Source organism: Alosa sapidissima, chromosome 1 (assembly GCF_018492685.1).
Source record: "Alosa sapidissima isolate fAloSap1 chromosome 1, fAloSap1.pri, whole genome shotgun sequence".
NCBI lineage: Eukaryota > Metazoa > Chordata > Actinopteri > Clupeiformes > Clupeidae > Alosa > Alosa sapidissima.
Window position 1 is genome coordinate 34729091 of NC_055957.1, and position 72089 is coordinate 34801179.

Sequence of the window (72089 nt, forward strand, 5' to 3'; positions counted from 1 at the left end):
ACACCACCCCCAAAGTGGAGAATAGCTATAGAAATGTATTAGTTTTGGGTGTTTTTCAGACAATGGGACATGGTGACCTCAAAGTAAATGGTAACACTAAAACAAGGGGCTACATTAAGATTTTTGGAGGAAAAGATCAGTTAATTCACACAGGAATGCTTTACTCAGAGCAAAGAGATTTCTTAGATGTAATGAAATAATAAAGATAAAAATAGAATGGGAATTCTTTCATCAATTCAGTGGTGGTGTCTTTTACTTAAGGGACATATTTATTTAAGTAATCTAAAAGTAATCCTAAAGTAATCAGATTACGTTACATGTTTTTGGTAATCCAACTGATTACGTTACTGATTACAAAAATTGCCATGTAATTTGTAGTCAGTAATGGATTACAAGTAATCTGACCCAACCCTGTATATAGACAATAGTCATGCCTTTATAGCAGTCAAAGGAAACAAACAAGCAGTTCAGTTTAAAAAGAAGCTGACTTGTTCAGTTTGTTGTACTACTTTCTTTGTTCCTGACAGTGATAACGGTGGGCAGTTAGCTTGTTTACAGTTGATACCATTGTTACGAAGCCTGCTTCCAGGCTCAACCGCCATTACCATTCAAAAGAGCATTAATATGGAACGGTGACACTTTTTTTTACCAGATCTACTTCATAGGTGTCCCATTATACATAATAATAAACGGCTCTTCATAATGCTGCTGAATGCCCCATTCACTTTAATGGGCCTTCGGTGGTCTGATGTTTCTTAATAACAGACAGTTGCGTATAACAGACCGCTGTCAAGGAAAATGGGTATTGTGCTTCTTATTCATGTCTTTCATATCACTCCGCTGTGCGTCAGGGTCCGGTTCGCCCTGTCGGGACCTATTTCCCGATGACTGGCATTCTATACATTATCCCTTACTTAATGGCCACTCTGCCAGCCAATCAGAAAAGAGTATTTATTCTCTCTTTGTGATGCAAGGAAGCTGCAGGTTAGCTGGTGTAATCCACTTCCAGTGAATTTATGCTAAGATAGGCTAACAGTGTCAGAGCAGGTATCTAACTCATAAACAGCAAATAAGGTAATTTCCACCAATTGGCAGTTGCTTCCAGGGATCCCACATGTTCCCTATCCCTATGTTGAGTCACTTTGGTTTTACCCTACTGGCTTGTGTGTTTGGGGAGACATATGCTTGTGGAAAAACGTGTTTGGTTTGGTGCGGTGGATAGGGTGGTCTAAGTATTTTTCAAATGAATAATATGTAACATGCAAACCCACACCTGGCGTTAAACGAAGCTGAAACTCTTAAATTCTGACGCCAACCCACCATAGAGGAAATTCACTTTCCCAACCATTAAGCATATACACATTATCAAGTAATGAGGTCAGTGAACCCAGGTGTCATACGCACACAGACACACTCTCTCTTTCTCTAAAACACACACACACACACACACACACACACATGCACGCACGCACACACACACACTTCCATGACACAAACCTTTGGTGTGCACTTTGTGCACTCCTTGTTTACCTTGCCTCCACAGTGAGAGAGTTGAGCTGATGTGTTTATTCAGACAAACTGATTTCCCCTGATGCAGGATTGCTGGCTTTAAGTTAATTGAATATCCTGTTAATCCACTCTGCCTCTCTCTCTCTCCTGTGTGGTGAGCATGTGCGTCCCCCGACACCTCTGTGTGTGGGTGCTCGGTGGAAAAGTTGCGGCTGGTTATGAGAGTGGGGAAGTGGAGGAGACATTATGTAGTGGACATTGTCATAATTCAAACTTAACCGTGCAGTGTAGCAAAACGTAACTGAACAGAGGCAGCTACAGCTCTATTTTTAGAATATCTTTTTCTTATTAACCCTCATTAACTAGATTTATTCATGGCAAAGTGACAAAGCATGCCAATCTGAATGTTTTCTAACATTTACTTAATTTTTAGCTAGAACTGATGTGTTAGCCACAGAGTTTTTTTTTTTTTAAGGCAGCTGTAGCGGTCATTTGTGCCAAGCGTAAATGTATATACACAAATATAAACTTTACTTTAATCTAGTACATCCATATCAGCTAAAAGTATAGTCTGCATCAGGTGAGTTCTATGTAGCTGTCATATGTTGAGGAAAGCTGTCACTCATCAGAGACTCTAGAGAATGGGTTTCTTCATAATATCTTTCTTTGGCACTGTTACATTTGACTTGGCTCGTGTGTATGTGTGTGTGTGCAGTCAGGTAAATGTAGCCACCCAATATGCTGTTAGATGCCTCAGTTGATACAGATCTTAGATGCTGGCTCAATGTTTGGACTGACAACGACACCTACAGTCAGAACGTCAACATAAAACGAGTTGATGCTCGTCTCACCTCTCCCCGGTCTTCCTCCTCCTTAGCCCTTTCCTCTCCTTCCTTCTTTCTCTGTCTCCTCTCTCTCTCTCTCTAGCTCTCTCTTTCTCACTCTCTCTCTCTCTCTCTCTCTCTCTCTCTCTCTCTCTCTCTCTCTCTCTCTCTCCGTTGACTTCCTTCCATGTATCTCCCTCTCCTCCTGCTCTGCCTCCCTTCTTAATTCATAATTGAAATTGCGGTGCATAACTCAGTGGGCGTGCCAAATGGAGGAAAAAAGTCAAATCTGCTCTGGTGTTTTCCTCGGATATTTGGAGTTAATTATTTAAAGACGACTCATTCCAACCCCACCCCGCCACCATACACATACACACACACACGCACACACACACACGCACACACACACACATACACACACACACACACGCACACACACACACACACACACACACGCACACACACACACATACACACACACACACACACACGCACACACACACACACACACACGCACACACACACACACACACACACGCACACACACACACACCTTCTCCGCTCCCCTCCCTCTCCCGCCGTTCCTACCCTGCAGAGCAAAGCAAAGCAGAGCACGTCACTCTCTCCCCCTGGCACAGCCCTTGCTGTGGGCACTGACACCCCAAAAGCACCCGGCTTGCTCAGAGCCCACTCAGCACGGTGCACGCCGATGAAAAATACATCAGTCGCTAGGGGGGAGGCAACTGTGTAAAATATTAAGGCCATTGACAGTTCTTATATGTCACGTCCCTGTTGGAAGGGGGCAGGGGAGCGGAGGCAAAGGCTTTGGTTTTTTAGGGAAACACGTCGGCATGAATAATGCAAAGCCATCTGTCAGAAGTCGACTACAGCAACATGAGCAAAAACGCCTCTGAAAAGGCGAGTAAACACGGAAAACACCGAGACATGCGACGAGAGCCCGTGTGCCTTGCTTGTCAGGAGTTTTCCGGAAGGATCAGGCTCGAGCAGATAAATCCTGGGACAAGAAGAAGATTCCATCACGCACAAGTGGAGCTGTTATGGAGCCCTGAAATGAAGTGGTGTGCGGAAAGGAGTGGTAATGCGGAGGAGTGGCTGAAACTCCGAAATGGCAGGCCCAAACCGACGAGTGCACTTTAGGCCAGAGCTCTTAAATTTTTGTCAACGACGCCAAAATACAGCTGCACACTCGTTCCCCAATGGTGCGAAGCGGCACTTAACAACAAATCCATCAGAGAGCGGGCTGCAGTGCAACTTAGCATAGCACCAAGAGGACACTTTCCTCTCTTCTCACTTATTTATTTCATTCGCCTGTTTGGTTAAGGGCCATGAACACATTAGTTCACCAACAGTTCTAGCAGATCTCCTGGGGTCGTATTCACAAAGCATGTTAAGCCAAAATTGTCTCTTAGGTTATCCTTTTAGGGGCAAACTCCCCTAAAAAAGGGGTGTGTGAGTCTTACCTTTGGGACTCATCATTTGTAATTGATTAAGAGTAACTGTCAAAGCCCTCAGCGCTAAAACTAGCACCTATCTCTTGGGGAACTAGGAGGTAGTCTAGACCAGTGTTTCCCAAAGTCTGGGTCGCGACCCACGGTTGGGTCGCAGGAGATTTCATTTGGGTCGCCAGCACAATTTACTGTATGTTGTGTTATAGGCCTAACTGATACCATTTGTCATTTGAGACCAGGAAAGCTGTGTTCTGTGGGGCGCCTGCCATGTAACTCGCAGTTGCAAACTACAAGGGACATGAATCCGCCTATTTGCACAAACATTAACAGATACCAGCTCCTCAACTTTACCGATTCAAATCTAGTGACCGTGCTGTCAACTAAAACAGACATCCATAGACCGGACATAAGGCTGTTCAATTTGCATGTAGATTTTTTTGATTGTAGATTGAATCTTTAAAGTTAATAGCATCCTCCTCACATTCTCATTTCTGATTTAAAATGCACAACAGTACATTATATTAGGCTACAATTTAAATGGACATTTTAAACACTATTCCTCTCGTTTTCTACCTCGCTAACTCCAAAGTAAAGGCGCATTCTTCCGGCTATTGCGCAAAAGCCTCTTGTTCTGATATAACGACTATACAATATAATTTAATACAACAATACAATACAACGACTTGAGTTATTTGCTGTTTACATCGGAATTGACGTCCACAGTGTTATGGACCCATTTGTCTGCAACGCAACGTAAACTACAACATTTTTTTTAGAAATACAGGACGGGCTTACTATGCTGACGAATGAAGACTGCGTAACATGCGAGAATTTCCCCAAACTCTCGGATGCACATTTCATGTAAAACACATCTTTTCAGTAGTCATTTCCAACTTTTCATGCTGATGGTGCTCAAAATGCTATGTCTATCTATCTAGATCCTATAGCAATGTATGGTTGGGGAAGGCATAGAAAAGTTGGAGAACCTGTGGCCTAAAACAATATTGGTGGTTGCAGGGTAGATTTGAAGTGAAATGGGTCGCGATGGTCTGTCATTTTTAAAAAGTGGGTCCCCAGAAAAAAAGTTTGGGAAACACTGGTCTAGACTCTAGAGGACCCCTTACACAAATCTGCAGTAACAGCAACCATGCAACATAAACAATCTATTTATTTCCAAAATTAAATTAAATGTAACCATATAGGCAAGTCTCAATGCCTCTGGGCAGCTATTTCCAACAAGTAACTAAATAGTGATAATGCATCTGTGTTTGAAAGTAGTATGGAGTCAAGTTCAATTCACTGTGGACATCCATCATCATTAGCCTATTTATTTTGCATGTATGCTAAATATGTCTGCTACTTAATTTGAGGTGAATGATTAGAGTCTGTGGCAAATCTCCTCTGCTGTTTGTTGACCTTTGGTTTCACTACCCCACCGGAGCTCACATGGATTAGCCATGCCAGTGGCCAGACACAGCAGGGCTTTGCTCACTGTACTGGTAAAGAAAAATACATTCCTCTTCTCTTCCCCGTCATCTAGCCTGACTGAGCACAGATAAAGTGCTGACAGTTGCCACGTAGGGTTAACTTAGGCATCAACACTGTTTTCACCATGATGACGTCAGGCTCACTACACAGTCACCTTCTGATGTGCGTCTCACTCATCGGAGCTCGGGTTATTCTCCAGAAAGCTGGCTAAATTTAATAAGTGCTGAGCGAGCGTGCCGTTCATGCAGACACTGACGATTTGATGTGATTGAACTGTGAAATAACGTAATGTGCCGATAATCGGTTCACATGGCTTATTAAAACACCTCTGCAGCACAGTTAAAAGCTTCTCCTCCCCAAGCAACATGCATTCTCAGACACACGATTAGTGTGCCAACCAGCAGCACTGACAGCATTTAGTCAACAGGAAGGCTTGGGACCATGTAAAACATGTCTCTCACTCACTCACTCACTCAAACACACACACACACAAACACAAACACATATTCCCAATGACAGAATACAGAATGAGCCAGATTGATGGTAATGGCATCTGCTGAAGCATCCACATTGTCTCAGCAGTCAGCTGGTGAAGTGCCAGGCATCCGAACTGCTGCGTACATGCCTCTTGTTCTACACAGCGTGACATCCAAAGGCCTGATCTCTCTCTCTCTCTCTCTCTCTCTCTCTCTCTCTCTCTCTTCCTCTCTCTCTTCCTCTCTCTCTTCATGGCCGTGCATATAACACAGAGGCAGTGGGGAAGCTCTAAGCTGAGGGCACTTTCATATTTGTCCTGTTGTGAGCTGAATCCATCTAATCTGCCACATCCCAGAAGGGCGCCGCTGTGCTCTGTTGTTCTCTTGCCGGCTGCTGGAATTACCACGTCGCACGAGCACACAGGGGCACCCCTGCCAAGCGCTCCGAGTCATTTTCTACGTTGCTGCCCATTGTTGATGAAACTACAGTCGCCAAATCTTTGTTCCTTCATATGTGTCCATTTAATGGTCGCACTTAACCTTCCCGCTTGTCTTGCATGGCTAAGAACATTTAAGTCTTGTTATGTTTAGTTTATATCATCAGCGTTTCCGTTGTGTTCGTGTTCGATGGTTTGAGGATTGACAGAGAGAACCTGGACCCCCTCATCATGCGCACTGCCAGGCAGCGCCTCATTGTGTGGATAAGTCTCTATGATGTTGTATCCCTCTCTGCTCTCTGGAGTGGCTGTGTGTAGTCTGTGCATATCTGCTATGGACAAAACATAATAGAGCAAATGTCAGCTGGAAATCGAGCTGCAAATCTGTTTTTTATTAACATTGTTCTTGTTTCTTCCCGGAGAGGAATAGCCTGGTCCAGTGCTAAAACATGCTTATTAAATGTATCCCTGTTGTTCTGCATATTCCAAACAACAGAGCACTCAGCTGCTTCAAAGTAACCAGAGTCCTTTGATTCTGCCAGGCTTGACCAGCTTTTGTTCTAAATATCAAACCTGCAATGTTTCTGGAAGTAACTTGGATTGCAGTTTCTTTTTCTTTTTTTTGGTAATAACAAAGCTAGAAATATCAACTGGGCTTGTTATAAGTTGAAGGAGTAAATCTATGGTCTGTTATGATTAAAACTCAATGATGGGAGAGATGATATTGCAGTCATGAGGAACAATTGTATCAAGATCAAAGAGGTTAAGATGAATTTCTGTCTTTCATTCATTTATTCATTCAATTAGTTTCACATTCTTTATAGCAAAAGCATTTTTCTGCAAAAAAGCCTTGATCTGATAGCTTAAAATCTTTTGCCACTCATCTTTCCAGGGGAGATCATGGTATCAAATGTTATAGAGAGACAGATCAAGATACTTTATCACAATTTATGTTTTTTGGAGAAAAATGGGTAGCCTGAAATAGAGTCTGGCAACTGTCGATTGGGAAACATTTGCAACACTTGCATCACGACGGGCAGTTACTTTGAAATCATTGGTCCAGCATTACCAATCTCATTGATCAGAGATTCCTACTTCGCCTAAATTTAACAAACTGGCAATAAACAGCATCAACAGTCAGGAAACAATGTATGTGGGTCTACTTTTCCAACTGCATTTTTTGACGTTTCCTTTTGTTGCTACTTCTGTTTAAGTTTCGGTTTTGTCTTCGCACAACCTCAACGTCATCATTCTCAGCCACTCCCTCTGTTCTCTGATTGGACAGGTAAAGATTGGCCAGAGAAAACCCGCAAATATACCACACAATCAGATGACTTACTGAAGGAAAATGAAAATTGAGCGGAAGTAGGAGGGGGGAGCCAGGCTACAAATTGGGGTGGTTTCAGTCTAAATAAAGGAGTGTGTCGTGACTCATGAGACCTCACATCTGATTGCTAAAGGTTGACTGAGGTGGAGCTTATCTTAAGAGTTTCACTAAATTAACATTATCATGGTTGTTTTCTTACTGAATTTAATATATTTCAGATGCAGTATGTGTCTTTCAGAGCAGCTTCTGCTACCTTCAAGACTGACTATTACAGTATCTGATCTCAAGCAAGCGTATGCTGGACCAACTTGCCAGCAGACAGCAGAAAAAGCATGGTGCACACCTGAAATAAAGTCCATTTTCTCAAAAAGTGAAAAACATCAACATTTTCTCCAACTGGTCAGAACAATTTTTGAGGATCATGACAACGTATCCAAAATGTATGTATGACAAGAACATAGCCTACTTAACCTTTGACACAATTTGACACACAATGGGGGCAGCCGTGGCCTACTGGTTAGCGCTTCGGACTTGTAACCGGAGGGTTGCCGGTTCGAACCCTGACCAGTAGGCATGGCTGATTGTTGCAGGCAGCTCACTGCGCCGGGATTAGTGTGTGCTTCACCTCACTGTGTGTTCACTGTGTGCTGAGTGTGTTTCACTAATTCACGGATTGGGATAAATGCAGAGACCAAATTTCCCTCACAGGATCAAAAGAGTATATATACTTATACTTACAAGGTGACGTCACACATCACTCACATCTCCGCGCCAAGTTGTTTGTGGAAGCTGATTTGACAGCCACAGTAAATTTACTTTTGGTACAAGTTGATGTAAATGGCTTTTAGTTCCAAAAGTCTCAAAATACTCAGTAAAATGCACAGAAGGGACAATATATATTATTATATATTGTAACATGTGTTTCTGAACATTCGTTTTTCTGTTCTGGTATAAAGTGTGTTAGCATATAAAAATAAGACAGAAAGATCCATAATTGTGGGATTGGGAAAGCTTGCCTGTAAACAAAAATGTAAGCACTCTAAAAATGTGTTCATTGACTGTACACTCTTAAAATGAATGTGTTGTCTCTATCTTGACACAGAGGTGTGTTAAAGTTGTGTTGTTTTTAATACAAGTTGTGTTATTTTCATGTGGTGTTACACATGTGGTGTAAGAAATGAAACAAGGAAACAACACAAACTGCGTTGTCCCAATCTAGTCACAGAAATGTGTTAAAAACAATGCAAGTTGTGTTGTTTTCAACACATTCATTTTAAGAGTTTATATTGTGTAAAAGTGTAATGATAGCCAGCTGATACGATACCTATGCAGCCTTAAGAAACGGGAGAAAAGGGTTTTGAAAATGTGACTACTGATTTGACCAAAATATGTGAATGTAATATTAAAATCGGTACTGAATGCACCAGACAGCGACACAAGCTTTCCAGAAGCAGTTCCAATATTTTATCTGTGTACCCTGCACTGCCTGTGTGGTGCACAGACTGCACAGTAAACACAAGCCAGGGCTTCATTCTCATGGAAGGCAATGGAATTAACTGCTGGAGGTCTGCAACTACAAACTCAGACAGCTCTATATATGGCTCCAGCTTCTAAACGCAGACTTCATATTTAATTTAAGAGGCTTGATATGGGCCAGACTGGCTGCAGGGTGTGAGGAAGCCTGTCGGTGGTCCAACCATCTGGCCAGAATTGAGGCTTCAGCTGTTGTCAGAGACTTGCAGTCAATTTGGAGGGTGCGAAAAGCAGCGCCCATGCCAATCACCGTCCCCACATTAGCCGTCAGATTGTCCGCATGCCACGGTGAAGAGGAAAGGGAGGGTCAGTGCTGTGACAGTGGACTGAGTCACAGAAAACGCTGCTGCCACTTTCCGAGCCACCGGTGCAAGAGAGACCACTGGAGGCCATCAGCGGCCAATTAGCACTCAGAAGTCAGGCGTGAAATCCAACCCCATCTCATTTGGGAAGGGGAGTCGGGTTAAATGGCCGCTGGCTGACTCCTACGTGTACATGTTCGGAGAGCAGGAGAGAGCGGAGAGAGTTGTGTGCAAAGTATGTATTTAGTGTTTAACTGTGATGTTTAATGATTGACAGACGTTTAATTGATATCTTTTTGTGCTGCTGTTCTGTCCACATAGTCATAACAAGGGTGCTGACCAGGTGTAACGGGGTCAGCCCCGAGCAGGCGAGTAGTCATACCAGCGGTACTGTCCTGACGAGGTAAGGCTGTAAAAGTGTCTGTCCCACGTGGGTGAGATGGTCAGGACTGAATGATGGTCAGATGCAGGCAGATGAGCTGTTTTCAATTTGAATACTTTTTATTTTTTCTTGCAGGCCACTAGCAGGTTAACACAGATAAACAAACTTAGGACAAAACAAACAAAAGGTTTTAACAAAAAACAACTAAAAAAGGGATAATGCCCATGAATAACTAAGCCATGTTTCACCGTTTACAACATGTTCTCTCAATTCAGAGGCACCCCTGACTGAACCGCGCACCAATATAAAACACTGTTTGCAGACACAAACATGAGGCTCTGTGGCCCAAACGGATGGTAAGTGCTCGGTGTCTGGTGTAGCGGATCCACAGGTGAGAAGCCAGGGCAGAGGAGGATGCCTGACAGCTCTCTCTATCAGCCATGTCACCAAGACGAGACATGGACAAAACGGGTAACTTTAATAGCTCAGTTCACCCCTGTAGGAGGTGAACTTTCAATTCACTAGAATTGAGTGGAGATATGGTGTGTGTGTGTGTGTGTGTGTGAGAGAGAGAGAGAGAGAGAGAAAGAAACTAAACAAAGGGAATATCAATACCAATGTAATTTCGAGGTTCATACCCAAGAGCAAAGATTAGTCTAGATTATTAGATTATTATGCTTGCCTACTTCTCTCCAAACAACTCAATTTTTTAAAACCAAGAAAAATCTATCATCTCTGTTGCCTTTGAGACAGTGATTGAATGAAATGTAGCAATCACACTATATATTAACCCTTGTGTTACCCTCAAATCTTACCGACATGCTTTATCATTGTGGTCAATTTGACCCCAGCTAAATAAACCCTCAGACAATAGTTATAATTCATATTTATTACCCAGTTTTTTTGTGACCGGTTCTTAACAAGAGTGTAATAACCACCATCAAAAGCCCTACTAAACAATCCCACCCCCCCACACCCCTTTATGAACCTTGGAACCCTGGCTGGCAATATTGCCTATCCAGTGTCAGCAGCCCAAAGGCTTGCTGTTGCTTCCCGTTTTGACTGATACAGTCCTGCCAAAATTACTTATATGTAATATGTACTTGTGTATGTAATAATGATAATAACAGTATGTTCTCATACTATTACAATAATAATATCCATAATGTGTCAAATATTCATGTATCTTGTTTCATACAGCTGGGGTCAAACTGACCCCAAGGAACATCAATATACAAAATATTTGTACAGGACATCGAAAACATATTATTGTACAAATTTTATGCTAACTCTGTTGTACCCTTCAATTGAGGAAAAGTCATGAAACATGAAGCAAAAAAAAAAAGTGAACCATATATTTTATGATGTTAAACGTTGCTTGGGGTCAAATTGACCCCAAGGATAACAGGATAATGTTCGTGTTGGATTTTTTTCCAGTGACATTACAGGATAAACCTGTAACTGAAACTTAATTTCTTGTGGACTTTTTACAATGGACAAAATAATTGACCAGAGAGAGAAATGACACTGGTATGCCAATAAAACACTCAGATGTTCCCACGTTTAGGTCTCCGAAGAGTCTACCGTCAGCAGAAGCTGTTGACTTTAAGTTATTGGGAAGAAAGGGCATATTTACTTTGACCACTGCAGATCACAGAGGAGGAAAGATACACATTTAATTAAGAAAATAATCTTTATGTTCCTTTTTTGTCTTTGTTAAGTCGCTGCGAAGGGACTGTGAAGTTGTGGTCTGTCTGACTGAATCTGCTGTAAGCCTGTGATGTGACACCTCACATCACAGGCTTATGGTGGATTGTCTAAATTCACGTCAATTCTCCTGTCCATGTGACAAAAGTACAGGGTGCCCATAACACTGGTTTGAACTAGTAGCATGTATAAGGTCATGCCACTTCATAGGATTTGATGTGTGACCAGACATAGGTTCTGTGCAGCTGCAGTTGAAATTTCTGTAGCACTTGAGTTGAAATAGTGGCATTCCCATTACGGTAATTTATATGTAATGATATTGTGATAAATAGGTCTACTTGCTCATGCATGCATACAGTGTATAGCCTATTTGGTCAGAATGGTTATATAACACTGTAATTGAACTAATTGGCTGAAACTGAGCCATCCCTTTTTAACAATGAGGCTCGGCTGGACCGAAATCAATATTATGGATTGATGATTCCAAGTCACTCCACGACAATATTGAAATTTGCAAAGACCTTTGTGCATGTGGCTTGGCACGAGGTGCCCACCATTGCCCTTCTCAAAGTCATGAATTATGGATGCCTCACGGAGCGCCATCAAATAATAACAAACACACAAAGCTCCGTTAGCCAGGGAAAAGCAGGAGAGCTGTGAAATGCCAAAGCTGAATAATTCACACAGAGTCATTCACTGAGATTTTAGATTTTTTTTTTTAACTCCAAGAGGCAGTGGGACAAGGGGATGGGAACGATAGCACAGTGAAGAGTGCGCTTGGAAGTCGACTCCTCCGGATTCACCGTCAGTGTACTGAAATAACAGTAAATACTTAAGAATATCTGGCTGAGCGCGCTCCTCTCTTACATACGGAGAGAGACCCACTGAGTGTTTACACCAGAGTGACTCTGGGCCAACTGTTCACTATTCATGTTTATTTTTCACCAATTTTGTTTGTGTCTGGGGGCTAACAGAGGTCACCATGGATTGAGCATGAAGTTCCGTTTTTTTGGGGTGGGGGCTGTTTCAGCCCTTGTGCGCAGCCGAAGCAGGGTGTCTGTAGAAGGGGGCGGGCGGGTCAGCTGTGCAGGCCTGCTGAAGCCCATTGATCTCACACCAATTAGCATAGCGTCCATCTGGTGCCGGCTGCAAAAGCTGCTAGTCTGAGCCAAGTGCTGCGGCCTCACAGACATCCATCCACCCGCAAGCCCCGGCCACCACCACCCCCAAACACACACACACACACACATTACACAATTACACAAAAAAACACACATTCACAAACAAACACACATATTACTCAAAATACACACACACACACACACATAAAACTAAATACACACACACACACACATACATTACTCAAAATACACACACACACATATATCAAGCACACATTGGTCCAGCTCTCTAGTCACCCTGGGAAAAAAGCCTTAAGCAACAGCAGCAGCCAGCAAGTCCTGACAAGATAACGGATGGGCTCTCTCAATTGTTGCCCAAGAACACCAGACATTACGGGCTAATTCAATTTAGCAACTCCTCTCACACACAGCGACAGGAGGGGAGTGTGTGTGTGTGTGTGCTTGTATGTGTGTCTGTGAGTGTGTGTGTGCTTCTGTGCGTGTGTCTCTGTGTATGTGTGTACATGCTTGTGTGTGTGCTTGTGTGTGTGTGCTTGTATGTGTATCTGTGAGTGTGTGCCTCTGTGTGTGTGTCTCTGTGTATGTGTGTGTGTGCATCTGTGCGTGTGTCTCTGTGTATGTGTGTGCTTGTCCTTGTATGTGTGCATACTTGTGTGTGTGTGTGTGCGTGTGTGTGTTTGTGTATGCTTGTGTTTGTGTGTGTGTGATTGTGTGTGCATGCTTGTGTGTGTGTGATTTGTGTGTGCAAAGTCAGTGTGAAAAAAATGATGGTATGAGGTGAGGGGCTGTGGTGGGGTGTGGGGTGTAAGTGTTGCCAGGCTGGGTGTGTTTTTGTGAAGATGAAGGACTGTAGAGATAGGCACAGTCAGGCCGGCCCATTTGCCAAACCTCTAGTGGAAGGGCTAGCCGATGCACTTCTGCTGCTAACAGCTGGGGCAGAAAGGAGAAACAGAAGGCTGCACGCCCCCCCCTCCCCCCCCCCCCCCCTCACACACACCACCCAACAACACTCAAGTCTTCTCCCAACAGTCACCATTCTTACCCTCTCTCCTTTATACCCAAAGACCATCCCAGCAGCCCACAATCAATATTTAACTGTGTATCCATCACTGTCAAACAGCTAGGAATGAAGAGAGGCTTAGGGATGAGGCGACAAAAGTGAGGGGAGAAAAAGAAACAAATCAAAGCAAACAGAACTGAAGAAAACGGCCTGGCCCAACGCCTGGGGTACAGAGCTAGCAGGGCTAGAGCAAATCAAGTATGCACTAGGACTGCTATCATGGAAGAGTTGGGTAGCCACTCTGAGAAACACAGAGAAAAGGTAATAACTGAGAGGACATATGGGGAAATCAGGCCAAAAAGACATCATGCCTACCCACAAACGTCCACAATGTGATACAAATGGACAGTGATGCATAGTCGCCACTGTTATTCCAGATTTAATATTGGATTGTTATCATAGATATCTGACACACTGCTTCAGAAGGACATATCCTCGTCATGACCTCTCATGATAGACACAATATATGAGAATGTTTTACTGCATAAATGCTTGAATGTACAGCACGGCACAGTGAATAATAGAAGAGAAAGGAGAAGGTGTGAAGAAAGGGAACATTGAGGATCATTTGAGGCCCAACTATGAAGCAGTGAAGACTGTGGGGAAATGTTCTTATGAGTGGAGTCAGAGGGTGTAAAATTGCACTGGCTGCATGTCAGCGCTGTTCGGGCCGGGACGATAGAAACTGCAGCTGACGCCAACCGTCCTCTGGCACCTGAGGAGGGTCCAGGGAGGCTTGGTTAATTATTCAAATACATGAAGGAGAAAGACAGGAAATCCTTCTCTCTTACACACACACGCACAAACACACTCATAATGCACACTTTTAAACCTACAAACCACAGTGGGATATACACATGAAAGCTAATTGCACTGTCCTCTTTAAATAATGCTGATGTGCTATAAGCTTAACAGCTGATCCAGTGTTCTAAACCACACAGAACACACCGGAGGAAGTAGCTACAGTCCCAAATCTGAGAAAACAAGTCTTCTTTTTGTACGGATGATGCATAATGGATGTGCATGCACTTCAGGTCTTGTGCCTAAGGCTTCAACATATGAGCATAGTAAAGCAAAGTGGTCCCATGAAGAATTATGTTGGTAGAAGTGAAAGGTTTGTTTGCATGTTTCTGGGGTAGTATTGCAGCAGTGGCCTGGTTGCCACGGCATTCTCCATAGCTCTCTGTGCTGGGCTCACAATGTGCCTCTGAGGGCCAGCTCCCCACAGGCTTCTGGGAAGCACAACAACCCAGGTCCACATGGGAGAAGCCAGGTGGCAATTCTGCATGCAGAGTGAAGAGGTGCCTCATGTTTGGTAATATGTCTACCTTCCACACCAGGATGTTGAGTCAAGTAAATGCAGTTTGTATTGTTGTCGAAGCAGAGGATTACCCATTTGTTTATGTATGTATTGTTTTTGCTGAATATGTTTAGGCAGTTCATCTATATTTTATTCATTGCTGTCTCTCAAATGGCATTCAGCATTCAGGGATTTGATAGGATACAAGTTACAAAATGTGAATGCAATTTCAATGATGAGAACCAAGAAGAGATCACAATAAAATGACTTTCAAATACCAAGTGCCATTTGTTTTTTTTTTGTTTATTTAAGAGCTCTATTTGTATTTGCAGCAGTGACTAAGTCATTCATACACTTTCTGATTAACTCATCGGTTTATTTGCTCACATGACCCAGCCTTGGTGTTGGGTTTGGAATGACCATGGCATTGACATGCCATTAACCACGGAAGTCAGAGAATAACATTATACAGATAACAGTTGGGAACATCAGCAGCAACAACATGGAGAACAACAACAACAACAACAACAACGTAACATCTAAACTGTAAACTCCACCGCACATTGAATACGCCAGGAGTCGCATGTGACATTTCAACAGCACAGGATAAATCATGCTACAGCATCTCCACTAGGCAGATTCCTCCAGCTCCACCAACTCACAGACTATTCTGTGCTGCCCTTGACAAGGACTTGGGCCACTTGTGCCAGGGACGTTCTTTCAGACGTTCATGAAGTGTAGTATATTGAATAGCAGAGTAAACTCAAGTGCCCTCTGTCAAGTAGGTAAAGGTTACTCCTCTTACCACCCATCTCCCACAGACTCTCAGCATGCTCAATACAACCTGCATCACGCTCAGGAGAAAATGGGCTCTCTGTTTGTGCAGCTTTTTTTAGTCTAGGCATGGTATGCAAGGTAAAGATATCAAATCAGTTTTAATAACAAACATGTACCCATGTGAGACAGAAAAATCGATAGTAGTATGCAGTTGCAGTAGCCCCCACAAGCTTTTCGATGCCACTGAATCTTGAGTTGTTTGTAATAATGCTGCTGGGCTAAATCATTTCAACATTTGTTTAATGTTTAGACGTTATCTATTTAAAAAATAAAAATAAAGAACCACACTCTGTGGCATGTTCAGGCGTTTGGTAGCTGTTGAATCTCCTCTGCCAGGAGTCTATGATTGGTTTGCCATCTGAGAGGCAACAGACTGACAGTGTAAAGGCCGTGTTATGTAGTCATCTGCAGTAAAAATGAGAATGATTCACACAGAGAAAAATAAAGTCATCAAGGACACCATGAAAGTACACATAAACTGTGATGTTCCTCACAAGGTACAGTACTATTACACACACAGACACACTCACTCACTCACTCAAACACAACACACATACACAAACTTCAACGCTTCACACCAGGCCTTCACCGACCCCCCACCAACCAGCCAGAAAAGGACCTCCCTCTGGACAGATGAACTGTGGCCAATCCCCATGCCGAACACGTCGGCCAGGCTGTTTAGTAACGCTGTCAGGCTTGTGAGCCAGGGTCAGAACCTTGGTGTTTGTGTGAGTATGTGCACGCGTTTGTGTGTGCCTGTGTGTGTGTGTAGAGAGAGAGAAAAAGAGATAGAGAGAGAGAGAGAGAGATATTATATTTGGTAGGACACTGGTGAAGTCCACAGGGAACGAGAACAAAAGTGAGAAAACGTGTTCTGATTCAATAGGTGCCAGATATTTTAAAGGCCTTAACATGATGAAACAGATGAATTTGAGAGAGGCATGCCATGCTGCAATTGCTCCACCCAGGGACACGTTATCCACCTTCAGAGCAACACGTGCCACACCACCCAATTTATTCTGAACCATGACCAGGGTAACAGAATATGATATTAATTTGCAAAACGTCAACATTCTGGGCATGAGTGTGAGCTTGGATGTCCTTCTAAGTTCAGCAAGGTTGGGAGTAATTCCATTTCAACTCCATCTATCACCGACAGCTTTTTAAACTTATGAGTCCAGTTTCAATTCCATTCGTGATTGCTTGGATCGAAATTGAGTTGGCCCTATCCTCTGTCTGTGTATACTATAGTACTATACACTTCAGTGGGCACAGATACTCACAGCCTAATAAGCAGGTGAACCTTACAAAAAATAACTGTGCTACTTCAAGTATCCAAGGTGCAGTTTTGGAAGAATTATTTGCCATTGAAATGTAGGGAATGCTATATTTTGGTCATGAAAAAAATGCATTGCAGTATAGTACTGCACTGAAATGCCTTTTACTGCAGAAATGCAATATTGTGTACATGGAAATATGACTGCACTGTGTTGTACTTCAAATTTATGTCCCGTAACTGCGGTTATTTTTTTGTAAGGGGACTTCTGCACAAAGCCTGTTTCCTGAAGGCTTAACCCCTACGTGTATTTAGTATTCTTTATCGTGGAATTAATTAGATGCCCTGAATGGTAGTTCCTTCACTATGCCTCAGCATATTCTGGTGATCTCCACTGACCTCTTATAGCCACACACACACACACACACACACACACACACACACACACACTCTCCACAAGCACCAATCTGAGAAGTGAGTGTGACTGCCACGTTTGCCCTCTAAACGGCTAGAGAGACACACCATTAGCCCATGCATTTAATCCACATGCTGATCTGTCTCTGCACATGGGCACGAGAAATAGATATTGAAAAACAATACATAAATATTGTCCCTTGTCAGCAAGATTAAAAGAAAACCAATAGTCCAACCCCTGCTTTGCAACGCAGGGTGCTTGTGCGTGTGTGTGGCAATAGTGGGGGTGGGTATTCTAAACTGCCATGACGCCTAACAAGAAATGATCATTCACACCGAGGACTGAGCAGCCTGACGTAATTGAGGGTCAATTTTCGGTTCCGTTAAACAAAAATTGATCCCTATACAGCGGAGGTGCTTTGGATAGGCAGAGGGGGATATCAGGGAGCGTTGAAGGTAGTGGGAAAGAAGGGGAAAGTTCCTGAAGTCATTAATAAACCAGCAGCTGGAACTAACCCATGGGAGCCAGAAGGCACTGAGCTAAACAAATGGAAATTCATATTGCATGAGGTGTGTTTGTGTGTATGTGTGTGTGTGTGTGCGTGTGTGTCTGTGTGTGTTTGTGTCTACTTGTTTACCATGGCATTTCCATTTCATTGGTATTTTTCTTGTGACAATCAACACCAAGGATTTCATTTGTCGTCCTAATTTAAAGCCTCTCAGTGCAATCTCTGTCACAGCTGACTGCCACTCCCCATCACTCACATCTTTTCCATTATCACAGACACATATTATTTTATGCCACATTACGGGAAGCTGAAACACCTCTGATGCATGTACGACGACGGCCCACACTAATGTTTGAATAAAATCCAATGCCGACTCCTAAAAAAGCTCTGATGATTTGCCATAATACATTCCACTTGACAGTCTACGTTTGAAAAAGTCTCGAGGAGCTCTGGAAGTGAGTGACACTCACGATGAAAAGCATCGGCTGTCGCAATCTTGCCTTGGATGAGCAGACAGAGAGCCCCCCTCCAATCCATTGTTAAGATCATGTTATGCACGCAAAGCATGCAAACTGTTTGCTGGGCTTCCCGAAGCCATCCAGGATTTAAGTTTGTGTCGAGGAACTTGTTCATATTCACTGCAACGGAAACTAGACCAAAAAAAACAAAAACATCCATGTTTCTACAAGTAAACGCAGCTGGGGCTCTTGCACAGACACAGGACGCCAGGCTGTATTTTGGTGAAATTTAAACTCAAAGAGCCAAGGGTCAACCCCAGTGACATAGACCACACCGTGAAGTAGGGGACCAGGTGCTGCGGGGCAAGACAGGACAGTCCCAGCCTCTCATACCCACTTATGAGGAGTGGTTCCCTGGTCCTTTACGAGGAGTGGCATAGTTTCCTGGTCCTTTACGAGGAGTGGCATAGTTCCCTGGTCCTTACGAGGAGTGGCATAGTCCCCTGGTCCTTACGAGGAGTGGCATAGTCCCCTGGTCCTTACGAGGAGTGGCATAGTTCCCTGGTAGGTCCTCAGGGTACCCACTTCATGCCACATTCACGGAGAGGACAGAGGAGGAGGGCTGGAGCTGCAAGGTACTTAGGGTTGGTGGGAGAGGGGGGGGGGGGGGCGGTGATGTGTACCTGAAACTGTGCCTTGGACATGTTTGTCTGCTAGCGAAATGTCTTGACAAGAACATTAAGGAGTGGATGCCAGAGAGACACCTGTGACAGGTCTCATAGGTCATTGGCTCTGCATAGACCTAGACAGAAATGTACACATGTATGGGTCCCTACTATGATTTGTATATAACCAAAGATTCTCTATCAACCATAGGCTATCTGGTATAACATTGCATCTGTGCCCATCTTTGATTGTAAAATTGTACTTTTGGGGGCATTCAAATTTAAAATCAGTATACCTGTTGAGATTAGCATCTATCAAAACTGCTCTTCAGAACAGCGCTAAAAGTGTGTGTATGGGGAATGTGTTCAGAGACCAGTTCTGAAATAAGAACACATCGACCCAGCAACTCACCCACATTATACAAAAGTGCACCCAAAACAAGCTAATTAAAACGGAAAGTGGACTCCATTCTGCTCTGCCCTCCACCCAGCCCTCACCCACCTGGAAAAAAGAGACTCATATGTGAGATTGCTGTTTATAGACTTCAGTTCTGCATTCAACACCATAATACCACAACAACTCATCTGCAAACTGGACAAACTGGGACTCAGTACCTACCTCTGCAACTGGCTACTGGACTTCCTCTGTCAGAGGCCCCAAGTAGTACGTGTTGGCAACAATACCTCAAGCAGCATCACACTGAGCACAGGGGCCCCCCAAGGCTGCGTGCTCAGTCCGCTGCTCTTCACCCTGCTGACGCATGACTGCACTGCAACCTACAGCAACAATCACATAGTGAAATTTGCTGACGACACAACTCTGGTGGGTCTCATCACCAAGGGCGACGAGACCCAATACAGGTTGGAGGTCGACCATCTGACCACGTGGTGCAGGGACAACAACCTCCTGCTGAACGTCAGCAAGACCAAAGAGATTGTTGTTGACTTCCGGAGAGGTCACACCCAACACCTGCCACTGACCATCGACGGTGCTGTGGTGGAGAGAGCGAGCAGCACCAAATTCCTGGGGGTGCACATCAGCGAAGACCTCTCCTGGACCACCAACACTGCATCACTGGCGAAGAGAGCTCAGCGCCGCCTGTACTTCCTGCGGAAACTCAGGCGAGCAAGTGCTCCACCAGCCATCATGACCACATTCTACCGAGGCACCATTGAGAGCATCCTCTCCAGCTGTATCGCTGTGTGGGGCGGAAGCTGCACTGAATACAACAGGAAAGCCCTGCAGCGCATAGTGAACACAGCTGGAAGGATTATTGGTGCTTCACTCCCCTCCCTGAAGGACATTTACACCACCCACCTCACCCGCAAGGCGACCAAAATTGTGAGTGATGCAAGTCACCCCGCTCACAATCTGTTCGATCTACTGCCCTCTGGGAAGAGGTACAGAAGCCTGCGCTCCCGCACTACCAGACTCACCAACAGCTTCATACACCAAGCTGTAAGGATGCTGAACTCTCTCCCTCCTCTCCCCCCTCCACCCTCAGCTACATAACATCCTGGACATTGGACCCACAATGGCCGCGTGCACTACTCCACTTGCACACTTGCACACTTGTACACTTTACAACTTGTTGTTGTCCTGAAAACACAACACATCTGCTGCTCTTACATAACTTGCACCACTATGTCACTTTCTTTCTTACTTAGGTCAAACAGAACTACCCAAGCCTTTTATTGGCCTGACTTTGCACTAGCATTTTATTGACTGTCTATGCACAATTTAAACCAAATTTTGCTGCTCTTATTTTTTTTTCATTATTATATGTGCCCTCTTATTTACTTACTTTTTTGTTTACTTGAATGTTATGTTTGTCTGTGGACTTAAATTGGTAAAATATGTCTTGTCTTCACCGTGGGATAGAGAGAAACGTAATTTCGATCTCTTTGTATGTCTGGAACATGTGAAGAAATTGACAATAAAGCTGACTTTGACTTTGACTTTGATTCTGAAAGCCCACAAGCCAAAGCAATCAGCATACTAAGCTGTTAACACATGAATGTCATTTGAGAACTGAAAAGCTTTGCAAATGCTAAGGCCCACATATCGTGTCTTGAGCAAATTCCAAATACAAATGGATAGATGGATGGATGGATGGGCATGTCACAGATGCAAAACCCCTCATGAGCTAACTGCATGGGCTAATGAGGTTTTTGAGTGGCAAGCTGACATTGGGATTTCATGGGTCTTCCAGTGTTTTCATCTGAATACATATAAGCACCGCCTTGGGCTCAGTGCAGCCCAAATCCCTCCCTTACTGCAGAGTTAGTATCAAACTTTGCATATGGTACAGGCTTACTGTTGTGCCCTCAGGGAGATTTGTTTGGGTGGATGTTTGGCAAGCTTACAAGCAGTCAACACGCATCAGCATTTTTTTTTTCAGAAGCCTCTTGTTGTCCGAATGATATTCATGAAATGCATATGACAGGTTAAGTAGCGTCAACCCCTGTGTGGCCCTCTTCAAATGGATTAGCCAAGGCTGCCATTGAAACCATCTTTGCCTGTCATGATCCTGGCTATCTTTCACTAAACAGGGAACAAACACACTTTTTTTGTTTTGTTCACAGTCTAACCCAGCATGTGTGCATGTATGTGTGTGGTTGCTGGAATCATGTTCTCCAGCTATATATATATGATGTGTTGTCTCACCTTTTATGTCCTTTCTTTTTAGACATCAATGTCTGGAGAGGCTGGCTAGGATCCCTGCGATGACTTAAAATTTCACTGCAGTCAGCTGATATTCAATCTCACAGCTCACTATGAGAGAGGTACACAGGGACATTATCAACAGGGACACATATGTCATTATCATATGAATGCTGGAAAGGATAAACAGAATTAGGCCTATACAATAACTGAAAGGAAAAAAAAGTTCATCATCTCCGCACTCGTAGCCAGGAGAGGAAAGACTCCATCTCATTTTCAGTCTTTGAGTGTAATTGCTTGGCCACAACTTTAACAGGGTCATAGAAGTTTGAGAAATATTCATACCATGTCCATTACATCATGTCCAACAAGGTGGAGAGTAGGAGTCATGAGATGCTTCCAAATAACTCTTTTAAATTCTGAGATAAAGAAATGGATATTGTCCCTTCCTCTCTATTATTTCACATTGTATGCTACAATTTACTACAAGCTAATGCATTGTTCTAACCAACAATATGAAATCAGTTGAAACACACAATACAAGTGCCATGTGTGAAGTTTAGAATTTAGAACTCAGATCACTGGCATCATGACATTCATAAGATTCAGACAGTTGTTTCAATGTCACTGACAGATAGCGCTCAAACTGCAAATATCTGAGCCCTTACAAAATAATTAAATAGTGTGACTAAATTGTACGTATCCAACCTCCGACATACACAAAAATATCTTTAAAGGACTGTTGTATCCACCTATTGTCCCCTACTGTCTGGTCAAACAAGAAACAAGAAAATCCAGAACTAATTCCCCATCCTTCATGTATCTTTCTCATTCCCCTATTCCAAAGAAAAGAAGTCCAACAACACATCATAGATAACTCCCCAAATCCTTTCATTCTCCATCTCTTCAGAGGTGTCCCAAGAGGGCCTCTGACAGGGCAGACCAAAGCCGGCTGCTTGCATTTTATAAATAGCTCTGGCCTGATGGCCAGGTAGCCCGTCACATGGCTTTAGCGTAATCCTCGAAACAACAGACAGACCACCAAGCCTATAATGTTTGTCTTTGTTCCAGAAAAGAAAAATGTCCCTCAATTTGAAATGGCTATCGTTGATCTTCTCTTTTCCATCAAACTCTCACTCGTGTACCTTCTCATGTGTCAATCTGTGGTATGCATGAAAGTTTTCATTGTAACACAGCAGAGCTTTGTGGAAAAAAACCCCTGCAGATTTCAATATGTTCAGCTTTATTGCTTTTGCTGATTGCTAATTGTTACAGTGATTTGCTTATCTCTTCAGAAAGTCTCCATCTGTCAACAAAAGTAAAAATAGTGACAAACAAAATATCAACACATGTATGCTATAACACAGGGCATACAGTACATTTATAAATTTTCTTGAGTTTCAGTGCAGACAGCCTATAAATGCCTCACTGTTCAGAACTGGAGTGGAATATGAAAAGGCTTGGTGAATCACATCTTTACCACTACTAGAGGTGGATTCCTTTTTTTGCTGAAACTGTTCAACCAGGGCTCTCAAGTTTTGAGGACAGGCAAGAGTGAGAGTGAGGTTGGTTGCGAGAATGGGGGTGTTTCATTAATAATACTACAACTTTTTGTTGCTGTTATGAAAGGAAAATTCTCTGACCCTGAGAAGTCAAAGGCGATTCACAACGAGTCAGAAAAGTCGAGACAGGACCAATCGTCAAAATGTCGGTGTCCACCACTCTAGTTCATCCAAAACAAACCAGAAAAGGGCCTTAAAGTGCTAAAAACCGGAATTTTCCTTTAATATGCCTTCAGATGTTCCAGTGTAACAGAGGTCGTTTCGTCAGCCGCTCACGGCCCTGAACCCGCCACCTCAACACACATGGGAGTCGAGCGCTCTAACCACTGAGCTAAAAGCCCAAGCTTCCAACTCAGCGGTTAGAGCCGTTCTTAAGGTTAGGGGTGTGAGGATTTACACGCGCAACTAGCATCACCAGCTAGCATACACCAGCCCCAGGTCGTTACCAGTTTATCCAATATTAGTTGTGCAGAAATATAGCCCATCTTATACACACAAATTGAATTGAAATAGAAATTGTATAGATTTGTATTTTTTGTAATTATTCCACATTTAGTGTAGTCATATCAGAACATGAAGTAGCCTACAATCCAAATGCAAGCATGAAACTTCAGAGTATTACCTTTAATTTGAGGCCAATTAAGATTATGCTTATAAGGGGTTCATATGCAGTAAGCATTTGATTGCCAGTATGCATTTTGGATAACCCAAAGTCCTATGGGGAGTTTTCATAGGGCATTTTACAAAATACATGAGTATACCTTGGCAAATAATGGTCTAAAGTACTCATGTTGTCATTCTATATTGATCTACTTTTGCACACAGCATGACAAGACCTAATGCTAGGACTCAAGTCATGTCATATCAAGTCAAGACCTAGAGGGCTGAAATGTGGTCAGTTCAAAGGTGCTTGTTATCCGGTAGAAAAAGAAAAGAATAATAGCCTTTGCAACTTTGTGTCAGTACATCACACAGTTATTCTAATTGTTTTCCAACAGTGCCTCAGCTTTCCAAAAGAGAGCAGGCATTTGATTATTGGCTAAAGTATGTAGGAACAATGCCCTCCTAAGTCAAAATGGGGCATAAGTATAATTTATAATTGCTCAGATTTGCAAAAGAAAAGATTTGACACATGGCACTAACAATTCAATAATGGGCCTTTTCACCACCTCTGAGCATCCACTAACCTGGACCTTTTAGGGGGCTTTCCTCTCAGGGTGAATGAGAGGATGCTTAATTGCTTTTTACCTGACATTTTTGAATACAGATGCAATGATTAATGCATCCATGGCCAGGATATAATTATATAATATGACATGATTTTAAAAGTGACCTATAACAATAGGCTATGCAATAAGCTATTCAAACAAACACTTAAATTATCAAAGTCAATAGGTGTCCCTGTGCACAAACCTTCAGTTGAACAGGTGCAGGTGAGGCAGGTAAGTATAATCCAAGAGTGAAAGATTAAGAATCACCGCACACTGATCACTATTAACTTAATATTTATTTTTGAATGAACAACGCGTTTCGCACTGGGATTAAGTTAATAGTGATCATTGTGTGGTAATTCTTAGGCTAATCTTTCACTCTTGAACACTTAAATTATATTGTTCTTAAACAACGAGTAGGAAAACTATAGTAACTAATGAGAGATTGTAATGAATGAAGTTATTACCTGATTATCCTGTTCTCTTCCACCTCCAGTTGGTTCTCTTCCAACTCCACCTCGTTTACCACCTCCGCTATGCATTCACCGAAGGCCGAGACTGCTCACGAAACTGAAACTCAGAGTTGAGAGGTCTGTGTTCAACCCTGTGTCGCCAGGTTTCTGGTATGCCAAGGCAATAACACAATCATAATTTCCTTTTGAAGAGTGTTATATTTTTCCCCTCACACAGGTCTGAATTTAGGTCGTTTCTCTCTGCATCTAATAGAAATTGTGTCCTCTGCATTCCCACAACTCGTTCTCCTATGAAGAGACATTAACGTCAGATAAACCTTCTCCAAGGTTCTCCTTGAGAAATGGTGTGTGAGTCGTGCCAACACTCGGGAGGAGCGCTGGGAGTGAGTTGGCCACCGCCTAGATAAGGAACTTTGATTATCACTGGCCAGAGGCATGTCCTGAAGGCAATTGTCTGGCTATTTACCCCTCTACTCGCCAGCCAAGCCCAGTCACACACACACACACATGCACACACACACACACACACACGCAGAGACATACATAACACCATACTCTCAGGTGTGTAAGGCTGGTCAGTCAAACACTATTAGGTGCACGCACACACACATCACATTTAGTCATCAGCCGGCCATGTCTGAAACATGCTAGGGGTGAAACTGTTGATAAGGGAACTCACACAATTATCTCTTTGACAGATTGATAAGGGGGTGTCAGACACCCTAACCCACACACACACATACACACACACACACACTGGCAGTTCAAGCAGTAATCATCTGGACAAATGAAGGGAGATGGTAAAAAGGCCCTAAACACAATTAACACAATGCCAGAAAGTGTGATGTGACTTAGAGGAGAATTCCGGCATTTTTCAACCAGGGATTTGATGTTGGATGTTTTTAAGTGTTGTCCATAGGGGGAAAAACAACCCCAAAAAAGTCCCTTTTTTGATGTTAGCCTCAGCTGCCTTATAATAGAATAGCATTGTAGCAGCCAATCCATTCTCGCTACTAACATGACAGCAATGCTGCAACGAAAAACAGTACTCAGACACTTAACTAGCCTAGAAATCTAGACACACCCTAGCTGTAGCAAATTTAATTTGCAGCCCGGGTAGTCTAGCAACTGTCTGTTGGCTTGCGAGCTGGAAAAATTAAGCTTCGATAAGGCCAATCACATCGTGTATAGAGTCGGTAGTAGGGGCCGACCAATTATCACCCTCTGCATTTGCTACTCTGTGGTCGAGACCATTGTCCCGCACACTACACTGTCTGATTTGTTAGTTAGCACGAATGCAGCCAATCAGGATCGAAGACTGAACACAGAGAAAGTTTAGGATTCCCATTGAGGCAGACTGTAGACTGGACTTCAGCGGTACAGAGCTATTTTTCGAAGGTAGGGAAGGTACCTTACATTGCTGAAGTTGCAATGAATCACAATCCTCTACACTGAAGTTGTAAAAACACCACTTTGTAAGCTATTGTCTCTTTGATCCAGATCAATAAGCACCCACTTCCTCCATTTAGCTAATTCCCGATTGATGCACGTTAGTGATATGCTGTTTACTAGTTAGCCTACAAACTAGGGTTGCCACCTGTGTCTGACAAAAATCCTGGACATTTTGACCATCCAATCGACCTTTTTGTTTGTAAGCAACGGCGCCTTTCGCACATCTAACCCAAGATAAAAACCGTCATTCTAAGCGACAATTGTATAGCTAAAATTAGAAAGAATGACAATTTCTAGTTATTTGTTTAGTCAATTGCTTTATTTAATAGCAGACACCTGGGGGCAGTATTGAGAAAAAAGGGGGAATACATAATTAGGTTCTGCTTTGTTGCTTATGTGGAATAAACTTTCCTTTCTCTGTCTCTCCTTGTCCCACACACTCTCCGTCTCCACCTTACCATTTCTAATGAACCTCCATGGTGCGTGCCCCCACCACCACCACCCATGTTATGCTACTTCATTTTTGTAGAGCCAATAAGGCTGTGCATACTGTACGTTTATGGACGTAGGCACGCTTCAATTAAACTGAAATACACATTTTGCGCATCATGAACAAAAATCCGGGACATTCAGTGTCCAGGATTTTTATTTTTATTTTCCTGGACAATCAGGAAAATCCTGGACAGGTGGCAACCCTACTACAAACTCAGGTGCTGCACGTCGGGAGTACTTTGCCTCCGCCTCGTCCATTAATTGTGAATAAAGGGACACCTCGACCTCGGACATTATCCCTTACATAGTAGACAAGTCCCAAATTATGCGATAGCGATCGTCAAAAAGTCTAGTTGCTCCTTTTTTACACTGACTGTCAGAAAAGACTACAGGCACTCAGGGCCAGGCGTAATTTAATCCGACCTGAACTAAATTTCGTCCTGAGCTGGCTATTATCGTGCATTTTAGGCTCACAAAAGTGTATCTTATAGCCCATATGGACACAAAATGCATGCTTTGGATCAGATTCCAAATGTAATTCCGTGGAAATGCATAGATTCCAGTTGCTGCTACTATAAGCAACTGGAATCCATGCATTTCCACGGAATTATTTTTTGTCGTGTTGGAGTATACTCTGGGGCTGAGCAATTTACAGAAATATGTGCTGTGTGATTTACGCAAATAAATGCCATTTTTTATTTAGTGATGAAAAATGACTTTTCTGCGCTCCATATCCGTGCCACGAACTGATCTGACCTGACTTGACCCAAAGTTGCGTGTTAGCCTGCGTGCCTATGTGTTTGCAGTCATAATAATTCTCAACTTTTTACTGCATTGCCATGAACAAAGTATAGGCAAAAAAGGTGTTTATTTGTTGAACAAATTGGGATGCAATGTGAGCCTTGAATTGGATGTCATGCAGGAATTTGCTAGGATCTCAAAACCGGAATATGAACATGCTTTGCCATAGAGAAACACACAATAGGATTGGATTATAAACATGCTTTGCCACAAGAACAGATAAATGTGGGGTAAGTCCAGCTATATGAAGTTATTATTTTGCTGTCATTTCGTCTGTTTTATAACCCAGAAGGATGTACGTGGTATCAAATGATAGCTCTGAGTCTCCTATTTCATCTGACACGCATAAACCCGTCACTAATTCTTTTCCCATCTCATATGACAACAATGGGGCAGCCGTGGCCTACTGGTTAGTGCTTCGGGCTTGTAACCGGAAGGTTGCCGGTTCGAACTCCGACCAGTTGGCACGGCTGAAGTGCCCTTGAGCAAGACACCTAACCCCTCACTGCTCCCCGAGCGCCACAGTTGTAGCAGGCAGCTCACTGCGCCCGGGATTAGTGTGTGCTTCACCTCACTGTGTGCTGAGTGTGTTTCACTAATTCACGGATTGGGATAAATGCAGAGATCAAATTTCCCTCACAAGATCAAAAGAGTATATATACTTACTTATATTTAACAAAATAAAAAAAATATTTTTTACCAAAGGCACAGTTGCTCACAGAGAGTTCTTGGACTGGTGGAAATGGGACAGCATTGGAGCAGCTTGCGAACCAAAGTGTGGAGGATGCCGGTGTGGCAACTGTCAACCAGGAGGGAAGGAAATTACTCTGAATGAGGAAAGAGAGCTGGAAATCATAAGGAAAGGCCTCACCTACATCAAAGCAGATGCTCATAGTGATGAACCACACTGGGTCACAAAATACCCCTGGATTCAAGATCCAAGTTCCCTTCCCAACAATAGGAGTGGGGTGGAAGCCACCTTCTTGAGAACAGAAAGACAACTAAAAAAAAAGCCAGAGTGGATAATGGCATACACAGCTCAACTCCATTAGATGGTGGAGAGAAGAGCAGCAAAGAAACTCACCAAAGAGATCATTGCCAGCTGGAAAGGACCAGTATGGTATGTCAGCCACTTGGTGGCGCCAAACCCGCACTCTCTCACAACACCTGTGCGACTGGTATGGAACAGCAGCCAGAAGTTTAAAGGGGTTAGCATGAATGACCTTCTCCTGAAAGGGCCCAATGTCCTCAATCCCATCCGAACAGTACTACTCAGGTTCAGGAGAGGCGTCCATGCTGCCCTTGTCGACATCAAGAAGATGTACAATTCTGTGTGGCTAGAAGACCTGGAGATGCACCTCCACAGATTTCTCTGGAGAGACACTGAGGAGGGAGAGATTGAAGAGTATTCCATCACCAGAGTCAACATTGGCGATCGACCAGCAGGGTGCATTGCACAACTGGCCATGAGAGACACTGCAAAACTGCCCATGTTCGCTGAACTGGAGGAGGAACGTAGGATCCTTGAAGAGGATGCCTATGTTGATGACATCCTGACTTCCCATAATGATTGCAAAAAGCTGGACCAGAACATCAATGGAGTTGAAGAGATCCTGAAGGCAGGCGGGTTCTTCCTCAAGCCCTGGGTCCGGTCAGGCCGAAGTGGGAGGCAGGAGATCGTACCAGGAGAACAAGGAGCGGAGTCAAGCACAGTACTCATTCTCCCAAACCAAATGAGGGAAAGAGACAACAAAGCCCTTGGAGTTGGATACCGTGTTGAAGAGGATAAACTGTACCTCATGACTTTAATCAATTTCTCAAAGAGGAAAAAGAAAATGAGAGTTGGCCAAAATCTCCTTGATGAAGAGGTGAGAGGGAAAACTCCAAATCAATTAACGAGAAGAGAACTGCTAAGCCAAGTAGCTAGCCTGTATGACCCAATAGGCCTCGTCACACCTGCCAAGCAAAAGGGCGCCATTCTAGTCAGAAAGGCATTTCAGGAAGCTGGAGGCAAATCTCTGACCCGAGACACCGGGGACAAGCCTCTGTCTGAAAAGTTGAGAGAATACACACATCTTGGCCAAATCACCTCCCACAGAAGCCTCACACCAGTCAACTGGATTGGAAAACCTTGGGGAATAACGTTCTCTGATGGAAGTGACAAGAGTTATGGAGCCGTATTATACTTCAGATGGAAGACCAGGCAATGCATCCAAATCAGATTGGTTGAGTCCAAAGCAAAGCTCACACCATTAGGCCAAAAGGGAGAACCAGTGAAAGCTGAAATCTGCGGTGCTGTCTATGCAGCACGACTCAGAAGGTATGTCGAAAAGCACAGTCGAATGGAAATTGAACGATGGCTTCATCTGCTGGACAGTCAAACTGTGTTGGGAGAGACAGCTATGGATATCAAACTTTCTTCGCGAACAGAGTCGGAGAGATCCAGAAATCCACATCTGTCGAAGACTGGTGGTGGATCCCTGGAGGCCTGAACATTGCTGACGTCATAACAAGAGGGGCAGCCCCGGAAGACCTCCAGGAAGATTCCATGGAAGAGTGGCCACATAAGTCAGCCAAAGAAGTCGCCGCATATGCTAAGGAAGGCATAGACAAACTTCAAAGGAAATCCTTCTCGGCAGCACTGACCAGAGCGCAAGGCAAGAGAAACAAGGATGTACTTTCTGAAGTGAGAGTTCAGAAGAAGGAAAGTCCGAGTGATGCACAGCAAAATGGACAAAATAACCCAGATGAACCTAAAACTCGGATCCGAAGACCACCAGCCAGCTCTGCGGTATCAAAACTGATTGACATCAGGAAATTCAGCAGCCTGACCAGGCTGATCCGAGTCATTGCCTGGGTTTGGAGAGCTGCAATGAGATGGAAAAAGGTATTGACCAAGAATTCAGCCTCAGATAAACCAAAGTGGGAGGAAATTCTTTCAACAAACTGGAGGTCCAGAGAACAAGCTGTACTCACTGTTGGAGAGTGTGAAGATGCACTAAGAGACCTGTTCCTTGCAGCTCAAGAAGGTATAACCTTTCAAAACACCACTCTCAACAGACTCGCTGTTTACAGAGATGAAGAGACTGGGCTCTTAGTTTGCGGAGGAAGGTTCCAGATCTTTGATGAGGATAAGACTGCTGTACCAATTCTACCATATGAGGCATGGATATCCACTCTCCTAGCTCAAGAGGCCCACAGTGCAAACCACGAAGAAATAGCAGGTACACTCCTCCGGATGAGGAAAAAAGCCTGAGTGATAAAAGGCCGGAAGCTGGCTAAGAAGAGAGTTGACAACTGTGTGGTGTGCAGAAAGGCCAGGGCAAAAAAGTGCCAGCAGATCATGAGTGACCTTCCATCCGAGCGAATAACACCAGCCAGACCATTTGAGTACACAACGGTGGACTTATTTGGACCTTATGAAGTCAAGGACGAGGTGAGAAAGAAAGTCAAGCTCAAGGTGTGGGGAATTGTCTTCTGCTACATGGCCTCCAGAGCTATACCAAAGTCCTTTTAGGCAAGTCCCTCCACTCGGCGGCCATTTGACAACGCTTTTTGGGCACTCGTCGGGCATCCATTTCGGCAGAAATGCGCGTGCGCAAGGCTTCGCGACACCAATCTTGCTCCAGCGACGAGATCACAACACATGATTGGCATGATGTCTTCACAACACACCATATGATTGGCTCAATGTATTCACATCACACCACATGACTGGCTCAATGTATTCACATGTCGACGTTTTGCCGAGGAAGGGGTGGGATATGTGTAGACAACGGCCATATTGGCGTGACAAACTAGCCCCATGCATTTCTATGGAGTATTTTTTGAGTGCTGTGTCTCCACATTAGAAAGTCTCTGGCTATACACACAGCTATTGTCAGTGACCAGTCAACTGAAGGCTTCCTACTGGCCTACCAAAGATTCACAGCAGTGAGAGGGCATCCAAAGAAGCTGTGGTCAGATCCTGGAAAGAACTTTGTGGGTGCCAGACCTGCCCTCAAAGAGCTCTACCTCTTCCTGAATCAACTGAGTAAATCTGAGCTTGAAAATGAGGCTTCCAAGCATGGAACAGAATGGAGCTGGAAAATCCACCCAGCAGACTCCCCTCACAGGAATGGCGCTGCAGAAGCGTCTGTTCGCACTGTGAAGAAGGCCTTGCACAACCTGGGAGGAGAAGGACTCTTCACATGGAGTGAGTTTCAAACATTCCTCTACATGGCTGCTAACCTTGCCAATGAGAGGCCCATAGATGCCAGGACTCAAAGCCGGGAGGACTGCGTAGAATACAACAGCCCAAATTCCCTTCTGCTTGGACGGACCGGACCCAGAGGTGATCTTGGCTGCTTTGATTTTGAAAGCTACCCGTACAAAAGATTGAGAGCTATCCAAACAGAAGTTGACCGGTTCTGGAGGAAGTGGAGTCAATTAGCTGGGCCCAATCTATTTGTGAGGAGTAAGTGGCACACAACGCATCGGAATGTGGCTGTTGGAGATGTTGTCTGGCTGGCAGACCAAAATGCCTGGAGGGGTCAGTATAGACCTGGTAATAATCAGTGTCAACGTTGACAAGAAGGGCATCGTCAGAGATGTGCATGTCAGATCTTTTCCCAGCTACCCAGTCTCAACTGTGAAGCCTGCTCAAGAGAAATCAAAGAAACTCTCAACCAAAATACCTGCTACAATTCTGCATAGGGATGTCAGACGCATCATTGTTTTACTTCCCCAGGTAAAAAAAAACTATTAAAAGTGTACTAAGTACAGTTTGTACTTTTTTCGTCAAATCCAAGTGTAATTAAGTGTATTGAATTATGTATTAAGTTCAACTTAATACCAACTTGACTATACTTTGAGTGTAATTAGTGTGCTAAAATTGAACTTTTTTCAAACTTTAAGTGTTCTTAAGTACATTATACAAAAAGAGATTTTATGAGCATTCGGAACAGTCGCAATACAATTTTGTAACATCCCAAGTGTATTGGAAATGTACTTAAAAGGCATTACAGTATAACTAATAATAGTGTAGTAGTGTATTTTGAATACACTCTTATCATCCTCATTTCTATTCATTTGGCATGCTTCTGTAATATTTTAAATTAACTTCAAATGTACTTCCTGACTACAATAAGTGCCTTGAAAGTTTGCAGTTATGTTAATAAAAGTATAGTCTTAAGATACTTTAAGCATTATAAAGGCATGCAATTTAAGTATAATATTAGTGTGATTTAAAATTGTACTATTAGTACTCTCCTACCTATTCTGTTACATGACAAATTACACTTTGATTATGAGAAAAACATTTTATCGACATGAATGAAAACAAAACATATTTCTTTAGTGCAGATAATGTGGTAGTGGAAGTATTTGCATGAAGTGCTATAGTAGATTAAACTGAAATTAAGATGTGTAAACAGTTACTTTATTCAAACTACTTTATACTTTATTCATTGCTTTGTTGCTTTACCATGCATTGTTTATTGTGTAAAGTAATGCATTATTTTCTGTTTATCTTTAAGGTTATCAACCTTATTCCCTAGTATGTATAATCTTTCTGGGGCCCATGCACCCAAGCCCATCAAACAAGTAGGCTAGTATGAATGTTAGCCACTTAAATACAGATTTGTCATACATAAATAAATATACATACATTTTTCATTACATTCAAGTGCATAGCAGCATCCATGTATGATATACTGCATTTCAAATATCTGGTTATACCGGTACGCAAGGAGTCATTTTTTATGATGAAAAATGTGAATAATGTGAATTAAAACATTGAATATTTTCACATCAAATAAATGAGAATGCATTTTGTTTTAAAAGCAGCACTCTGTTAACTACCAGGAAATCCCCAAGCTGTTTATAAAACTCACTCTGACATTCCAGGGTGATGGTGGCGTTTCTCTGCGGGTTTAGATGTGAAAGGTGGTGATAGAATGCATACATTTAACAGTTTTTTTTGCCTCTTTTCCTCTTCAAACAATCTGAAACAGAAATAAAATAGATTGGGGATCTATTTTATTTCTAGATCTATCTATCTATAATTAGAGAGAGGTAGATAGATAGATAGATAGATAGATACTTTTTTGATCCCCATGGGGAAATTCAAGAAACTTTCCAGAGTTGGCAACATCCTTAATGATGTGTCATCAGGTCTGTAGTGGTGAACAAGTAGCTCTAATAAATAGGCATCCCTGCAAAGAACCACAGAGACATAAGCCACTCAAAACTGACAGGCAACGCACTAGGCTCTGTCAATCACCCACAGTGTGTGTGTATGTGTGTGTGTGTGTGTGATAACATGAACTGCTTGATGTTTTAAAAAGTGAATACTGTATTGTTACTGGGTGAAAAATAGCTGCGAGAATAATACTTCAACTGAAAAAGAAATTGTCTTATTTTCATATGTCAGACATGGGTGCACATGCACCCATAAACTCTTTCTCTCCCTCCATCCCTCTCTTTCTGTCTGTTTATCTGTATCTTTCTTTCTCTCTTTCTTTTTTTTTGCCTCAAGACTTTTTAATGAAGTTAATTTAAGGTAATTGCTGGCTGGTGACCCCCACAATCAATTAACATGCCAAAATGGCTAACACCACATACAACCTACCTTCACTGGAGACCCAGCCATAAAAACGCTCCGGCTGAGACACATAAACCTTCAAACCTCCAGAAGCACTGAGATGCAGAGGCCTGGCCAGATCAGATCAATAACCTCTCAACAAGCCGGCCTGCTGCCAGTCATCCTGTCACCACGGCGATACAGGCGCTGGTGTCAGGTGACGCCAGGGCACTTCCACAAAGGTCATATGCTAATGACCTCAGAGTTGGGATGCCAGTGTGGTGAAATCAGGGTGTCCAGTGTGCCTGTCTGCGTTTTACTAACAGTACAAAAGACAACAGTCTTCAGTCAGTCCCATATTCATCGAATTGCCAAGTCTACATGCCAAATAAAAAAATAGGCCTTTTTTCTCTCTCTCTCTCGTACTGTCTGTCTCTCTTTCAAACATGCACAAACCTGGGCAGTACTACAAATGCATATAGAAAGAAATCACATAAGCACACACACACACACGCATTAAGACGTGCTTCAGGCCTCATCAGAAGAGGCTCTCTAAATGAGAGTATTCCATAATGAGGCATAAAGTGCTGGAGCTCATAAAATCATTTTAATTGTAAATGCATGAGGTAATTATCACAGTAAATTAGTCAACTGACTTATTGAGGAATAATTTAGGCCTGGATTTCAGTGAAAGAATGTGAATGTCTTTCAAAATGACCGAGGGAAAGGCTCAGAGCAAGACAAAGAGAGAGTGGTAGAGTGAGGGAGAGATCTGAAGGCAAAAATATGTTTGTAACAGAGGAGGCATGATTACATTAGGCTACCTGCATTAGAGAAGGTTGAATTATGCTCAGTCAGTGCAGTAATTATTCTGATTGATCACATGATTGATGGTGGAAAATGGTGTTCCTGTTTCAAAAATCTGACTATGGATCAATTGGCTCCTAGAGTGGATAATTCAGTGATCCAGTCCTCATTTATCATCGTAAAGGCAGCATGTGTGTGTGTGTGTTGGGGGGGTATGTTTTCCATGTCCCAATTAATCATCACACCTTCACCATAGACATCACTTCGTGTTGGCAGTGCATGCTAAATATTGACATTCATATTTGATAATTTGATGTAAAATGCCCCAGCTGGCATAATGACACCTCTATCAGGGCTGGAAATGTGTTAATGAGTCACTGCTATGTTAGTCATCCATGGGCTGTTTACAAGTTAGTGTTTTGTGCTAACACTGTAATTTAAACGAGCTGACAACAATGATGCTGCAACTGAAGATGATGACAATGATGCTGATGATGGCTATGATGAAGGTAATGACTATAACGCAGCAGTGTAGTAATGCAAGCCTTCGGGATCATAAGAGCCCTGTGCCATCTGAGCCTGACTTCATCTTTACTTCATCCGCTCCTCGCGTCGCTCCGATGGGTGGAATCGATTTAGCACCGGGTGGCAACAACGGGAGCTAAAATTTTGCTTTATGTTAAATTAGGCTAAGCTTCTCAGGCTGTATCAATGTATTAACTAGTATCAAAGCCTATTCATGAGGATAATTCAGCTGTATCACAATAAAATTGCGGTTGTTACATGTTGTAGGCCTAGGCTAGTGAAACAGCAAATACCTTGCCCCTAGTGAAGTTTGGGTAGCCTGTAAAGAAACTCTTATCTTCCAAGGCCAGCCTGTCTTTTAGTGCTTACTAGCCTATTTAGAAAGTGATGGGGAAGATATGCTAATTAAGCAGGGATGGGGACCTCATGGAATGTGACACACGCCAATTCAGTTGACCTATTTCAAAACAGGTATTTGGAAATTATTTCATATCACGATGGGTGACTTAAAAGCCTGAGCTAATCTGGCAGCCGTGGCCTACTGGTTAGCGCTTCGGACTTGTAACCGGAGGGTTGCCGGAACCCCGACCGGTAGGCCACGACTGAAGTGCCCTTGAGCAAGGCACCTAACCCCTCACTGCTCCCCGAGCGCCGCTGTTGTTGCAGGCAGCTCACTGCGCTGGGATTAGTGTGTGTTTCACCTCACTGTGTGTTCACTGTGTGCAGTGTGTTTCACTAATTCACGGATTGGGATAAATGCAGAGACCAAATTTCCCTCACGGGATCAAAAGAGTATATATTCTTATACTATACTTATACTTAATCAGTTAGCAGCCTCTTTTGAGCGGGGATAGATTTGCCCAGAAGGAAGTGTGTTGTTTTGTTTGACTGTAGGAGTTGTGACTTCAGTGCAGCTTTCCCATTAGTTTCTCGGCAACACGTCTCCGTCGTCTAAGAGCTGGAAGGGAGAGAGAGCACTGTCTCTGATTGTGAGAATCAGGAGACAACCTCTGTTAATACCAGAGCGCCATCAAGTGGCCAGTGTTGGAAACAGTAGACTCTCCAAGGGGGGCACAAAAGGGCACGTGCAAACGCACACACACACACACCTACACACACACATGCATCGTCCCTCTCCATTGTAGACACATAATTGGTGAAACCCACAGATACCAGCAAATGGAGATGCATTGGAGAGCACAATGATGAGAGACAGAGAGAAAGAGATGGGAGAGAGAGAGAGAGAGAGTCCTGATGGATGGACCCGGCTAAGGATTGAGAGGTAACAATTAAGTTGTATACCGGTGGGGCTCAGGTAGTAGGCTGTATGAATTAGGGCACACAAAGGAAGGTAAGGCACTGCAGTGTTCCCCCCGGTGTTCCCACTGACAACAGAAAGAATAGCAGGAGGAGGAGCAGGTGGAGAGAGACATCAGAGCCAGAGTGAGAAGACAGGGATGAGTGGAAGACAGGGTATACAATGAAAGGGAGGAGACAGTTGAGAGAAAAAATAAAGGGGAAAGAAAAGACTTGAGAGTAAGAAAAGAGAGCATATGAAAGAGCAAGAGATGGAGGCGGCGGAGGAGGACATCAGAGGGCCAAATGGGGAAGAGGATGAAAAGCCTGGAAAGGGACAAAAGAGGGGCGGAGGAGGACAAAAGAGGGGCGGAGAGGAGGAAGTGCCTCCTGAGTTGTTGTGCCGTGGCCCTGGCTCTCCTCCGTCGGGGGTGGGAGGAGGAGGGAGGGGAGGAAGTGCCTCCTGGGTTGAGGAGGAAGTGTGCTGTGCAATGTAATCAGTCCATCTCCACTCCGCCGTGTGTCTGATAAATCACAAACCAACACACTAACAGACGCTAATGCCAAACACACACACATCCGCTAATATATTCACATTCACACACACACACACAGAGAAACACATACAGTACACATGTCAAAATTTGACATGCACACACACACACAAATGCAAACATGTACACATGTTAGTAATACGTTGAGATAAACACACACACACACATACAAGCACACACACACACAAGTGCATCTATGTATATCACTTACTTCCACACACAGTATGTGTGTGTATGTGTGTTACAGATTTTATAGTATGTTTGTATACTATAAAATCATTCTCATACACATATGTGTAAGGCACACAGTCACAAATGCATAAATATATGAAGAAACTATGACAGTATCGGAATATGTCATATGTAATAGGATGTTTTCTAACATACGGAATTACCTATAGGCATGCAGGTACATAAATTGCATAGGCCATAGGGTATACATTTTTTTTTTGTATATGGTAATGCTATCAGCTCTCTCTCTCTCTTGCTTGAGCCTGCATGTAACCCCCCATCAACCCTGCTGCCAGGTACCAATCCTCCATATTGGCAGGTTTGAGGGGTTTTCTTCATCGAGAAGCGCTTCAGCACCTCAGACAGCTACCCTGCCATACACACTGTATCTTTGCTTGCACTGGTCATGTAGACAACTATAATCTATGAAATAGCAGAGCGGAGCGGAGCAGTCACAACCAAACTCAGCATGTGAGAGAGCAAATGGGTAAAAAGAAGAAGGAATAGAAGAGAAGAAAGGAGAGGAAAAGATAGGAGAAAAGAGTGGAGAGAATAGGGGAGAGGCAAGGATAGAGGAATAGAAAAGATTGGACAGAGTGGATGACCAAGGATGTCAACAGCATGTCATTGTTTACACATTGCTGCACTGTGTATTCAGGAGTGCATTCTTTCCATAGCCATTAGAAAGTAATCTATGCTCCATAGCCTCAATAGAAAGGCTAGTGCTGCATGGGATACAGTGTGGGCTTTCTTCAGCTCTGGCCACAGTTATTACAAGGTTATTGCATTTCCTTTCATAGTTCAGAAATAGAAATAATGGTTTAGAATGTTATATTTTTATTCAACTGTGGAAACACAATGCTGTTGAAAATATGATTGTGTATGCCAACTCAAGGATAACTGGTCAGGACATGCTGTAAATGTGACCGCTCATGTTCAATGTCAAAGCAGTGATACAGCAAATGGAATACGAACGCATAAAAATGTCTGCATATAGATACATAGACTTATGTGTGCACTGAATGAATAAAGATATTACAGAACATGCATATATACACGCATATACTGTATATGCACACACGAGTGTGAAGTCAAATGTACCGCATTTCAGCCTTGTGGCGACAGGTCATAGCCTGACAAGCCAGACCCACATCAAGATGTAGGGTCTGGGAACTTACCACTGGCACTGCTCAATCCGAGGGGTGGGATAAACGGTTGTCTTTCAAATTTCTTCTGCACGCAATAGGATGGCGCTACAACTCATGAGTCCCATGCATTTTCCCAGCATTGGCTGATTTCCAAACTGTAGATGGTGAAGTTTGAAGAGTCAGTCATTTAACGAAGTTGCCAGTGAGAATTGCAGCACAGGGGAGGTAAGAGAAAGGAACTAGGAACCAGCAATATGGCATTAATCCAGCAAGAGGTAAAGGGATTTATTTTCAACCAACATTTCTCTACTGCTCAGACTGTTCCAGTCCTGAAAAAAACAAGTTTCTTGACAGCACTGTTAGCTGGTCCTCTTGTTTATGTTTTCTGCTTTTGCTACGGTGTGTAGAGTCGGTAGAGATAGCCTCTCTACAGCAGCCACACCTCGAGGACACCAATTAGTGTCGCTGTCGCCCACGCAAGTATAAAGGGCACTGGTGCTTCAGTCACGTCACAAGTCACGCGCGCAATGGCCACTGCATCTATAGGCTAGTGACAAATGGTCAGAAAGGGCTTTAGTTTTTGAGATACCCCTACCGGAGGTAGAACTAAACCCAACAATGTTTTTCCTCATCTCTAAGGTCTCCCATATATGAAATGGATTCTTAGCTAAAACTATTTTGCTGCTAAGATTGTTAAATTAACAGATATTGTTATACACCCCAAAACCAAAAAATAACTAAAATATAGCCTGTCCGTATTGGAGTTAAGGCATATACATTAGTGCAGATCAATCACACAAGCTCTGTGAGCTTTGAAACTTGGCATGTGTATAGTCAGGAAGTTGCTTTACCTACTAGAAAAGACTGGATGTGAATATCTTGATGTATGGAATGAATAGAGACATGTAAACATACACCTAAAATAAGCGGACATGCACAAAAAATAATATCTATGCAGAATGTTTTCATTTACTTTGTAGCTGCTTTACCAGGGATTATCATAGCAACACATATGATGGCTTATGGGAAAGGTGGGGTTGTACTGAATCCAACAATACCAAATATGTAAATATAGTATGACGAATCAGGGTGTTCTGTCACTCAATGTATGAGGTGTCCAAAATGAAAGAAAATGGAACACTGGCAAAATACAGTCTCCAAGTCCACATCACATTATCAGTGGTGAGGAGAATGTTGACATTCATTGTTACTGCAAGGTAAGTTACATAAGGTAAGTGCTTCTCTATATTTACATTTAATAATGATACATTTCATATGTCCCAGTATTAAAAAAATCATATGAAACACGGATCCAATTGAATCAGGTTAACATTGGAATGGAACACCTTTTTATTTATATTCGCTTGAATTTTGTTTTGGTCAAGTCATTACTGAATAATGGAAAATAATATTGTTAGCTTTTGTCTGTCCAGACCAGCAGTGTACAGTAGAGCCTACACTGCTTACTTCACCCCTAAGTAGCTAAACAGTTAGTTGTAGAAACTACTTTCCCTAGCTAAGAAAGTACTTAGCCCTCTGACCAATGTTTCATGTGTAATTCAACTTGATTTGCATTTCGATGAAAATTCTGAAATGTATATTATTTTTCCTTTTCACTAGTCTTTTGAATTATGGAGTGTGGGAATACATCTACTGATGCAACTGGACACATCGTCAGTGATGTTCCTGGAGTCATTGGGTGTTTCGGGTCTTTCAACATCATACACCCTCATCCAGGTGACCCAGCCGGGGTTGATCAGACCCCAGCTTGTGTCAAGATGGCATGCTAGCTACCACGACTCCATGGTTCTCCTCTCTTGAGCCACAGCCATCTTGAGGCCCTCTCTGCCGCTTCGGTAGTATTGCGGATGGCTCTTCTCTTTTGCTGTCCGACGATGCCTAAACGCCCGAGTGCGCTGGCCAAGGATCGGGCCGCAAAGCCTCTGCACCCTACCTCGACTGGGAGGCACTTCGCCCTCCATCCTGACTGCTGGCAATCATTGACTAACCCCATGTACTTGGAGAGCTTCCTCTCATACGCTTCTTCCAGGCGATCTTCCCATGGGACTTTCAGTTCCAGCATTACGACCTGCTTGGTGGCCTCTGATACAAGGACGATATCAGGGCGGAGGGTGGTGACCGCAATGTTGCTGGGGAACTTCAGTTGTTTCTCAAGGTCCACCAGCAGCTGCCAGTCTCTTGCCGAGGTCAGGATGCCTGTTGGTGCTTTCTTTGCTGAGGCAACCTGCTCCCCAGCCTTGACAAAGGTGATGGTGTTCTTGGGGGGACGCAGCTGCTTTGCCCATACCAATGTTGATGGCTTCAGCTATAGTCTTTAGGACTTGGTCATGCCTCCAACGGTAACGCCCTTCTCCTAGTGTTGTTGTGCAGCAACTAAGAACGTGTTCCAAGGTGCCTCTCTTGGAACATAATGGGCAGGCAGGTGACTCTCCTAAACCCCATACATACAGATTTGATGGACTGGGCAACACGTCGTACACTGCCTGGATGAGAAATTTGATGCGGTGGGGCTCAGCTCTCCAGATCTCAGTCCAGGTTACTTTCCGCTCCAGCGCATTCTCCCATCTTGTCCAGGCCCCCTGCTGTCTCATGCCCACCGCCCAGCAGGATCTTATCTCCTCCACATCAGCCCTCACTTCCTCTTGGATCGCGCGCCGCCTCTCCTTCCCCCTGGTGTTCATTTGTGGAGTTGGAAAGGATCCCAGACCAGCTCTGCCTCGTGTCACCACTCCCACCAAAGCCCTGTGCCGCAGCCTAGCTTCGGCCATCTGTACGGCCTCTTCTGCCTTCCACTTTCTACCCGTCCTCACTTGGATTCCAGCATTGGCCACCTTTGGATCACTAGAGTCCCTGTACAGCACCACTTCTCTAACCCTTGCTACCTTGAACTCCTCCTCTAGGGATTTAAAGGGCAGCTGCAGCTTGTTATTGCGCCCGTAGAGTGTGATGCTGCTCAGGCTCTTAGGTAGCCCCAGCCATCTCCGCAGGTGGTTGCTGACTTTCCTCTCCAAGGTCTCTACTGTGGAAACTGGGACGGCATAGACAAGGAGAGGCCACAGGATCCTGGGGAGGATGCCGTGCTGATAGACCCATGCTTTGAATTTTCCAGGTAGCCCGGATTTGTCCACGGATTTCAGCCAGCCATCCAACTCATGAATGTCTTACTCATGAGAACTCATGAGAATGTCTTACAGGCATTGGATCCAAAGCTTTGTATCATTTGTGGGAAACATTTTGAAAAGGGCAAGAAAAAAGATCCCTACTGTATGTCCAAAACCCCACAGTAGAAGGCCTCCAACGCATACTTACCCTTGCTCAGCAGAGAGAGAGATGGTGATGTCCATAAAACTCTGGCTCCATATACAGATGATATTTCCTCCAAAATCAAAGTTGCATATCATGTATCATGTAGAGTGAACTACTGCAGTAAGACAAAAATCAGTGAGCAGCAGCAAGTTGCAAATGTTGAGAGTGAGAGAGACCGAAGCATCTGCACCAAGAAGGCTGAGTATCAAATACTGAGAGTTTCGAATACTGAGAGATTGTTTCATTTGTGGGAAGGCCAGCTCTAGATCAGAACCTCTGACAGCCATTTCGACTGGTACAGGGGCAATGTAAATTATAGGCCAGGTATACTTGCGTATACAAGGAACTTGGTCTCTGCATTTATCCCATCCGTGAATTAGTGAACACACAGTGAACACAATTAGGTGAAGCACACACTAACCCGGAGCAGTGAGGGGTTAGGTGCCTTGCTCAAGGGCACCGTGGATGTGGGCATGGGAGAGCAGTGCTCAACCACTTCTCCCGCCTTTTTCCCTTCTGGGTCGGGGATCGAACCGGTAACTCTTCGGTTACAAGCACGAACCCCTAACCAGTAGGCCACGGCTGTCCCCAGTACCAGAGACAAGGTCCTTCGGGCAGCTTCTGAAAGGCTTGATGAAGATATACATTCAAATTCTTTCATGCCCAGATCTCTTTGCATATGATGCCAAATACCATAAAATGTGCCTTGCACACTACATCTCTAAACAAAATATAACAGCAGCCATAGAAAAGAATCAAAAAAGCAGACCAATGTCTATAACAAAGTGTTTATTAAGCTCACTGAAGACATTGATAAAACAGTATTGTCCAAAGATATAAAAGTGAGATCTCAATTCTTTGACTGAAAGCTATGACAACATACTAATGACCATTGCTGAGCAAGAAGGTGTGTCTATAGTTCAACACAAGAAATATAGATCCTGGAAACTAAAGGAAAAGCTGATACAGCATTACAAAGACAGGCTTGCATTTGTTCCACGTCCAAGACAGTCAGATCTGATCTGCTCAGATACTATGACCATATTGTGCACTGAGGGAAGCTGCTAAACTCACAGAAATAACAGTTTTTTTTTTGTGGAAAACATATGTGGTGGTCATATTTTGTACCGCTCTGCGGTACATCTAGTTCAGTAATGACTTGACCAAAACAAAATTCAAGTGAATTTTAATAAAAGTGTTCCATTCCAGTGTTAACCTGATTCAATTGGATCTGTGTTTCATATGAAATGTATCATTATTAAATGTAAATATAGATCAGCACTTGCCTTGCAGTAACAATGAATTTATGAACATTCTTCTCACCACTGATAATGTGATTTGGACTTGAGACTGTATTTTGCTAGTGTTCTGTTTTCTTTCATTTTGGACACCTCATACATTGAGTGACAGAACACCCTAACTTGTCATACTATATTTACATATTTGGTATTGGATTCAGTACAACCCCACCTTTCCCATAAGCCATCATATGCGTTTCTATAATAATCCCTGGTAAAGCAGCTACAAAGTAAATGCAAACATTCTGCATAGATATTCATTTTTTGCATGTCCGCTTATTTTAGGTGTATGTTTACATGTCTCTATTCATTCCATACATCAAGATATTCACATCCAGTCTTTTCTAGTAGGTAAAGCAACTTCCTGACTATAAACATGCCAAGTTTCAAAACTCTCAGAGCTTGTGTGATTGATCTGCACTAGTTTATATGCCTTTACTCCCATACGGACAGGCTATATTTTAGTCCTTTTTTGGTTTTGGGGTGTATAACAATATCTGTTAATTTAACAATCTTAGCAGTAAAATATTTTTAGCGAAGAATCCATTTCATATATGGGAGACCTTAGAGATAAGGAAAAACATTGTTGTGTTTAGTTCTACCTCTGGTAGGGGTATCTTAAAAATGTGGGGCCATTGTCACTAGCCTACTGCTGTAGTATACTGAGCCCATTAGATGACTCTGGTGATTCTGATATGTGACCCTGCAAGGCGAAACCAGTCATTTTGCGCACGGTGCTATTTTGAGAAAATCCACGATAAACAAATGTACAGGTTAAAATGTCGAATTTCACGTTTTCGCATAATTCGACAGTATACAGTCTACACTTTCATATTGTGAACAAATTTCACGGATAAACATACGTTTTGACTGTTAAACCCTTACTTTATTTAGGTGAAGATTCAACACATTAGCAGTCATTCCCTTTGTCCACGCCGCTATAAGGTTTTACGGTAGTATACGGTAGAGCTAATTTACTCATTAGGCCACTCATTACTCGTTACTCAATGTGTCAGCTCTATATCATTCTTGGCAGATGTAACCAAATATGAATGTGAAAGACTTGCCTTTCAGGGCACGAACGGTCAAAAGCACGAACTTTTAGAAATATCCTGCCGTCATTTTAGGGACCAGGAGAAGTTTTCCAATGAAGTAGGCTAGCACATTTTAAAAGTAGGCTAGGCTATACACAATCTGTGTACACAAAACTTCCTCTCCCCTTACTTCCCCCAAAATACATTAATGATATTCCATAGTGACACCTTATGACCGTCCCAGGTATTAACTAGGGGGCAGAAAAAGACTCATTGCACTGTTGAAACTGCATAGTCAGTCATCCGCTTCAAAGTCACGCTACCGTAAGGCTAATTATAGCTGTGCCTTCACACTATCGCACGTGACAATTTACTTAAAAAGGTGATTTTCTCCTCTTCTGGTGTATTGTGACAGGAGAACCATGCCAACTTTGGATGCGGTTATCTTAGCGATACTTTTTGCAATACCCTCGATATACATATAGTTGGAAAGCTTAGTTTATGGCCATTCGTGTGAGTACAATAACTTAATTTTGTAAATTTTACCAAAACGACTGGTTTCGCCTTGCAGGGTCATCTGGTTCCCCAAGACTCTCACTTTACCCCATCCTTTCTCTCTCTCGTCATTATAATATAAGCAGTCAATCAGTCCCAGTCGTTCATGCTTAAGTTCCCCACCATTGACAAACCTCTTCAGTTTCCCTGTGGCGGTTGGCTCAAAGTTGTGTCTCCAATTAGGGCTATCACATGGGTGCCACTTCCACCAGAGAAGATGCATCACATGAGAGCAGGCTATGCCAAACGGTGTCATTTACTGTGCCGAACTCTTCTGAATCATTTCATATTTATCAGCTCTGGGGAGTGATGGGGCTGAGCAGGAGAGAGAGAGAGAAGGAGAGAGTGAGTGAGGGAGAGGGGGAGGCTTCTACATCAACAGAAGACTTGTTATGTGTTGCTGCAGACAAACACTCGACACAAGAGGGAATTACTTGGCAAGTCTAGCGAGCTGCTCAACTCTTGTTTTGTGTCTCACATACGTAAATGACAGCAGCATCATCTGTCATCTCATCACGCTTGTGTGTGTGTGAATGTGTGTGTGTGTCCAGAGGTTTGAGGCTGTTGTGTGTACAGAATCCACAGTGGGTGGGAGTGTACATACAGCTTGTGTTTGAGTTTGGTTGTATGTGTGTACATAAATCTATGTGTGTGGGGAGAGTGTATGGTGTGTGTGTGTGTGTGTACACAGTCTAATATTTGTTTGTGTGCGTGTCTGTGTGTATGTGTGGTCAGGGAATCAGCTATGCACTGTTGTCTTTGAGCCCCTGATTGTATCTCCCTGTTCCTCCCTTGTCAACTGGAGGTTCCATCCCACCACAGTGTGCAATCGCTGTGGTCCCTTCTCCAGTCCAGTCCCACGGCACGCGCTCACAGCTCGGCCCACCCTCTCATCCCCCTCCCCCTGTCCTCCCCATGGCCCCGGCACTCAGCTCACACCCCTCTCGCCCTTGCAGATGATGCTTAATGGGGGATGTGTCACTGTAAAGACACAGGTTCACACCCTGGATCAGTAAGCACACTGACAGGCACCCCATGTCCCGAAACACATCTCTTGTTTTGAATATTAAAAATATTACAAATATTTTAAGCAATGTACATGAAGTCATTCAAATGAAAGTGTAATTGGTGTTGTTATAGGATCCAAGTGCAGTGAAGATGCTGTGATTACTAGGCTCTCAGTGCCCCAACATATCTATTGATGTAGACTGGAGCTGAAAGAAGAAGGGTAGACTTGGTATGGAGCCAAGACTGGCTGGTTGTTGTTGGGAGGGAGAGAGACACAGACAGGGTCGGGGGTGGTTCTGTGTAGTAAATAACCGCTGACATTTGTTTACTGCAACAGTTTCCTGAATTGCAGTGAAGAAGATGGTATACCGTGTGAATTGATTCCCAATATTTAGAACGACACATTTCAGCACGACTGTACCTATTTTATTGTTTTACACCACTCAACCAGTCAGTGGAGACTCACCACCAACAAAGCCTCCTGAGTCCCTACGCTACAAATCAAATGCATAAAACGTGGACATGTGGAGCCGGGCTACTTCAGCCGACTTACCAGGAGCTCTCACAATCAAGGCTTCAACCAGCAGGCCCACGTGTCACTTCACTGTGCCGAAAGACACCATTTTCTTTTGCAGTGTCTTTCTCTGAGCAAATGATTTCTCTCTGTGTTTACCTCTTAATCATTCCCTTTTTACCGTTCCCCTCAAGCCCCTTTGCTGCCCCTCAGTCCCCTTAAGATCGCCGCCTCTCTCTTTCTCTCTCCTCATCTTTCTCCATCCCTCCCTCTCTCTCTCCATCTCTCTCCTCTCTCTCTATTCCTCCCACCTTCTCCCTCCCTCTCTCTCCCTCTCTCGCTCCTCATCTCTCTCTCCCTCCCTCCATCTCTCTCCTCTCTCCATCCCTCCCACATTCTCCCTCCCTCTCTCTCTCCTTTTCTCTATCTGTCTCTCTCCATCCCTCCCTCTCCCCCATGCCCTCCGTGTCTCTCCAGCTGGCCACAGTGTTTGCGTGCTGGGGTGGCTTTCCCAGGTAATTTAGCCGAGGCCTTTCATGTGTGACAGTGCTGAGCGGCCTCACCTCCCCAGTCTATCATTTAGCAGCTGTCTGTGCCAGTGCATTAATCAGTCAACAGCAGCCTCGGCTGACATTTGTCATCCCCAGACAACTCTGACAAGCAGGAGGGTGCGGCAGTGCAGGGCACTTGTTCTCTCTCTCACTCTTCCTCTCAGTCGTGAGTCTCTCTCTCTCTCTCTCTCTTACTCTCTCCATCACTCTTCTCAGTTGTGAGTCTCTCTCTCTTACTCTCTCCATCTCTCTTCTCAGTTGTGAATCTCTCTTTCTCTCTCTTACTCTCTCCATCACTCCTTTCAGTTGTGAGTCTCTCTCTCTCTCTTACTCTGTCCATCTCTCTTCTCAGTTGTGAGTCTCTCCCTCTGTCTCTCTTCATCCAGCTCTGTTGCTTTCTTCTCTTGTTCTCAAAGTGCCCGTCATGATAGCCTCCTCTCTTCATTGGGCGTAATGCTTTATGTTTTCTCCTCTCTGTATCCTTCCCTTCCTCCATTTGTTATATCTTTTTGTGTTTTTCTCCTCATTTTTTATGTTGCGCCCATAGTGTTTATCTGGCTTGTTTTATTTTGGTTGTAGATTCCCTTTTCCTCTCTGTTTCGTATGCATATCGCCTTCTGCCTTTTGGCTCTTATCTTTCCTCACCCCTCCCCCATTCCCCCCGTCTCCCTCAATCTCTCTCTCTCTCTCTCTTTCATTCATGCAGACCGCGTCTCCGATGGCAAATCCACTTCACATCCTCATCTCTCCTCTACCCTCTCTATCCATTCCTCTGTTTCACTCCATCTCTCTCTCTTTCTCTCTCACACTCCTCCAATTTCTCTGCTGAATGCTAATTGGCTTAGCAGGGGTCCTTAGCAAGCTCTGTAAAAAAAGAAAGAAAGAAATAAGAAGCACGGTCTCAGGCATACAACGATGACCAAATTGTTCCAGACTGTGGCAAGACCCCAAGGAATCCCCGACAGTGACATTTCTCAAGTCTACCTGTTCTCTCGAACGCTGTTTGCAGCACGCCCTCATACAAATAGAACAATTTCACACATTTCTCTTCTGCTGTGCAGTCAGGAGGTAGAAGTGTGTGTGTGTGTGTGTGTTCGTTCACGTGTGTGTGTGTGATGGGTAGGGGTGGGGGGGAATTTTGAGACCTTGATGAAAAATTGCAGAAAATATGGCAGGGGCGAGGTGACAGCTGGGAAGGATGCGGCGGCTGATAAGGAGCACAGCTGCCCGTGCAGAGAGGAGCGCGGAGCTGTGAAACACCGGCACTGCCAGCCCGCCCGCATCACCAGGGGCCCGCACAGCGACGCCACGAATGAAAATTGAGTTTCTGAAGTTCAAGGATACACCGTTCTGCTGGGTGTGTGTGTGAGTGGGTGTGTGCGTGTGCGTGTGTGTGAGTGGGTGTGTGCGCGCGCGTGTGTGTGTGCTTGTGTGTGTGTGTGTGTGTGTGTGTGTGTAGGTGGGTGGGTGGATGTGCATTTCCAGTGCACACGCTGATTTTAACAGTACAATTGAAATGGAATAAAATACAATGGCAGACAAGTACGTAAAGAGTTAGCTCAAAGAAAAATGAGTTTAAAGAAAGTGCCGTTCCTTAGAAACCACAGCCATAACGTGTTAAGGAGAGGAAGGCGATGGTAGGGGAAATGTAGGCAAATTTGAGTGACACTGAACCACTAATCTGTATTTCTGCTACAGCCTCAATGGTTAATCCCTTGTTTGACCCACAGGGTTAAATCCTCATCTTCCAACACCCCACTGAACTACACAATCATCATGTGGCTAGTTGTGTATCAGACATGCCACCAGGGGTTCATGAAGAGTGTGCCTGTGTCTGTGTATGTTGTGTGTGTGCATCATATCTCTGTGTATGTGTTTTGGGGGGGGGAGGTGCCTGAGAAAAAAAGCTTTACAACCCATGTCTAGCCAGTTGTTTACACACTTGTCGGTATTGATTTGAACAGACATAATCTTCAGCCATTTGAGCTATGTGTTAGTTATTGCACTTATGTCATCTTCGGTTTTCACCTGCTTCTCCAAAACGATGTGCTCTCCTGCCTTCTCTCTCCTTATGTGTCTGACACAGGAGATGCCAGAGGACTGACCCAAGGTCAGGAGTAAAGCGAAAAAAGCTTCTTTTCAACTACTGCTGCTGATGTCTCTGCACACTTTCGAGCTACAACCTCTTGTAAGCAAGCTATTAAACTTGACAGAGAGGTGGCTTCCTCACCCATATCTGAGCATGTGTCAGCAGGCTTTATTTGTCATGGGAAGTCAGTTCTGAATCAGAACTGCAGCTGCCGGGTTAAAAGAAAGAAAACAAGAAAGAAATACAGAAAAAAAGAAAGACAGAAAGAACGAAAGAAAGGAAGAAAGAAAGAAGTTGTCCCCCGAGCCCCTTCTTTCTTCCACTACAGTATCTGTCACTTTCCATCTCTCCGTTACCTCCTCTCCCTCTTTATCCCCTCGCTACTCCCTAACTCTCGCCTCGCAGCCCACTCGTCCTCAGTGGTCGTGCAGCCGAGGGCATCACCCCTCTCCTCTCCGTGTGAGCAGGTAACCCGGCTGGTGGTACGCAGGCACAGTGGACCTTCACTGGCAGCCCACTCAGAACCTGAACCCTGTGGGGCTCAGGATGGTTTGGTCAAGATCAGTGGGTTTAGCTGAGCGCTGAGGTTAGTAATGCGAGCTGTACGCTCACCACTCTTTGTGTGGCCTGACAACATCCCCACCCACACAACAGCAACTGGACAACAAAATGGAGAATATACTATGTGCTTTGCTCACATATGATGCCTAAAGACAAAAGGCTTGTAATCCCACCTATTACACAAGAGAAGATGGGGCTTCTAAAGAATGCCTACACAATAGCTTTCAGTCATGTTCCGCACAAAAAAAAAGCAAGAGAGACGTAAAACAATTAAACAAGATTCTCCGCTGCTTACAGAACTTGTAAACCAAGAAACAATATGCAGCTCTAAAGACATTAGGTTATAATTATGTAAGGGATAATGTATAGAATGCATCCCATTATCGGGAAAATAAGTCCACATGCAATGTCTCTTTACATTTATTTGTTACCATTTCGTCGTGGCTTTTGCTGCAGCTGGACTCGACTTAATTAAACGGCTACATTTTACTTGACAGTGTCGACATAAGAGTGACATGACAATGTCATGAATGTGTCATAAACAAGTCATAAACGTGTATGACATAACGCTTCTGATATTGTGACATTCGGGTTTTCTCATAACAAGTTAGGATTAGGGTTAGATTTAAGGTTAGAGTTAGAGGTTAGGATTAGGTTTCATGTGTCATGACAGTGTCGTGTCACTCTTATGTCGATACTGTCAAGTAAAGTGTTACCAATTAAACTCACACTCCAAACAACTTCAAGGAAGTTGGAGGAAAACGGAGGAAACCAAAGGGAAATGGAAACTAAAGTGTGGACTGTTTAAAGAGGTTGTGTAGCTCTCGACCTCATCAGTATTTTAAAGTGCACATTGCTCTCATTCAAGGACTGCATAGTACACACACACTCAAAGACACATTCAAGTAAGTTTGGAACAGAGGGAAGCAGAGGGAAATAGAAACTGAAATGTGGACTGTTTAGAGAGGTTGTGTAGCTCTTGACGTCATCAGTATTTTAAAGTGCACATTGCTCTCATTGAAGGGCTGCTTAATTGGCAATTACTATCTGATTATGCCATTGTTGTAACCATTAATAGCGTCTGGTCTGATATATCTGTCGTCTGTAAAAATAATTTATACCGTTAGCCTGCTAGCTTACGTAAGCTAATTTAGTTTATCACCCGGAGAGAAGAAATACTTTTTTCTGATTGGCTGGCGGGGTGGCTTTTAATTCTGAATATCGGGACACCTATGAAGTAGATCTGGTAAAAAAAGTTTAATCGCTGTTCCATATCAATGCTTATGAATGGTAACTATAACAACGATAGTAGAACGACGGTTGAGCCTGGAGGCAGGCCTCGCAACAATGGAATCAACTGTAAACAAGCTAACTGTCCATGCTATCGCTATGTGTCCAGTTATACAGAATTAATGGACTCGGCGGAGGCAACTCCCCTCCGCTGTGCGTTGGGGAGTTCTTTGCCCCTCACCCTTGTCCATTAAAGGATAATTCCGGTGTGATTTTGACCTAAAGTGTGTTGAAACATGATACCGAGTGTGAACGTATGTTTCATAGCTCACCTCGGCTTGTCCCCTGCACTCAGAAATCTGGTGCTAGTTAGCCAATGCTACCAACACAGTGTTTCGTTGTGGTGCCTCGGGCATCGGCCTAGCCATGCAAATAAATCACTGTTTTACACCATTTACGAGGCTCAAAGTAGCTCCATACTTCATTGGTAGACTTCCGAAGGCCTTGACATTTAAAACGAGACATAGAGAACTTTGAAAAAGCACTGGTAGTTTATTTACAAGACGATTTATACAGGCAGTACCTTAAGGAATTTTACCGTTCAACGCCATCTTTAATTTACTGGAACTGGAAGCAACTGAATCCATGCATTTTCACTGAATTATTTTTGGAATCTGATCTCTTATTATGCCTGTTCGTACGTACTCATCGCTCGACTTATCGTGACTTTTTAATTTTTTAATGTGAAAATCATTGAGTATGAACAGAAGTTTATGAAGGGGGTAAATTTACTAATCTAATTTGCATTATGATGTCACTGGATGGTAACCACCGTGAATTATGCACATTTCAGTAAATACTTAAGCAATGCTATATTGCTTTTATACAACAATTCTACCACAAACTAAATAATCTGAAAACATCCCGTTATTGTTTAAAAATGTTAATTTCGACATCGTTCTTACGTATCAAAAAATAGTTCCCTTTTCAATAGACCTCTTGGTTGCTAGGTAACCAACATTTCAGATCCCTCGTTACGGGTCTTTGTGGTTTACGTGTGTTCTTGAAAGAAATGTTGAAAGTCGGGCTGAAATCACATTCATATCTAGGTTTGCTGCATGCATGTTACAAGGACACTGGGCCATGTCATGTAAGGGACATGGTACTGCAAAAAAATGGAAACATAGTCTACATTGCAGAACCACTCAACTTTATTAATTTTTGGTGAATAAATGTCACACTACTGTGCACAGCCTGACGTGACGATGCTAGCACGTTAGCAGCGGTTAGCTAACGTTAGTTATCTACAAGTCTCCTCCAAGTGACAATCATATTATACACAATGCTGCCAATGCTGAGAACAATTAGCATCCTCGTTTATCTTACTTACATTGAGTTGACTGTGTGGCTTAATCCACAGATGTGGTGAAGCACTGTTTCGTTATGGTTTGCTAAGGAGTAACCCATTGCTTAAAATAGTGGAGGGCTGGGATGAAAACATTGTGTCAAATCTTCGCATTGTATCGCGGAGTGATTTATTATTAGCTGTGCAAAGTCTGAGTTGAAATGTCCAGGGATATTCCAACTCATGGAACGTCTCTCGGCCAATCAGAAACAAATAAATAGTTCCATAGAACCCAATTGTTGTATAATAGATGTTGAACATATTTGAGCAGTTTTACTTTCTTTTTTTGTCATTTCACCCACATAACAAAGGAACAGGAAAACAGTCACATGTAAACCAACAATAGTAAACTATTACTATAATCACAAACCCTATGCTACTACTGTATACAATAAAGACGCCTGGTCAAATCAGTTCCTATCGCGGGTGACTTTGTAGTTCTTCAGAGCCCTATTTTTACAACCCCTGCTGTCTATACCACGTCCATTACAGACACTATCATCACTATTGCCACTGGCACCTCCAGCTATGTTGGGCAGAGGGTCGAAATAAGCATGTTATGCTTAGTGGACACTGTCGCAAAGAAGCACCTCCATTCACAGACGCACCGTGACTATCAGTCAATAGACGATTGATCATATTCTCATATTCTCTTTTTCAACATTTGGTGTATTTCTGCTTCAATTTGGGCAACACTATGGCCCGTATCGCTTCCGCGTTATGGAGGAAATGCACGTCTTCTTCGTGTGTTTCTCGCGTGCTTCCTAAAAACTTTGAAAAAAAAGGTTGAGCTTGAATCGAAGCTCTGGGTGTCTGCCAACTAGTGGTCAATAGTACAAATGAGATTTTACACTGTACTCGGGTCTATCGTCTGTTTTATTCAGTAATGACGCATGGGCGGTTAGAGGGTTAAGTCAACTCTAGGGCCAGGATATGGAACAGAGAGTTTCAAAGGCAGATGATATGGCGGTAGAAGGTCTTCATCTGGCAGCGCTCAGAAAGTTAGGGTAAACCACCTGTAAAATGGGCGTTTAACTCTCAGGGCCCGTCGAGGTTTAGTGGCTTGTGTCAGAGTCTCATCGTTTGGCAGAGGTCCATCTTCCCTTCTCTCTCGAATCCCCAACACTAAACTCTCTGACAGAGAGAAATATCTCCCTCTAAAACACCTGTCTCGCACTCTCTCTCTCTTTCTGTGTCTGTCTGTATCACTTTACACATACGTGTGTGTGTGTGTGTGTGTGTGTGTGTGTGTCAGTCTGTCTCTTTCACTCAAACAGACATATGCACACAAACACACACACACATATACACATGCGCACATGTATACTCACACAAACTTAATTTAGCTCATGGAAAGAAGTAGCAGGAATTGTCAAAATGCTAATTAAATTAGGTCAGTTTTTGTTTTTGATAGTTATAGAAAATGTTTTCAACATGCTTCAAATTAATTGCCAGTGAGAGAGCGAAAGAAGGACAAGCAAGGGAAATGAGTCTGCACAACATACCCACAAGGCATCAGCTGCAACAGATAAGCCAAATCTGACTAATAGTTCATTATTTTATGAATAGTATAACACATGGAACACGAGGTGTCTTATCGTATAAAAACTCTACATTACACTATTACATTATGTCTAACCCGTCTAGGCTGTATGTCTACTTTGAGACCACCTACAATAAATGAACAGTAAGCCTACCCCCTCTGGTCGTCCCACTGCTCTAGGCACACCTGTGTCTGGGCCTAAAACAGGAGCAGAGCACCATTTGTCCCAGGCTGGCTGTCACTGGGACAGCCGTGGCCTACTGGTTAGCGCTTCAGACTTGTTACCGGAGGGTTGCCAGTTCGAACCCCGACCAGTAGGCACGGCTGTGCCCTTGAGCAAGGCACCTAACCCCCTCACTGCTCCCCGAGCGCCGCTGTTATTGCAGGCAGCTCACTGTGCTGGGATTAGTGTGTGTTCACTGTGTGCTGAGTGTGTTTCACTAATTCGCGGATTGGGATAAATGCAGAGACCAAATTTCTCTCAAGGGATCAAAAGAGTATATATACTTATACTTTTCATTCAGGTCTTAATTGACTGATTAGAAAAAGTGAAGAACCAGCAAGTTCAATGATTTGGATTTAAAAAGTTGCCATTATGTGCCATTAAAAATGGTCATGCTTCCAGACTGACGATGAGGTCTCTGGTGTGGTATACATTAGAAGATGATGATTGGTGTAAACTTTGTCACGACATGATAAGCAGATCTGGCGCTTAAAAACACAACGTTCCATTCAGGTGTTTACAAGTAAAAGGCGCACTGTTCTTAGCAGTTCTGTTGAAGGCAGTGAGATTAGGTATTGCATCCTACAGTCACTCTGTTTGGAACATCGCAGTTCGGGTTTCAAGATTGATAAGATTCAGTTAATGCGTAGAGTATGGATCACCTCAAAGTTTGGGACAACCAAACAGCAGTGTAAGCAAATCCTTATTGTTAGGTGAAAATAGCTGTCTTTTCTCTAGGCCTATCCTATCCTATAAGCTCATTGGTTTCTTCTTTTCTTTTCTTTCCTTTCCCTTGTTCGCGTGTTGGATAGTAAAGCGATATTGCATTTAATTAAAGCAATGTTTACGTCATGTGAGCCAGAGCCGATATGGCCAGAGCTGCTTGCTCTGTAAAGGTATTTCTGTCCCACCCAAATTGTGTTAGAATGGTGTGTTTAGCAGTCAGAATTTTTAAAAAAAATTCCCGGGGGTGAAATCTCCCTCATCCCAGAAATTGTAAAAAGCTTGAAACACATATGTGTAGGGTAGCCATGCACCGTTATTATTTCTTTTTTTTTTTTTGGGGGGGGGGGGGGGGGATTAGCGTCCTGGGCCATTGTGTGTACTATGGAATACAACCCTAGTGGTGCCCCTGACCATACAGATACCATACCATACCATACCGATACCTGATACTTGCCAAGGAAGGTTAAGGATGGGTTCACTCTCTGATGGGTTCACTCGGTACGGTCTACATTGGTGAGGGTGACTGTTCAGAGCCTATAACCCTGTGTTCATATAGTGCTTCTTTTGTCGCAGGAGAGTTTTAGGGAGCACTACAACCCATCATTTTTTCATTGCTTATTTTATTAGGCTATTGATTGAATTGACATTGTGTTTTATTATTGCTATTCTTCTTATTATAGTTTGACCAACATTCTAATCTGTTCCCTGTTCAATTTTAAATATTATGTTGTTTTTGTATTTGTGCGTCGCTTTGGACAAAGGCATCTGCCAAATCCCATAACCATAACCATAACCATACCCAAGATGTCCCTTTGTTTCTATGGCAACATCAGCTTGACAACATCTCACCAGGGTAGGCTTGCTAACGTTTTGACTGTGGATAGTGTTCGCAAATCAGCACAGACATAGCCTACTGTTGTTTACAATAATGGGATTTTTAGACTACACAGTTCCTACTTCTTGGGTACATTTTCCATGTTTTAGCTATGGAATGTGGTCCCAATGTAAATCTCTTTATGTTATGATAGACCAGCAGCAGCCCATTGTGACAACTCCAAAAGTTCCAAAAGTTGAGATATGTTAAACGGTGTTCAGAGCAGCCACACAAAAAATAGGCAGAACGCTTATTAAAAAAAGTCACTGGTGCTCAAAAAAAAAAAACACTATATGGACTTGAACCTTATAAGAGCCATACAGTTAGGTCGAGTGGCGACGAGACCAGACAACGCAGGGGCAGTGAGAGGAGAGTGTTGATTTACTCTGAGTGTCCAGGGAAATCAGTGTGTGAGAAACCTTTGTGATATACAGTCCTGGGTCCGGCACTGCCACCAGACACTGACACCCCTATAATAACTGGCCGTGAAGAACAGCCAAATAATAAGACTGACTCAGTGGAGGTCCATGGATGCCAAGGCCATTCCCAATTTAGTGAAATAAATAAAAAAATAAGACAGCAAGGTTTTTCTTCCCTTCCTGGCTCACTGACTTTATATCATTCTGCAGAGAGAGAGAGACACTAGACTAGACCATATTATGTACACACAGGTACTTTGCTGTAACTACTTACAGTTGTTTTCAATCACAATTGCTTTTGTCCAATCTGTAGTTACATTTTCAAAACTCTAAATACAATCAACACAACATCTGTCTATTGGTGCCATACTTTTAAAGGAGCAGCACAACATGTGTCTATTGGTGCCATACCTTTAAAGGAATCAGCACAACATCTGTCTATTGGAGCCATCGCCGTCTCCCCCAGAGTTACAGTTTTTCTCGATTGCTTTGACCTGCTTAAAAAAACTGAGATTCACTTGGTCTTCATCAACAGTACAAACTGTGTTTACTGTCGGCCTATTTCAAGTTGTAGTTCAATGTAATTTGTCTTGTCTAGGTGCTTAATATACAGTAGGTCTTACATGTCAATGACACTTAGTACATCTTGAGAAGAATGAATATAATTATTTTTTATTCAACACATTTAGCCTTTTCTCAGTAGCACCTAGACAAGACAGTTAGACAAGCTTTTGTACTGTTTTCTTCGCCAAATAGGCAATACTTTCTCTAAATGTGCCTTAGATTCATACTTGCAAATATCAACACAGAACAGAACACAGATACAGAACACGCTATCTCTCATGGATAATGAATGATTGTTGATTGAAAATTTTTGCAAAGGAGTTTCACACAGGTGTATCAGAGATTCAGACTTATGCAACCACCTGTGAATAGATGTTTTCCTTTTGTTTAGCATAGGAAAACCAATAGAGTTTGGGGTCTTTGAATGACATCTGTGTTAACTGTTTTACAAAAGGGTATGAGAAATATGTGAACCCAATGCAAACGTGTGAACACATTTGCTAGAGATGACTTCTGCTGTGCAAAGAAGGTGTTCATGAAGAATTGTTTTGAAAACATGATTACAGAGCTGACACAAGCATTAAAGTGATCGAGAAAAACTGTAAGATGATAAATACCCTTCTTGTCTCTGTGCGTTGCAGTAACTCAATCTGACGGAGCCATTGTTAGCCTAGCTTAGCATAGTTCATTGAGGTGGTCAGAACCAACTAGCTCCGAAAAGGGACAAAAGAACTCCAACATTGTCCTATTTACATGTGATTTGTATAGTTAAAACATGTACAATTTCCAATGTAAAATGAGAGCGGTTTTCTAAGCATACTTGGAACTATGCTTTCATTCAAACGAAGCACTTCTACATGGACAGAGTGTTTTGCATGCAACACCTGAAAAGCTCCAAATCCCAAGTAGCAATGTGCCTGAATGAGAATATACACAACTTTAATCAAAAGGTTGATATTAAAAGGTCAAGTTCTGAAAAATATGGATTTCATATTGTCTATTATGTGCAGGTATACTAGTAGACTCATGAAAAGTAATATGATTAGTGCCATCACCTCTTTGCATTCTGAAAGTTGGTGTTCTATGACTGACTATGATTACATAATGGATAAAAAACGTGCTAGAGTTGAATAACTAGAAGGAATAACTAATGAAGGAATAACTAGATTTTGAGTCAGGTTTACTGGCTTGGTAACAGAGAAGGGTTTTTTGTATACATTTTGAAATGAAAACTTATGTAAATATTAACTTAAAGTTTTTGAAGAATACTGTAATTGTGTGTGGGTGGGTCAGAGTTAGTCAGCAATATTTTCAGTTCAGATTATTGTCTTTGAGAAGAAATTAATTAATTCATTAATTAATTTCTCCTCAGAAGGATTAACAAGAAAGTTAATTTATTACCATCAGAGTAATTATGAGTGGAAATAATTGTCCGTATGAGTTGGCAGTCAGGCTGATGGTATCCCAGCCTGCTCATGGCGGTCACCCTCATCTGTGCTGTGCACTTAAGACAGCAATCTTGTGATCCCCTACTATCACTCTCCTCTTCCCTTCACTGCAAGTTTGCTGTGTAATCTGCAAAGACCCAGAGGGTGTGTGTGCGTGTGTGTGTGAGAGAGAGAGAGAGAGAGAGACAGACAGACAGAGAGAGGATGAGACCCAGAAGGTGTGTGTGTGCGTGTGTGTGTGTGTGTGTGTGAGAGAGAGAGAGACAGAGAGAGGATGAGCATTTTTGTGTAAGTGTGAGTGTGTGATTAATGTATGTGCTATGTATATATAGTACATGTGTGTGTGTGTGTGTAAGTGTGTGCATGTGTGTGTATGTGTATGTGTATGTGCGTGCATGTGTGTGTGTATGTGTATGTGTATGTGCGTGCATGTGTGTGTGCATGTTTGCGCGTGCGTGCACATACATACATTTGTGCGTGTGTGTGTGTGTGTGTGTGTTAAGACAAAAGCCATTAAAGTGCAGCATCAGCAGAGGATGTGCCTCAGTGAGTGCTTTAATGGAATCCCGGTGTCTCAGGGAGCAGACAGGGGGGTGGAGCCCTCACAGCCAGATCTTAAAGAGTTGTGCATGCTGTAATGGCTTCCAGGAGGGCAGAAGGAGAGAGAATGGTCCGGAGGCACCACAATGTTGCTGAGGAGACATTTAGTGAACTGTCAGGCAGGCAACGTCCTTGGATTGTTTTTTGGAATGGCTTGACTATCACAAAGGTAAAAAAGTATTTCATATTAAAATGGTAACAGTGAAAATCTCTTCAACAACTTTATTATTATCATATTATCTTATTCATATCAAACTGTTTTTTGTTTAAGAAATACCACAAACGCTGTGAGTTATCCCATTTTAGTTTTCCCCCCCAAACAAAAGGATTAGTAAGAAAAGCCAAAACGTTCAAATTTATACATAGCTTAGGGGGGACCATACAGCCATGAAAATTATCATGCAATGCATAACCAAGCAACCTGTCATTACAGCACATGGGGATACTATACAGCATCTAATGTGAACATTTCTCTTCCCCCTCACACTCACCATATACTGTCTCTCCATATCCAAGACTGAGAAAGCCTTGCAGCCATCAAGACAGCATTTGCTCTTCTAAATGGGCTAATTTGTGGCTTATTGACACACCCCATCTCACTGACCCCCCCAAAGGGTCCGTCGTCAGTGGAGGTCCCTTTGTTGAGGGACAGTGTTTTAGTGTTTCATGACACATTTTCCACAAGAGGAAGAAGGAGATGTCATAGCAGAGAGGGGAACAAGGCATGCTAATGCATATTATTAAGCAATCAATAAACATCTACGGGGTGCGCTGGGTTCAGGTTTTGGTGCCATATCATTTTATTACCCCATTTATCCATTTCTGCAAAATCTGTTAACTCTAGTAATTGTCACTAGGGTTAGATTAGGACATATTTAGATAGGTTTGGCCTTATTATTAGTACCTTCAGACTACAGCATCATAGTAACTTTTGATTATGGTTAGAGGAAGTTAAAAATCATGATCATTTTCAGTCAGGGTTCCTGTGAGGTGAGGCTGAGTTCTGTGTCAGGTAGCTCAAATGTTGGGCAGGTTTTCAAAGCAAAATGATTCAGCGCCTTTTTCTCAGAAATAACTACAGTATACGACATCAACAAAGCAAGACTCGCTAAGGCCTCATGTCTAGACAAATGAGGTCCCAGGCTGTGCCAGGTAAACAAAGTACACTTTCGAAACACTGAAAGGAAATGATTAAAAACTCATCATGGCCATCCGATAAACCCATCAAAGTTTGCGTCATTATGCTTAATGAAGGGGTTGAACGTCTGGTGCATGTTTGGGTGTCTAGATAATATTTTGTTTTTGTCTCACAGGAAATAAATGACCTCCTATGAGATCTCACCTGTTTCTCCTAAAGCTCCCTTAAGAGAAATAAGGAGCTAAAGAATAGATTGAGAAGAAAAGAAGAGCATTTTGAAATTTTAAATTGAACTTCGATCAGACTTGGAGGAGGAGGGCGCTGTGTGCCTCTGAGAGTTAAAATTAAGAAAAATGTAATTACCCAAATTCAATTACTGTAATTTCTAGCCTATTAAACAAAGTGTATACATTGATTTTGTAAAGTCTCTTCAATGAGGTACACAGGGGAGGCTATACATGGGAATGCATTTCTTTGATTTTTCATTATTCTGTATTATTAAAGCACTGATCTGATGCTGATTAATTGGGGTATTGGGCTCTGTGGTTAATACACAGGTGTGGGCAATACACGGTTTTGTCTCTTTTAATTTGCATAAAACACTGTTGTGCAGCAGTGTACACACCATACGGCTAATATACGGCTAATATACGGCTAATAAGAAATTACTTGATGACTAGGGAAAACAAAATATACAAAAGAGAGATATAATTTACAATTTTCTTTTACTATAAGTAGGAGTTGTTAATGAGAGTTTAATAAATGATAAAGACATTAAGCTGAAGCAGTGGACTGGATGGAAAGTCCTGACAGGAAGCCGATTAAAGGGCTGAGGGGGTTTAATGGAGCGGACGTCCTGTGGAAAAGCCACGGAGTAAACAAGAAATAGTAAAAGTTTACACCACACTATTGACCACTGCAGATCTGCACACAGGCTAAACTATGTTTACACACCCACAACCACACACACATATCCTTTTGGCTAGCATGGATTTGCTTTAACTTTGCACATCTTAACCATGCCGTAATGTTCTCTGGCAGCTTTCAGAGAGTGCAAGTCTGAGTTTGTATGTATGTGAGTCAGGATGTGTTTACACGTGGATCTAGTCTAGTTTGTGTGTGTACTTCTATTTGCATTTGCACATGTGTGGCTCTGTTTGGACGTGTGTGTGTGTACGCACGTGCACATCTGCCAGCGAAGAGCCTTTGAAGGGACTCTCACTGCTTTTTAAAGCCTGGTTCTAATTAATTCACAGCAAATGACTATTGAGTCCTTTTAAGCACTTTGTTCCTCATTAGATTCAACAAAAGCCATTAATTACCCTGCTCTCTCCGCTAAACTCTCCCGGCCTCTCCCAGTGGACCTGGTCACGTGACCGATGCAGACAGGAAGTCCACAATATGAGCCTTCGAGGACTTACGCTTCGTTCTGCCAGCAGTCCTGGGCTAGTCCAATCTGATTACGTTCTCATTACTCTCTACCTGAGGCTGTGCAGCGTTAAGTATTTCAAACACGTTGCCCGTGGTTAGTGTATCAACCAAAAAGAAGAGTGAGAGAAATCAATACCGACTTCAAATGAAGACAAACCACAATGTCTGATGTGCCTCAGCAGCTGTAAATAAATGAAAAGACCAACACTTTTTTTCAGGAAGCAACTCTGAGGAGCTTTAGGTTTTCAGAGAATACAATCCACTGCACTGACAGTGACCTTTAAATATAAAAGTAGGAACAACAAGCCGTTCTTGCTATGAATTATGTATGTGCAGCTGGTATGGATGTAAGGTTGAACCTTGCCACTTACAGATTCATGAATTGCAGTTTTCATGTAAATCCTTGGGGGAAGTGTAAGCTCAGGAGTGCACGGTACGACACTGCAAAGAGGCCTCTCACAACATGTACGAGGGACCTTGCCATGGTATTGCCATAATGTATTGCCAACAAAAAGCATTTGTGACACTTTTTTTTCTGTCCACTTTTTGGAACAGTGAGGGAGTAGCTTACCTTCGCCCACCCCCTGCCCATATGCACACAAACCGTGAGTAAATAAAAACACTTCTCTTGCTCTGTTCTTGATGCTGAGAGGGGTGAAAAGCATGCTGCTAAATATTTACATTTACCCCCTTTTGTTTCACCATCCCGTGCTTCCACGGCCTTGCTGTCAGAGTGAGATAAGCGATAACGGCTGTTGGACAAACCCTCATTCCAGAGAGAAATGGCAGCTACCAGAGAGAGAGAGAGAGAGAGAGAGAGATGGGGCCAGAGAGAGAGAGAGAGAGGGAAAGAGAAAAAAAAAGCGTGGGCTTATTCCAACAGCGGATATGAAATGGCAAACATCCATCTTCTCAGTGACAGAGCAAAGCTTTGCCCCATGTATATAAAGCAGGCCAGAGAGATAGGGGGAGGCCCGCTCACCTACTCTGTCCACCATATTGCATTGATAAGCAGCACTGAGGCCCATGTAAGTATCCTCACACACACGGTCATGCACACACTGGTGCATCTTCATCTTCATACACACTGGTGCATCTTCATCTTCACACACACGGTCATGCACACACTGGTGCATCTTCATCTTCACACACACGGTCATGCACACACTGGTGCATCTTCATCCTCACACACACAGATGCTTCTTCATCTGCCTTTGGTGTGGAATGGTTCACATTCGATTCCCTGATATGTGGCACCAAATACTTCATCAAACAAAACAGCAGTTACGTAGTTCACACACAAATCAAGCATTTCACACAGTCACATGGCTGACGTGAGCTCTTTCCAGATGTGAGTTTGACTCGACCAACAAAACAAAGACATTACAGGCTACAGATTGATCAGGTTGCAGTGAGGTTGTTGTCAGATTTACTTTATCACAGTTAGGACTTTGGCTTTGGAGCTTTCAGCAGTCCTTGTGTAGTCCACACCGCCTTGTCTGTGCTTTGAACAATTAACTATAACTGACCTTTATATCTATCTGTCATTTGAACTTTAACCACCATTGATACAGCTGCTTTCAAACTTTACAATATCTAACTTCCCAGTCTTGCATTTCATGGCCCAGGAAACCCCCTCAGGCACATATACTGTACACACTCAGCCAGTGGCCAATCCATTCCATTTATGAGCCCTCGTTGGTGTTGTATACTGCATGTTGCTGTTACCATACATTTCATCATCACTGCCCAGACAAGTGGGAACAGGGCGGCCTCACACACACACACACACACGGGCCTGGCTGAGGTCAGACACACTCACGTTGCCCCTCCAGCGCCTCTCTGCCACTGAAATCTAATAACATGGTGCATTAGACACACCCCAAGCCCGGCCTGCACAAGCATTCAAATTGCAGCCTGCTTTGAAGTTGTAGTTGCTTTCACCGCTCTAACACCCATGTGGGGTCTGTTCTCACCACCACTGTACACTGCCACTGTCCTTTGTTGGTTGAAGATGGAGACTGACCACAGTGCAGCAGCTACAGACGGAAGGCCTGAGATGTAAAAAGGGAAGATAACAAGCATGCGCCAACACACATAAACATAAACACGTGTATAAACATTTACACACTCGCATACACAAACACACACTGACTTTGTGTCTCTCAAGGCAACCTCAGGTTCATTTGATCATTCAATCAGCAGAATTAACTGATTACGGCAGCTGTTAGGCAAATTGCAGTATTGGCGCCTGCTCTGGGACCTTTTAAGTGAGCTAGAAATCCTCTAAACTAGTTTTCTCTTCGTACTAAATGAGCACTTTATGTCTAATGACAGGGGAGTAGAAACAAACAAAAAAAAACAGCTGTAAGGGGAAGTGAAAATCAAAGTGGAAGAGATGGGTTCGGTGGGCAGATAAAGAAAAGATGAGAAAAGCAGAAGAATTAAAGGTAACACTCTACTTGAAGGTATCTAGATAAGAGTGACATGACACTGTCATGACACATGAAACCTAACCCTGACCTCTAACCCTAACCCTAACTTGTCATGACAAAAACCGAATGACACTTAATGACAGAAGCATTATGTCATAAGCGTTTATGACTTGTTTATAATGTTTATGACACGTTCATGACAGTGTCGTGTCACTCTTATGTAGATACCTTCAAGTAAAGTGTAACCGAACTAAGAAATGAGTCAGGCTTTTCAGAAGGCATTCTACCATTTATATTCAAAAGTGTAAATACCACATTGCTGTCTGGGAAAGTGAGGCTGTGTTTGGCAACAAAAGACTGAAATATTAGACAATGTTTCTGCATCTATGATTACACGTCATTGTTCACACTATAATTATCTCCAAGTTGAAACGCTCTCTTGTTGCGCCCATTACCATCTCACTCCTAGTTAAGGCTTTTTCCACAACACACCTGGACGACTGCATTCTTCTCATGCGAGACCGCCCACCCGCTTTTCATTCCATATCAGAATGATGCTCGCTATAGCCATTACAGCGAGAGGCATTAAAGCGCTGTTGTTTTATCCAAAGTCTAATAGGCCTGGGCTGATTGAATAAACACATTCACAAACACAGAGGTGAGATGGTGTTTCAGCCAGTGCAGAGAAGCCATTAGGAGCCATTAACACACCACAAGATTTTCATGGACAGGCAGCCAAAAAGCCTTCAGAAATGATATGCCTGATGGAGTGGAAACATTCTCTCTCTCTGTTTACCCTCACACTCTCTCTCATCTGTGTGTGTGTCTGTGTGTGTGTGAGAGAGAGAGTATATACTGTATACATGTGACTATACAAACTCAAATTATATTTTTAACAACATGAGGTGGGTATGATCAGTGGCATGAGATGGGTATGATCAGTGGACTTGCCCTCTATGGGCCAGCGGTGCAGCCCGATCTGCACTGAGGCAGGCGAGCCAGTGGACTGGTCCAAGCAGGTGCACTTCACGTCACATGTGCTCGTTTCTGTTTGTGTGTGTGTGCGCATGTGCAAATACTCTTTCTCTCTTCTGTGTCTATGTATGTGTGTGTGTGTACTGTCTTTCTCCCCCCTGTATGTGTGTGTGTGTGTGTCTGAGAGAGAGAGTGTGTGTGTGTGCATGTGCACATGTGCAAATACTCTCTTTCTCTCTTCTGTGTACAGTACATGTGTGTGTGTGTGTGTGTGTCTCTGAGAGAGAGTGTGCATGTGCACATACTCTCTTTCTCTCTTCTGTGTACATGTGTGTGTGTGTGTACTATCTTTCTCTCTTCTGTGTGTATGTGTGTGTGTGTGTACTATCTTTCTCTCTTCTGTGTGTACATGTGTGTGTGTGTACTATCTTTCTCTCTTCTGTGTGTATGTGTGTGTGTGTACTATCTTTCTCTCTTCTGTGTGTATGTGTGTGTGTGTGTACTATCTTTCTCTCTTCTGTGTGTATGTGTGTGTGTGTGTACTATCTTTCTCTCTTCTGTGTGTATGAGTGTGTGTGTGTACTCTCTTTCTCTCTTCTGTGTGTATGAATGTTCACTTTGCCTCCTTGCGTGCAAAATCTGCCATTTCCCTTCGCTGCCATCATCTTGTTTACTTCCCTGCACTTTGTTTAAAATGCAATTATCGTTTGAAATGCAAGTTTCATTTACGTGTGTGTGTGTGTGTGTGTGTGTATGTGTGTCTTCGTGCCGGTGTGAAGGGGTGTGCACATTTTTTTCCTTTATTATTTCTAGTCGCTCCAAGATAATCACTGGATGACAACTGTGTCTGTGTTTTGAGGTAAATTGAGGTGAAAATGGACCGGATGCACCTGGCTCTCAATTTATTTTGAATTTGTTGTCAATTTCACACTTTTTTATGATGCCAACCAAACCGTTTGCAATACGGCCTCATCTTTATGCATTTTAAATGGAAACCACGCTCAAGAGCCTGATTCCTAACACACGCATAGACACATGCACACACGTTTTGTGCGGATACGTCAATGATTACATTAACATTAACACAGTGGAGATTTGTCTCTCATGACCACTGAAATTACAATTACCTAAGAATATGTTTCTAAACTTTCCTGTTAGTGATTGTTCTACACCCTAATACATACACACGCATGCAAATTCACATAGAAATCCATACAGTGTGTTCCCCTCTCAATATCAAATAGAGACACCAAAAAGAGAATTTGATGAACAGCTCAATTTAGAATTGGAGAATGTAAATGTAATGTAAATCATGTAAATCATGTAAATCGGGGCAGTCTTGGCCTACTAGGGCTTCGGGCTTGTAACTGGAGGGTTGCCGTTTCGATTCCCGACCAGTAGGAACGGCTGAAGTGCCCTTGAGCAAGGCACCTAACCCCTCACTGCTCCCCGGGCGCCGCTGTAGCAAGGCAGCTCATTGCTCCGGGTTAGTGTGTGCTTCACCTCACTGTGTTCACTGTGTGCTCTGTGTGTTCACTAATTCACGGATGGGATAAATGCAGACACCAAATTCAGAGAAAGAAATCTGATTAAAGAAATCTGATTAAAAAGAGAGAGAATAAGACTTGGTGACATTACTCCCTTCAAGGAACACACCGACTTGGGACTTTAGCTTATTCACCGTATTCCCCAGAGTTAGATAAGTCGATACTAGAGTTGGTAATGAATAATCGATGATCGATTATTTGTTTGTGAGAATTTATTCGACTAAAATTCTAAGCCTAATAAATAATCGTTCTAGTCGCGCACATTATGAGAACAGCTATAACTTCCGGTATCTTGTGCGACAACAGACGACGAGACGAGCAGAGATAAAGCGGGTTAGGAGAAGTGCAGTGTGGGACCATTTCTCTAGAAAAGACGATAAAGTCCAATGTAATTATTGTGACGCCCTGTTTACCTACCATAGTGCAACGTCTCCACTAATATATCATCTGAAAAATGTACATCCGAACGTTAATTCCGGCGAAGCCAGCTCCAGCAGAGGGATCCAGCAGCCAACCATTCAGGCTACACTAGTCTCCGTCCCATCTAAACGAGTTTTTTCAGCTGCCGGACTGACAGTAAATCGATTGCGCACACGCCTTTTCCCAGAACATGTGAATATGTTGATTTTTATGAACAAGAACACATAGGTGAGTCTGTGATAGGTAATGTATGCTCAGGCAGTCCATGCAGGCAGTTGTTTATTAGCCTACTGTTGTTTGTTAGCCCGTTTCTCACCTTACTGCAGTGTTTCTCAAAGTGTGGTCCAGGGACCACTGGTGGTCCGCAAGCTATCCCAAGTGGTCCGCGAGCAGACGTGGTGAAATATAGTATAGATGCAATATTGAACCAACTTGTATGTAAATCAAAACAGTTCTGCAATATTGCCTATGTAAGCTATGCCAGTTTAAATCATATTAATCCTCTGACACAATAAGCAAGGTGCAAAGACAATAAGCAAGGTGGTTCAGTGAGTAGGCCTATTGTGTAATATAGCCTACTTTTGAAGTAGGTAGGCCTACTACTCTTTTTGTAGCTACTGTAGGTGGTCCGTGAGGGGTTTTTTTATTGGTTAAGTGGTCCTTGGTCTGAAAAAGTTTGAGAAACACTGCCTTACTGTAGCCTGTAAGGTAGCCTGCATCTCGCCAATACGTTGCCACGACAGTCAGTTTATAACAGTTCAATGATCTAATATGGCAATAAGCCAGGTTTTGATATTGTTATTGTGAATTTGTGTCCAGTTTGATGGCCGTCAATTTCATTCATAGTAATGTAATCTAAGTTAAAACTCAATTGTCAAATAGGCTAATTGCCGCCAGCGTTGAGCTGAAGTTTAACAGAATACAGTCATTAGACCGTGTTATATCTTAATGTCATTATTTTCCTGTTATTTTACTGTTTAGTATTATTATTTTTATTTTTAAAAGGTCTAGTCTAGGCTGTAGCCTACTTTTTTTTAAAGTGATCAGGCAGTGATGCGTTTGCATAGCCTACATGTTAAAAATCTGTCGGATGCCATAATGCACTGTGATAAAATAAAGTTGACTACTAAATGGCGTATTTCCTTAATAAATCTATTTTTGATAAATCAGTCCTGTCGTGTGCGTGTTTTGACCTTAATTTGTGTGGGGGTGATGGTGAAGGCAAATTCAAACCATGTCGATGGCTCTGAGCGGAGACAAGTGACGTCATGCTTTAGTGAATAATCGATTAATTGTTTGATAACGTTATCAATATTCGAACATGAAAATTCCTGAAAAGTCCCAACCCTAGTCGATACATATCCTTCTCATCTCTGTGCATGTAGTTACTCGGTCTGACGCACCCACCGCTAACCTAGCTTAGCACAAGTGCCTCGAATCGGTTGGCTTCAATAGCCTACACCTCCCAAAAGTGACAAAAGAACTCCAACAATTTCCTATTTACATGCTGTGATTTGTATACCGTATTTTCTGGACACATTCACATAAGTCACATTTTTTTTCATAGTTTGGTTGGTAGTATATGTTTATATATTTATAGTCAGGTGCAACTTATATATCAAAATAGATATAATTTAACATGTTTTTAAATGTTAGTCAGTATGAATTGACATGAACACTACACGGGATTATGGCTTGCACTATGCCTAAAACATGCATGCATAGGCTACCGTTAATCCTCAAATTATGGTCAGGCCTCAGATTCCCATAAGCTCTTCTTAATATTTTATATTGTTGGTTGGTTTAATATTGTTGGCAATGAAAAGTCGTCGTCCTACACTGGGTCTCCAACATGTCGCTCTCAAGCTACCAGTCACTTGCCGCCCCCTTCTGAGCTTGCCAGAAGCTGAAGCAGTAGCCTACTAGCCTACATTTAAACACAACTGTTGCTGCGAGGCATTCCAGCCTACGAATTCAAAAAAGTAAATCATGCATAATTAAAAAATAACTTAATTTAGGCTACCGAACATTTTCTGCTTTTGATAGCCTACCGGTATGCCGCTCCAAATGAAACGCATGTCTCAGAATACAACGCATGTCTCGCACGTAAAAAATAAAATCTTGCCTCGAATAGGCTACAAGCCTGCCCCAAATAAAAGCCTGTGCTTTGTGCACCCTAAGTAAATAAAAGACCCCGGCCATAATTTGAGGATTTACGATAGTCTGTCTCCTAAACATTCCTCACCCGTTATTCAGACATGTGTAGCTAGGTGATGAAAGGGTCACTTAGAATAGGTACTCTGCTGTACAGCATATATGGTGTTCAGGGTAAAACACAAGGTCCCTTTAAGAACGTGCGCGCCAGTATGATGTCATCAGCAACGAGACCAGAGCAGAAGTTGTCCGATGGAGCATGGTGTACCTAAAAACCCAGCAATCCTAGTTTAATGCACGTTGCAAGTGTGCAGTTTGAATGAAATCTAAGAGATTAGATGTTAATGACTTTATATCTTGGGAGAGTAAGTTTGCATGTTGATCTGTACAGGGTTCCTACGCAGTATTGAAAACCTGGAAAAGTATGGAATTTGATTTTAGTAATTTCCAGGTCTGAATAAGTATGTAAAAAAGAAACAAGTGTATGGAGGAATATTTGTGTTTCCAGACTATTGCATCTACGGGAGCGTACCAATGTTCCCCGGTCCCATACAAAGCTTTTTTAAAACCCTAACCATAACCATACTGTAATTCTAACCCTAACCCCGAGCGGGGAACATAGGACCCGGGGAACATAGGGATGACCCCGCATCTACAGTACTAATCACCTCACTCGGGTGATAATGAACTATTCCTACTGCTGTGTAGCTTACTTGGCAGTCCACATCGTCAAGATACAATTACATGGGGGTCCTCAGAAAAAAACCCTGTTTTATGCACATGCCCTACACTATTGTACACTGGTATGTTTGCGTAGCTCTGCTATTTTCGGCTAAAACACTGGTAGACTTTTTTGATTTTGTAAAAGTTACCAAGACATGGATACTGCATTATCTGATAAACTGTTATTGCAAACAAATCATAGCCTATTGTTTACGGTGATTTCTGAGGCATCTGCCATAAGTGCACTAGTCTCCAACATATGTAGTAGGCTATGCTGTATCTACAAAGAACTAAAAATGTGAGTGCACCTTCCAACACAGCACTTCTTCAACGAAAAGTATCCAACAGTGGGCAAGTGTTTTCTGAGGGCTAATAAGTTAATAATATACAGCTCTTCACAATGCTAGTAGAACACTCCATTGACAATGTCTAAAATTATGGTCTTCATGTAGAAATAATGTGTTTACATAAGAGTTCACAAATTAATTGAATGTAATGACAGTGCTAGAAAGTAGACTAATGTGAATATTTTCCTTTGTCAGCATTGCCACTGCCGTATTCTTTGTTTGGAGAAATTTGCTTTGTAACAGTAATTTAGGATAATAGCTGGATAGCTAAAGCATAGGCTAATCTGAAAACCACACTGAGTTCATAAGTGAACAATATTTTTGTTATTTCCTTTGAGTATTTGGACTTAAAGATCTAGCTTCTGCAATAAAGCAGTTAATTAAGACATTAGATATTTTGTTTAGGAACCGCAAGCCTAAGGAAATAGGACATCTTTGAGATTCAGTCTTTAGTTACGTGACTGTGTTAAGAAAAGTTTAGCTGTGTTACCTGGTCCAGTATTGCTAACAGTTAAGTGGACTTTGGGATAAATACAGATAGTGCTTTGCATTACCCTTTTATTTGAAGCATACTGTATTTTCTTTCTTTTATATCTTGTAAATAGTCTATCTTTTGTATTTGTTGTACTGTTTGTATTTTACCACACATGCATGAAAACATTTGAAAACAAAACTCACAGTCATAGGTTATTTTGAGAATGATGACCTTCTCTTCAGCATTGTCCTTACCGTTAAAGGAGGCAGACAAAGCATTAAAACACTGTAAGGTTGGCTGCAAAGATTATGCAGACTGTTACGATTGACTGACACACGTGCGCACACACACACATTATCGAAATCATACGCCGGACGCTTTAGGCTTCAGTCTTTCTACGTGGGTTTAATTAATGATCAGGCTATAATAAGACCACACTTTAATAGTGGCTGGTGTAAACCGGGATATTTTAGCGTCCCGACAGGCGAGTGTGGGTGTAACACGCTCTGGAAATTCACAATTTCGTCGCTGTTTTTAAAAAAAACAAAAAAACGTAGTCCAGTATTTCAACATTGTCATCTTGAGCTATTTCCTTCAACTTAGGAACAAACAATTATAACGCCAGACAAGCAATGTAAATGTCTATGTTGATAGAATAGTGTTAGAAATAAAAACTACCCTTGCATCACATTGCAATAGTTTTACTTTGTTCCCTGAAGTTGGTAGTAGGCATATAAGCAACGGCAGCAGCGGACTGATATTACCTAGGATTCTACTAGGTATTATGGTGGGTTTTCAGGATGTGAAGGGATGTAATCATGGGTTTCATAAAGGTTTACACTATTGCATGGGTTTTCATGTTTTAGAAGAATGTAGTCATGAGTGTCATAAGTCTTAATGCCACTGCATTTGCTGTGAGCAGTGTGAGGTCATTGTATCTTGTGTAGGCCAGACCAACTGTCAGAAGAGTGGGGTGAGTCGAAAAGTACTGGGGGTACAAGGATGAGAGGATCTCCTCCTTACATGGTTAAGGGAGAGGGGGTGTTATCAAGCTGGTGAGGACTGGACAAGACAAGGATGAGGAGGCCACTGTGCCTTATGAGTTAGGGCCTGTCCTGCTAGGAAGAGAATAAGATAAGAAGGCCTTATTTCACCAAACTGGAAGGAACCAGAAAAACTTAGGGTTACACTATTTTACATATGTTTTTTGCATATAGTTTTAATGCATGATGGGAAGATGGTTTCCACCAATGTAAGCGACCCTGCTTGGTACTGATTGGTGAAGGGTGTTGATGGAGATGGTGTGAGAGGGTGGCACTTCTCAAGGGCTGAGGAGTATAAAATATAATGTATAGCCATCCGTAGGGGAGATCTTGTCGGGGGCCCCAGCTGATGACATCTCCTCCCTATTGCTTTGATGGTTGGGCTGTACTATCATTGCAATACGGTGAATAAAGATCAACAGTCTTCGGAAAATCTTCTATCTACATTGTCTCCTTCGGATGCCTTGTTCCAGAGTGCTAATTTACTAAATAGTCAAGTGGTAATTGTTAATTGGACAATTGGATTTGGAAGTGGACA

General features: G+C 42.8%; 1 pseudogene; it reads right to left on the bottom strand.

Moving 5' to 3' along the window:
* Positions 1–40613: 40613 nt before the first annotated feature.
* Positions 40614–42508, bottom strand: LOC121696623 (annotated as a pseudogene).
* Between the last annotated feature and the right edge of the window lie 29581 nt (positions 42509–72089).